This window comes from Lissotriton helveticus, chromosome 6 (genome assembly GCF_964261635.1).
Source record: "Lissotriton helveticus chromosome 6, aLisHel1.1, whole genome shotgun sequence".
Classification (NCBI taxonomy): domain Eukaryota; kingdom Metazoa; phylum Chordata; class Amphibia; order Caudata; family Salamandridae; genus Lissotriton; species Lissotriton helveticus.
The window spans coordinates 1,239,260,457-1,239,332,545 of NC_136067.1; positions in this window are offsets into that span (position 1 = coordinate 1,239,260,457).

Sequence of the window (72,089 nt, forward strand, 5' to 3'; positions counted from 1 at the left end):
ACAGCATCTGCGAGCTATCACCCACGCAGATGTGACATATCCTGTAGCCAGGCATTTTGAAAGTAAACATGGAAAGGATGCATCCTTATTAAAGTACTTCGCGATAGATTGTGTTCCTCCCCAAAGGAGAGGCGGTGATAGGGAGTGCCTTTTACGTAAATTGGAGACTCGCTATATAATACTACTTGATACCAAGGCACCGCAAGGTCTCAATATTGGGGAGGATTGCCACACCTATCTCTGAGTAACTGATAAATCGTATGTTTTCTTGCTTATTGCACCTTAATTTATTGAATCTTGTAATGAAGTCTGAACCACTTTATGAACTGTGACCTATGAAGTTTAATTAATTGTTTAACTTGTCCCTGATACCCTCCATGACCATTTTAATTTTAATAATTGTTTGAATTTAGTATCAACTTCACATTCTTGGGAGCACTTTAATGCCATCACAATGTTTTGCACTAACATCGAATTTGCACAATTATAGTACCTACCACGGGTCTTGTCATTTACAGCCCACTTGGGCATCATTGTACATTGTTTGGAGTTCATGATAACGGAACTATACAATTAGAGCATATTTTGCACAATGTTTTGGAGTTTTAATGGTTATATTTTAATTGCATATAACTATTTATTCGGCTTTTAACTTTTATATCATTTTAAAAGTTTGTTGTAACCGTTGCCATGTATACTCTTGTAAATAGATGATTTTACTTGAATGGTACTAGTTGGTCGATGGTAATTGTATGTATTAACTACAAGCTATGACCAATCCTTTGAAATCATGTGCAATGCTGGCATTTATGCCGTAATGAAATAATTGTAAAAGTATGGAAACAATGATAGTATCTTTTCTGTTTCCATTCCATGTGATGGCATTTTGCACTTTAAATGGGTGATCAGCCCTCGTGACGATGTCATGTGATCAAGGCTATCTCTAGCCGAAACGCGTCATGGCGGACTGGTGCTGGGTTAATATTTAATAAAGAACATTTGCACCATCCTTGGGTCTTGCTGTTCCTGTTTTGCTGATCGGCTGAAATTGCTGTGTTGGTTAAAGCTCCGGGAGCACCATGTACCTTGTATATATATATATATATACATACATACATATATAAACATATATAATCTGCATATCTATATAAATACAAATATAAATGCATGCATACATATACATATATGCATACATATGCATGTTATTTACATGAAAGTTTTAAAAACACTAATAAAAGCAAAGCTAAAAAGCCACCTCATTACAAACAGAATGGCTTTAACTTAAACGAGGGCGAGATCTATTGCATTTTCAATGCTTGTTTACTTTGGTTCCATCAAGAAGGCATTCAGATGTGTCACACATTTGCCATAAATTCTGAATGTTAGCACTCTAGTTGCTCATTAGATCACTGTAGTAAAGCTACTGCTCACCAGGGAAGTCTGCTGCTAATCATACTTTCTATGGCAAAATGAACCCCCTCATTTTGTTCCTTTTTAAATTAAATGTTTTCAGACTTACCACTTCATTCCAATCAAGATGGCTTTTGGTGTGCCATATTTTTGTCATAAGTAAGACTGTTAGCGCTCTACTTGTTCTTTAGAACACTCGGGGACATTCTGTCATTGGGCTATACTTGGGCTACATCTGGGTGATATTTGGGCTACATTTGGGCTCTTTTGTCTCTGGTGGCCATCTTGGGAGACTGCATGTCACAATTTTTTATTGAAATAGAAGAGGATTTGGGAAGTCACTCAAAATGTGACCTAATTTTTCTTTCTGCAGCACTAATGATACTTTCTATGACAAAATATACCCCCTCGTTTTGTTCCTTTTTAAATTAAATGTTTTAAGAGTTTCCACTTTATTCCAATGAAGATGGCTTCAGGTGTGCCATACCTTTGTAATAAGTAGGACTGTTAGCGCTCTAGTTGTTCTTTAGAACACTCTAGGAGGCTGCAGTAGAACACAAAGGAATCAACTGACAGTCTCTGTCCTTGTTGGATGTACATGTTTTACTGAGAATGTCAGACTTCATTCTCACATGACTGAGAAAGATAATGTGAATTTACAGAAAATATGCTTTCAGTTTAGCTTATAGATCCCCTTCCAAACCACTGTGGGAAAAGCATGAGATAATAGTTTTCTTTCAAACATGATTCATGATATCCCAGCAGAAGGCTTTTTCACATGGTAAAATCACCTTTGAACACACCACAATCCCTAAAATGAGTATGGTACCATCAACAAATGATTTATAATGTAACTAAAGTCCTAAAACCCTCTATTGACTAAAATGCTTTTTAATGAGGTGCTATCATGTATATTGGTCCCAAGATGGCTGCCAACACTTCTTGGATGAAGTGCTGACGGCCAATCAGATCTCACGATGAGATGTGTGGTTAGGCTCCGCCCAGATATATATGTGTTTTTGAAGTTAATTTTCATAAAAACCACTGGAGCAATTTTCACCAAATATAGCAAAGGCACTTCTGCGTACCAGTCCCTACAATTTTGCCAAGTTTGGTGTAATTCCGTTCAGCGGTTCGGGCTGTAGCCTTGTCAGAACGTCCTATGGAAATTAACATGGGGAAAACAGGTTTTGGGACCGCCCTTTTTTCTCAGCCCCCACTTCACGAATCTCCCCGAAACTTTCAGGGAAGGAGCGCAGCGGAGCTGGCCAAAATGTTGGAATATTACACGCAAATTCCTCAACCGGCGCCAAAGTTATTCCCAATAGAATGTTGCGGATTTCCTATGGTAGCTAGGTCCTAACTATATATACCTAATGGCTATCGCCAGTAGGTAATAGATATATATATATATATATATATATATATATATATATATATATATATAGATTCACTGAAAAAAACATAGGTTATAGACCATATATAGTTAGGAATTTGCATTTACAAAACCTTGAAAATTCACTGAAAAAACCATAGGTTAGAGACCATATATAGTTAGCTGGACATTTTATTGACAGAAAAACCAATGAAATTCCATATATAGTTAGTTGCACTAACTATATATCGCGCACCCGCAATCCACTGCTGATGATGTCACATATTACATCATTCATGACATGGTCAGTGACATCACTGATGACATCTCAAATGACATCACTGATGACATCACTGATGACATCTCAAATGACATCACTGATGACATCATCTAGTGTCTGTGTGTTTTTGTAAAGTTTAAATATGTTTTACATATTGAAGAATGAGTGGATGTATGGAAGACTGAGTGTGTGTGTGGCTGGCTGGGAGGTGTGTGACTCTGTGCATATCAATGTGTACTTGTATCAGTGATTGTATAAGAGAGTAAGTATGTGTTAGTATATGTGTGAAAAGTATGGTGTTCTGTGTTTAACTGTATAGATGAGGAAATCGAAGTGTGATTGATTCTTCACAGGACTGACTAGGTGTATGAGTGAATATGATAGTGTTGTAATAATGAGTGACTGTATGTATGAGTGATTGTATGGGTGAATGAGTGAATGTGTGTGTAGACGTAGGAATCAGTGAGTGCGTATGTAGTAACTGGTATTGGTGTGTCATGATGTCATCAGTGATGTCATTTGAGATGTCATCAGTGATGTCATTTGAGATGTCATCAGTGATGTCATCAGTGATGTCATCAGTGATGTCACTGAAGTATGGTGTTCTGTGTTTAACTGTATAGATGAGGAAATGGAAGTGTGATTGATTCTTTACAGGACTGACTAGGTGTGTGAGTAACTCCATGGATGAGTGGCAGTGTGTGAGTGTCTGCATAGGTGTATGAGTGCATATGATAGTGTTGTAATAATGAGTGACTGTATGTATGAGTGATTGTATGGGTGAATGAGTGAATGTGTGTGTAGACGTAGGAATCAGTGAGTGCATATGTAGTAACTGGTATTGGTGTGTCATGATGTCATCAGTGATGTCATTTGAGATGTCATCAGTGATGTCATCAGTGATGTCATTTGAGATGTCATCAGTGATGTCATCAGTGATGTCACTGACCATGTCATGAATGATGTAATATGTGACATCATCAGCAGTGGATTGCGGGTGCGCGATATAAAGTTAGTGCAACTAACTATATATGGAATTTCATTGGTTTTATGTCAATAAAATGTCCAGCTAACTATATATGGTCTCTAACCTATGGTTTTTTCAGTGAATTTTCAAGGTTTTGTAAATGCAAATTCCTAACTATATATGGTCTATAACCTATGGTTTTTTCAGTGAATTTCATTGGTTTTTTAAAAGCTAATATCTATAGCTGTAAAATATATTCTTTATTACATGACGTATCACATAGCCACGTGAGACGCCTCATGAAGCGTCGCATAACCGTGACGTATCGGCTCTGCAGCGCAAACAAAACCCGTAACGTAAGCGTGTCGGAGCACGCTTACAGATATATATATTTTTTTTAACCTTAATTAGACAAAATCCACACGTGCACATATCTTGAGGCCTTGCAAAGGCACATCAAACAAACAGTCCCTACAATTTTGCCAAGTTTGCTGGAAATCTATTCCCTTAATTTTTTTTTTATTGTTTCTCTTGGTTTTCCCCTTGTTACGCTTACCGGGACGCTACCTGGTACGCGAACCGGACGCTCCAAAAACACAAGATGGCGGACTCCCGTTACGCTGCCGGTTAGCTGCCCGGTTCGCGTACCGGGAAGCGCCTCTACCGCGAAAAATCGCGGGGGACTTTAATATCCCCCTCATCAATCCTAGGGGGTCAGGAGGGGTTTACCTTGCCCCCTTTCCTTCATTTCCCCCTTCTTTTTTCACCACATCTTGTCTCTCGAACCTACCGAGAGACAAGATGGCGGCTGCTCCGGACTGTTTACAATGTTGACAGCTACGCTGCCGGTTAGCTGCCCGGTTAGCTGCCCGGTGAGTTGCCCGGTGAGCTGCCCGGTGAGCTGCCCGGTGAGCTGCCCGGTGAGCTGCCCGGTTCGCGTACCGGGACGCGCCTCTACGGCGTAAAATCGCAAAAAAAAATTATTTTTTATTTTTTGCCCCGCGGGGCACTTTAATATCCTCCTCATCAATCCTAGGGGGTCAGGAGTGGTCTACCTTGCCCCCTTTCCTTCATTTCCCCCTTCGTTTTTCACCACATCTTGTCTCTCGATCGTACCGAGAGACAAGATGGCGGCCGCTCCGGACTGTTTAGAATGTTGACAGACACCGGAGAGCCAATCAGCTTCGCTTCGCGAAGTTCCGTTACGCGTCAGGTACGCGAACCGGGGCGCTAACCGGAGCGCTGTCACAGATATATATATTTTTTTAAACGTTAATTTCTCAAAATCCACTGGAGCACATATATTGAGACATAGCAAAGGCACGTCGGGCAAACCATATCTACAATTTTGCCAAGTTTCATGTAAATCTATTCAGCCGTTCGGGCTAAAAGTGAGTCCAACCGCCCTTTGGAAAAATGAATGGGAAAAACGCGTTTTAGGACCCCCCTTTTTTCTCGGCCCCCCCTTGACGAAACCCCCCCGAATTTTCAGGGGCTGCTCAGAAACTAAATGTGCCATTTTCCTGAAAATTTCAGCCAATTCCGTCCACAAACGCCAAAGTTATTAGACATAGAATTTTCAGAAATCCCATAGAGAAAAAATCCTAACTATATATACCGACTGGCTATCGCCAGTAGGTAATATACATATATAAACATATATAATCTGCATATCTATTACCTACTGGCGGTCGCCAGTAGGTATATATAGTTAGGATTTTTTCTCTATGGGATTTTTGAAAATTCTATGTCTAATAACTTTGGCGTTTGTGGACGGAATTGGCTGAAATTTTCAGGAAAATGGAACATTTTGTTTCTGAGCAGCCCTTGAAAATTTGGGGGGTGTTCGTCAAGGGGGGGCTGAGAAAAAAGGGGGGTCCCAAAACGTGTTTTTAACATTGAGTTTTCCATAGGGCGGTTGGCCTCACTTTTAGCCCGAACGGCTGAATGGATTTGCATGAAACTTGGCAAAATTGTAGGGACTGGTAGCCCGATGTGCCTTTTGTAGGTCTCAATATATGTGCTACAGTGGATTTTGAGAAATTAACGTTTAAAAAAAGATATATATCTGTAACAGCGGACCGGGCAGCGCTCTGGTTCGCGGACTTTTCGCGCAACGGAGCTTTGTGAAGCGAAGCTGATTGGTTCTCCGGCGTCTGTCAACATTCCAAACAGTCCGTAGCGGCCGCCATCTTGTCTCTCGGTAGGATCGAGAGACAAGAGGAGGCCAAAGCGAAGGGGCAAATGACCATAAGGGGGAATAGTAGATCCTCGCTGACCCCCTACGTTTGATGTGGAGGTTTTAAAAGGGCTCCGCGGGGCAAAAAAAAAAATAATAATAATAATCGAACGGCTGAATGGATTTGCACGAAACTTGGCAAAATATTAGGGACTGGTAGCCCGATGTGCCTTTGCTAGGTCTCAATATATGTGCTCCAGTGGATTTTGAGAAATTAACGTTCAAAAAAAGATATATATCTGTAACAGCGCTCCGCTTCGCGTACTTTTCGCGTTACGGAGCTTTGCGAAGCTGATTGGTTCTCCGGCGTCTGTCAACATTCCAAACAGTCCGTAGCGGCCGCCATCTTGTCTCTCGGTAGGATTGAGAGACAAGAGGAGGCCAAAGCGAAGGGGGAAATGACCATAAGGGGGCATAGTAGATCCTTCCTGACCTCTTAGGTTTGATGTACCATTTTGTCAAGTTTGGTGTAATTCCGTTCAGCCATTCAGGCTGTAGACGTATGTAAATGTCCTATGGAAAATTGCATGGGGAAAACACATTTGAAAGTGTTGAAATTTAGAACCAATTAAAATGTTACTTTGGTTTTGTATTTGTGTGTGATGAAAGTTAATTGGTTATGTATATATGTCAAATGAGAGGAAACCACAGCCATTTTGTGATACTACTGTCTGAGGTACATTTGTGAGGAATTTTTGGTGGTGAATTTCTGGTGTTTGATTTACACAGTACTAACACTTCTGCTACTTTTAAAAAGGTGAGTTGTTAATTTGTAAGGGGAACTATGTTGTACACTTGAAGATAATTTGAAAAATGTTTTCTGTTATTTATTTGCAGTCCTTCTGTTATACTAAATACTTGATGAAGTTAGTTTTATATTATGTATTACTAAAAACGATAAATGAAAGTGATTATTTTTTTCTGCAATTTACAGCAAGCAATTTCAAAATAAAATGGCTCACAATGAAGAGACCGTGGCAATTTCTTTTGAATTGTCCACTACATTGATTGAAATTGAGAGCACCAATAATGAAATATTGTCACAAGGAGGACATGACTTGTATGATTCCATTAGATTGATTGAAATGGACAGCACCAAGAATGAAATATTGTCACAAGGAGATGACTTGAATGATTCCACTACATTGATTGAAATTGAGAGCACCAATAATGAAATATTGTCACAAGGAGGAGATGACTTGTATGATTCCATTAGATTGATTGAAATGGACAGCACCAATAATGAAATATTGTCACAAGGAGGAGATGACTTGAATGATTCCACTACATTGATTGAAATTGAGAGCACCAATAATGAAATATTGTCACGAGAAGATGACTTGAATGATTCCACTACATTGATTGAAATTGACAGCACCAATAATGAAATATTGTCACAAGGAGGAGATGACTTGAATGATTTTTTTGATCAATCTCTTGATGGCGAATTTATCGAGTGTTTGGAGACCATAGAGTTACAAGAATCATCATTGGAGACTTTTAATGAGGACATTGCTGATGAGGACATGTTACTAGTTCTTTCAAATTTAGAAAATTCTGAAGAATAAATTTATATTTAGAAATCAAAAATTGTTTGAGACATTATTCATTTTTATTTTTAATTTATGAGGTTGTAGCGAAGTGATTGTAGTATAAAATGAGACTTATAGTATAGAGTGCAACATTTTTATGTTACATGGTAAGTTTACTCATATTTACTTGCCTTCTGCCACTATATTATCTCCAATGTGTATTTGACATCTCTTCTTCATCTCCGGCCTCCTTTCTCTCACTGTGTGTCTCCGATGCATCTTATCGCTGTTATTTTGTGTAATTACAGAAGAGAGTAAAATAAAATAGTTCGGAACGTGAAAAGGGGGCAAAGTAGAGTACTCCTCACCCCTAGGCCTTTTTAGGCGGTCCCAAAAGGATCAGTTTCTGCTTTCCTGAGAGATTATGGTATGAGTTCCATATACCACAATAACTTGCATTACAACATGCAAGATATCTATCTCCTATTACCAACTTTTGGAGATATTCGCGCTAAGCGCGAATATCTCCAAAAAGTAACACCTGCCCTGAGCAGTTCTTAGCCATGTTATCCAATGGGAGGTGGATAACATGGCTAAGAGCATTAGCTCGGTAATGCATGAATATCGCTGAGTTTTTAGCGATATTCATGCATTGCGGCTGTTTATTATCGCATTTGCGATAAACCTTGATAATAGCAAGGTTTATCTTCGATAATTTCTGACGATGCTTAGTGGTAAAAAATTGGTTGGTAAGCATCGTTAGCGATAAATATCGCTTAACTTTGGTAATATGCCCCAACGTCTGTTAACGTTCGATTCGAAGGAAATGAGGAAGTGTTGAAAAACATTGTCTGCGCCATCTTGCCTTTTTTGAAATGCCACACTTTTGTCGTGCACGGCAGCCATTTTAGATGTCTTGACCAGACCCACTCTCTGCACGCTGTCGATTCGTAGCATGGCTCCTCACCCACGCAAGCATCTTCCCTAGGCACTGGTCACCACCGCTCTCTGTCTTATGCATGGGCAATAAACCTCCCCCCATCTGCGCTGCTCTTCCCTGAGAATCACACTCTGTGCCCGCCCGACACCTCCCTTTCGCCCTATTCACTACCGCACCCTCTGACACTCCTCTTTCTCTGTGTCCGATTGTCCAGGCTATCAGCTAGCCCTGCAGATGTAGTTTATGGCCCCAGCTGTAAAGAATCACCCCTCTTCAAAGGAGTTATAGTAGATCAAGGCCCACACCCGATGAGATCCGTCACACCACACGTGTTCCTACTATCTGAAAACCATCCTGTATTGTGATTGGGGAGGGGACCGAGCCTGAAGCGGAAGATTCCAGGAATGACTCTTTGTACATCAAAGTTTTTACAATTATGTGTCACATTAAAATATATAGCACTCCAACAAAGTAGTAGGAATATAAAACTTTAATAACATATAAATATATACAAGAAAACAAAAACAGTAAAAACATTTAAACAACGAAGAGACCGTGGCAATTTCTTTTGAATTATCCAATAGATTTATTGAAATTGACAGCACCAATAATGAAATATTCTTGTCAGTAGCGGTCTGTTGTGCGAATAGTTCCAAGGCAGCAGAACGCGCTGAAATCTAGATGGCACGAAAGTGATGTCTAGTAAGTTGCCGCCCAGCAAAAAACGGCGTGGGGCGCCGCGGGGGTGAGTGAGTCCAGTAGGCACCACAGCTATTCTTACCGGCATTGCAGAATTACTGCTGGGGACAATGCCTGTGCTGTAGCAGGGTCACAGCAGAAACAAAAAGGATTCTGTTGAAGATGTTGTTGGTTTTCAATTTGAAAACAGTTCTGGTGTCAACTGCTATGCTAATGTAGTGGTTAATGTTTTGTTTTCTCTAGAAAATGTAAAAGAGGGGGAGGCAGTCCAAAGTTCCGTTAAAAGGGCAAAGGAAAGGATCGGTGGTTTGAACTATCAGTCAAAAAGGGGAGGGGGTGCAATAATTTTTCCTACCGGGTCACACTGTGCTTTCACCGGAAGTGAGGTCTGCAGGATTCTAGTAATTCAAAGTGAGGCTGGCGCCAGCATGGGAGCGCCGACGTCCCGCGGATACAGTTTCGTCACTCCACGGGCGATCATGGCAGTCATTCCCCATCGGGGGTCGGAGACTCCCGCGGCTCCTCTAGAATTTTCAAGGTCGTGGAGGACTACGGTGGTGGAGTCAACCAGTGACCGGGCCATTTCTTTATGCTGGGCCCGCTCTTGCCAGGTCGACCGCCATTTTGAGAGTTCGGCAGCTACCGGCGATCGTGGGGTCACATGAGCGGACGGGCTCCACCCTGCCGGGCGAGACGTTGCAGCATGGCCACAGTGGAAGAACCCTTTTCCGGGCGCCTGGAGCGCTGAGGGTGCAGCTGGGAAGCCTCCACCTGGGGAGGCAGGAGAGGCCTGTTCGCACCGTCTCTCCCTCCCAGTGCACCCCACGGCGTCTCGCTTGAGATTTGTTATGGCCGGACCAGGCGATGAGGACGAGGGGGGGGGGGGTCGGAGGCATGTGCAAGACATCCCCCCCCAGTGTTGTCGCAGCCATTATAAAAGAAAGAAGTGTCCCGTCCGTCTTTGGGCCGGGCTTCCGGTGGATGTCGGCCGGACGCCCCTGGCTCTGGCCCCATGAACGGGTTTCTTGGTTTATCGGCTGCAGCCGGATCCCGTCGGCCTCGGCCCCCCGACCGTTGGTGGCCGGACCGGAAGAGCATGTGGCGGGACTACCTGCAACTCTCAAGGGCCACTGCGGCCGGACTGGGAGAGAGAGGGGAGGGTCGAGGAGACATTCCCCCCCCCTGCAACTGTTCAGCGTTGTAAAGGCAATCCCCTGGCCGGGTCCCGCTGGCCTCGGCCTCTCCTCCGGCTACACCCTACGTTAGGATCTCCTGGCCGAGGCGTGGCAGCAGGACCTGCCTTATATGGGCTGCTCCCGGCTGGGCGTAGCCGGAACCCTGCCCCACCTTGGAAGTTTCCAGAGTGGGGGCGGATGTTCTACTGACTTGCATTTTCCCTAGTCTATCGATTTTTTTGGCGTGGCAGGCGGTGGGACAGCGAGGGGTGATTTGGTTTCTCTTACTGTTTTTCTGGTCTCTCACCACTGGCATATTTTAACGTTTTCTTGTTTCTAGGACATTAATAGGTTTTATCATTACGTTATGTTATCGTTTCTTTGTTCGTTGTTTAATAAAAGTTCATGTTCATCAGTGGCCTACTGATTTTCGTTTTCCTATTTTTTTCTTTCCAGGTTGTTTCATGGTAAAGTTTCTGTTAACAGGATACAGTGATCACTTCGTTATTATTGCATATGTCCTTTTCACTCGGGGTGCTCTCTGGTCGGGCCAGATGACGTATCTCTAGTAAATGGTCCGGGTGAAAAAGGTGCATCAATCAGTGGGGAGTAGATAGGCATGACAGATTACAACGGGGGAGAAAGGTCCGCATTACGTACCCTTTCACTACTTGCAAAGATTTTCCTACGTTTATTTGCAAACAGGGAATACCTCCAAAAAGAACTAATTCCCAAACAGTCAATGTTCGGACAATCAATCAATCAATGAGGAATGAAATAGGTACGACGTGTTAAAGGCTTGCGTTACCTACCCTTCACTATCTGCAAAGGGAGAGAGAATATTCCTATTCTTCCTCGTTTGCAGGTAGAGAAGATCCTTAAGAGAATTAACTTCGAACAATTCAATGCTCGATTGAAACAATCAACAAGGGGTACTGTGAACACAAATGAACGCCGCTTATGTACATACGCATTGCTATTTTCAACAGGTTGTTCCTAATGTTTCTATTTTAGCGAGGTCAAAAAGAGATCCCATTAGTGGCCTACTGATTTTGCTCGATTCCTTTTGTTTTTTTACACGATTTTTCGCTATCTGCAAAGACTAAACAGAGTATTGCGACTCTGTGCTTGTTTGTAAATAGAGAATGAACCAAAGAGAACAATCAATCAAATGGAGAGAGAAGCAGGCACGACGGATTACAAAGGGGGCAAAGGGCTGCGTTAACTACCCTTCACTATCTGCAAAGAGAGAGTACTCCTAATAGAAATGAGGGGTGGGGGGCAGCATTCAAAGCAGATCAGTGTGCATAAACACGAAAATGTTTTTACTTACCACGTACTTGACATTCGACAGCTTATGATATTTGCTATTAAAAAACCATTGAAATTCACTGAAAAAACCATAGGTTATAGACCATATATAGTTAGGAATTAGCATTTACAAAACCTTGAAAATTCACTGAAAAAACCATAGGTTATAGACCATATATAGTTAGGAATTAGCATTTAAAAAACCTTATTTTACTCACACAAAACCATTGAAATTCCATATATAGTTAGTTGCACTAACTATATATCGCGCACCCGCAATCCACTGCTGATCATGTCACATATTACATCATTCATGACATGGTCAGTGACATCACTGATGACATCACTGATGACATCTCAAATGACATCACTGATGACATCACTGATGACATCTCATTTGACATCATTCTTGTGCTAATACGATAAACCTCTTCAGACTCTAATATAACCTTAGATACACTCAGTGTATACAGACACTCACACACTGCCACTCATCCATGGAGTTACTCACACACCCAGTCAGTCATGCAAAGAAACAATCTCACCTCCATTTCTTCAACTATACAGTTAAACACACCTTACTTATTGAAACATATACTAACACATATTTACTCTCTTATACAATCCCTGATACAAGTTCACAATGATCGATACAACCACTCACTCATTCAGTGGCTCTCATGCACAGTTATTTATATATGCCAACTCTCACATGTACTGTGTTTTACATATGTACTTACTATGACATGTAGCATTGAGATATCCATTCACTCATCAATACACTCATGCACACAGTCAACTGCCCATGTAGCTGTTTCCACATGCACTCTTGAACTCATACACCTAGTGAATAAACTGCTCACACATCTATGCATAGACACCTTCCAGCCACCCCCACACAAACTCAATCTCCCATAGAAATACTTGGGCAACCAATTAATAACACATATAGCCTCTCGTATAGCTAATGATCAACACATGCAGCAGTTTACAGAACAACAGACATAATGATGCACAAATTAAGACAGTTTAGTCACTAACCCATGCATTCAGTGAGACACATTTAATCACTCACTCATACAGTCAGTCATGCACCTACTAAATCCTTCATCCAGACACTTATACATCCACTCAAGACATATTTTAACTTTACAGAAAAATACAGTCACTGGATGTTGTCATCAGTGATGTCATCAGTGATGTCATTTGAGATGTCATCAGTGATGTCATCAGTGATGTCACTGACCATGTCATGAATGATGTAATATGTGACATGATCAGCAGTGGATTGCGGGTGCGCGATATATAGTTAGTGCAACTAACTATATATGGAATTTCAATGGTTTTGTGTGAGTAAAATAAGGTTTTTTAAATGCTAATTCCTAACTATATATGGTCTATAACCTATGGTTTTTTCAGTGAATATAAATATAAATGAATGCATACATATACATATATGCATACATATGCATGTTATTTACATGAAAGTTTTAAAAACACTAATAAAAGCAAAGCTAAAAAGCCACCTCATTACAAACAGAATGGCTTTAACTTAAACGAGGGCGAGATCTATTGCATTTTCAATGCTTGTTTACTTTGGTTCTATCAAGAAGGCATTCAGATGTGTCACACATTTGCCATAAATTCTGAATGTTAGCACTCTAGTTGCTCATTAGATCACTGTAGTAAAGCTAGTGCTCACCAGGGAAGTCTGCTGCTAATCATGGTTTGCAGCCATTTTCCCGCATTTTTTATCCCGCAGACTTTCAGTCCGCATACCATTATCCCGCAAGGTCATTGACCTCGCATACCATTATCCCGCATTTTTTCAAAACGCATGTGCATTTATCGCGCATGCCTTTACAAAGAATTACGTTTTAAAGGCATGTATGGTAAATGCATTTGCGTTGTGAAAACCACGATGACGAGAGAGGTAAGTGGGTTTGTGTTAATTTTTTCGTGGGTTAGTGATTGTGTAGTGTAGTGTAGTGTTGTGTAGTGTAGTGTTGTGTTAGTGTAGTGTAGAGTTGTGGTGGTTGTTTAGTGTAGGGTCATGCTGGGGGTAGTGTTTTAGGGTTTAGGGTTGTGTTGTAGTGTTTGCGTAGTGTAGGGTCATGCTGGGGGTAGTGTTTTAGGGTTTAGGGTTGTGTTGTAGTGTTTGCGTAGTGTAGGGTCATGCTGGGGCTAGTGTTTTAGGGTTTAGGGTAGTGTTGTAGTGTTTGCGTAGTGTAGGGTCATGCTGGGGGTAGTGTTTTAGGGTTTAGGGTAGTGTTGTAGTGTTTGCGTAGTGTAGGGTCATGCTGGGGGTAGTGTTTTAGGGTTTAGGGTAGTGTTGTAGTGTTTGCGTAGTGTAGGGTCATGCTGGGGGTAGTGTTTTAGGGTTTAGGGTAGTTTAGTTGTTTAGTGTATGCTAAAGGCATATTCGTTCTAAAAGTTTTCGTTATTTTAATTTGCGGCCTAATAGTACATGCAGGATTTTTTTTGCGGACTGATGGTATGCGGGATTTCGTCATATATTCGCTAATCATACTTTCTATGGCAAAATGAACTCCCTCATTTTGTTCCTTTTTAAATTAAATGTTTTAAGAGTTACCACTTTATTCCAATCAAGATGGCTTCAGGTGTGCCATACCTTTGTAATAAGTAGGACTGTTAGCACTCTAGTTGTTCTTTAGAACACTGTGGGACATTCTGTCATTGGGCTATAGTTGGGCTACATCTGGCTGATATTTGGGCTACATTTGTTTTTTTTTGTCTCTGGTGGCCATCTTTGGGCTACATTGGGCTACATTGGGATACATTGGGCTACATTTGGGCTCCAACATATATATAGCCCAATGTAGCCCAATATATATTTTTCAAAGTTAATTTTCGTAAAAACCACTGGAGCCTATATCTTGAGACATAGCAAAGGCACATCGGGCTACCAGTCCCTACAATTTTGCCAAGTTTGGTGTAAATCCATTCAGCCGTTCAGGCTAAAAGTGAGGCCAACCGCCCTATGGAAAATTGCATGGGAAAAACACGTTTTGGGACCCCCCTTTTTTCTCAGCCCCCCCTTGACGAAACCCCCCCAAATTTTCAGGGGCTGCTCAGAAACAAAATGTTCCATTTTCCTGAAAATTTCAGCCAATTCTGTCCTCAAACGCCAAAGTTATTCGACATAGAATTTTCAAAAATCCCATAGGAAAAAAATCCTAACTATATATACCTACTGGCTATCGCCAGTAGGTAATATCTATATATATATATATATATATATAGATATATATATATATATATATATATATTCACTGAAAAAAACCATAGGTTATAGACCATATATAGTTAGGAATTAGCATTTACAAAACCTTGAAAATTCACTGAAAAAACCATAGGTTATACACCATATATAGTTAGGAATTAGCATTTAAAAAACCTTATTTTACTCACACAAAACCATTGAAATTCCATATATAGTTAGTTGTACTAACTATATATCGCGCACCCGCAATCCACTGCTGATCATGTCACATATTACATCATTCATGACATGGTCAGTGACATCACTGATGACATCACTGATGACATCTCAAATGACATCACTGATGACATCACTAATGACATCTCAAATGACATCACTGATGACATCACTGATGACATCTCAAATGACATCACTGATGACATCACTGATGACATCTCATTTGACATTACTGATCACATCACTGATGACATCATTCATGTGATAATACGATGAACCTCTTCAGACTCTAATATAACATTAGATACACTCAGTGTAAGCACAGACTCACAGATTGTCACTCATCCATGAAGTTACACACACACCTAGTCAGTCATGCAAACAATCAATCACACCTCCATTTTCCCAACTATACAGTTATACACACCTTACTTATTCAAACATATACTAAAACATATTTACTCTCTTATACAATCCTGGATACAAGTTCACAATGATGCATACAGCCACTCACACATTCACTGGCTCTTATGCACAGTTATTTATATATGTCAAGTCTCACATGTACTGTGTTTTACATATGTACTTACTTTGACATGTAGCACTGAGATATCCATTCACTCACCAATACACTGATGCACACAGTCAACCGCCCATACAGCTGTTTCCACATGCACTTTTGAACCCATACATCTAGTGAATCAACTGCTCACACATCTATGCACAGAGTCATACACCTCCCAGCCACCCACACACACACTCAGTCTCCCATACAAATACTTGGGCAACCAATCAATAACCCATATAGTTACTCACATAGCTACTGAACAACACATGCAGCAGTTTTCAGAACAACAGACATAATGATGCACAAATTAAGACAGTTTAGTCACTAACCCATGCACTCAGTGAGACACATTTAATCACTCACTCATACAGTCAGTCATGCACCTACTAAATCCTTCATCCAGACACTTATACATCCACTCAAGACATATTTTAACTTTACAGAAAAATACAGTCACTGGATGTTGTCATCAGTGATGTCATCAGTGATGTCATTTGAGATGTCATCAGTGATGTCATCAGTGATGTCATGTCATTTGAGATGTCATCAGTGATGTCATCAGTGCATTTGAGATGTCATCAGTGATGTCATCAGTGATGTCACTGACCATGTCATGAATGATGTAATATGTGACATGATCAGCAGTGGATTGCGGGTGCGCGATATATAGTTAGTACAACTAACTATATATGGAATTTCAATGGTTTTGTGTGAGTAAAATAAGGTTTTTTAAATGCTAATTCCTAACTATATATGGTGTATAACCTATGGTTTTTTCAGTGAATTTTCAAGGTTTTGTAAATGCTAATTCCTAACTATATATGGTCTATAACCTATGGTTTTTTCAGTGAATTTCATTGGTTTTTTAAAAGCTAATATCTATAGCTGTAAAATGTATTCTTCTTTAAATCCAAAAATATATTTTATATGTTTATTAATAATTTTTTTAAAATATTTTTTTTGTTTCGCTCCCGGTCCGCGAACCGGGAAGCTTCCAGTTAGCTCAATTTGATGCCGCGACCCGGTCCGCGAACCGGTAAGAAATCAACATAGTGACGGTATCGCGTTGCCGCGTAATGCTTCTTATGACGTACTGCGTTAGCGCACCCGGAAGTGTCCCGGGGCGCGGACCGAGGCGCGAAGCTCAGCGACCCGGAAGCTAACCGGGGCGCGTACCGCAGCGCGTAACATGAGCGTGAGAGGTCATGTGACTTGTTAATAAAACTTTTCATTGGTTCATTTCACTTTTGGTTTCATAATGATGTAAGGCTAGGTCAGGTGACCTAAAAATAACACTTTTCATTGGTTGAGAAGTATTGTTTTTCCCAAATGATGAAAACCCCTCCTTCTTTCCTCACTCTGACTTTCATCATTGTGAGAGGAAGACCTTTACTACTATATGAGAAATGGCTTCATTGGTAGCTTCAGCTGGTGGACCCCCACCACCACCACCACCTCCTCATGGGAAGAGAGGACCACCTCCCCAGGTCATGACCAACACTGAGGAGGAAGAGGAAGAAATGGATGAGGAGGGAGAAGAACCACAGTTCTTAGAAGAGGTGCCCCGGGTTTCCAGAAAGAAAGCCAGTTTCATCTGGCAGTTTTATTCGATCCCTCGTGGCCAAAAAAAAGTCAATGCGAGGTATGTCACCTGCCTCATATGCAAAGAACAATTATCCAGAGGGACGGACAAGAAATATAGTTACGGAAATCACACAATGCACAGGCACATGACAAGGAAGCATCCGCTCAATTACAGCCGGGCGGAAATAAGGGATATGCAGGACAATCCAAGACCAACTCCTGTGGCCAGACCAAGAATACCAATTTCATTAACACCAGAAGAGGCACGGGAAACTGTGCCAAATATACAAGAAAATTTTGGCCACATGATACACTCTTGTATGCACTGTCGTGCGTTGTTAGCGTGTGGCAACATGAGCATCAATGCACTCAACCTGGCGTATGAACACCATGATTGCCCTAACCGCCCCCAGTAATTTTTTTTTTGCTCCTGTTGAGCCCTTTTCAACGCCTGTTTTTTGTTGTTTCCCCCCCCCAAAAAAACCAAAAAAAATATAAAATCGTTAAAAAAATACAAAAAAAACAAAAAATGTTCAAAAAATAAAAAAAAATATAAAACAACAAAAATATTAAAAAAAAAGTTATTTTCAGAACTACCTTCCCTTTAAAAAAAAATTGCTAGAATGTTTAGCACTCTAGCAAGCTCTATTTCTTTTGGTTCGCTCCCGGGTTAGCTTCCCGGTACGCGGACCGGGAGCTAACCAAAAAAAAATTTACAAAAAAAAAAGAGTAAGTATAAGGAAAGTAAACAGAGAGTGATGTTAAAAGAAAGACAGCTATAGGGAGTAAAGAAGAGATACTGTTTAATAGATCTATTTACCGAAGAAAAGACGGAAGAGGGTATAATTGTGAAAAACAAAATAGATAACGAAGTGAAAGAAAAAAAAAGAGAGTATAACATTAACAAAGAAGAGTTTCTTGGAGAATGTGAGTGAATGTTCAAAATAAGATTAAAACATGAGGAATAACAGAGAGAAAAAATAGAAAACAGAAAACAAAAAATAACAGAAAAAGATTAATTGAAACAGCAAAGAAATGTAAGTAACATAGAGCCATATCATCAACATAGGCAATAAAAGTTTTGCAGCTTTTATTGGCAGAAATGTGTCGCTAAAGCTGCTTTTGCGGCAGAAAACTGCCGCTAAAACCACTTTTGCACCAGTTTTCTGCCAATAAAAAGAGCAATAATTTTATTGGCTGTGTTCATAATATGCCCCTTAGTGTGCTTCAACTACACAGAGAAAGCATTATGAACAAGTAGTGATAGAGTGATCAGTCAAAGACACTAAGAGTAATAGAGACGGAGTGAGTGAACAAGAGTGAGGAACTATGAGAAGAGAGGGACTGAGAAAAAGAGTGGAAGGAGTTGAGTAAGTAGGTAATAGAGAAAGGAATGAGGGAAGTAGCAAAGGCAGGAAACTGAGGGTTAAAGAAATGAAGCAGTGGAACTAATAGTAGGTGAATGTGATAGAAATGTAACGAAAAGAGTACAAAGCATTTACCTTATAATTGTCGTTAAATTACTCACTTTTTGTTTTTATACTTTCAATCTGTGAAAGAGAGAACAAACATTTCAAAAATATTAAAACATGTATTTAAAAATTACAAAAGACAAGGGAAAAGATTGAAGGACAAACAGTTTTTCAACAACTTTGACACTTACAGAAGCTTCTGCTTCTCCAGGCCCCCTACACAGTCCTAAAGATATACATTTTAAACTAACAGTATCTTGATGCAGATGAAGTGAGGCCTATCTTAAAACATGGTGCATCTTTTGCATTGCTGTTGTCTCAGAAAAGTGTCGCAAGACACTACAATTTTAAATAATTGCTTCAGGATGCCAATAAGATGTGTCCTATCCAGAGGTTTGTTTGAGGTGAGGCCTACTCAGGGTTGCAGATGAAATTTCGAGTTGTTGAAGAGAATAGAGGACATAATACATGTGAAGGTCTACCAATGAAGTGAGTCATGTCCACTGCACTCTTGAACAAAGTCCAAACCTCCTATGTTTCCCTGGACAGACCTAAACTTGATCTGCACAATGTGATTCGTAATGATAGGAAACACAGGTGATGTAATTGAAATACGTGCAATTTATTTTGCTCATTTCACAATCACATCACTTGTGTTTCCTTTGCTTAGGTATCTCATTGTGCAGATGTAGTCTAGCATATGAAAGAATACGCAGAAGTGCAGCACTGCATGCAACAACTTTGACACTTACAGAAGCCTCACCTTCTCCATGCCTCCTACACAGTTCTACATATACATCATAAATGCAAACAGTACAGAATTAATTATACATGTTAAATGGTTTATTTTTGCTGTTCTCAGAATGTATCAAAATTCACTAAAAACAGTGACTTGAAGGTATTCATCATATAACAGCGGGGAAAAAAAAACACAATCAAAATGATTGTGTTTAAAAAACCCATACAACATAAGAAATCAGAATTCAGAACTCCTTAAAGTTAACTTACTTTCCATGACGTCAAAGGATGTCCTATGAACAGCTTACACTCTTTTGTGCTGTTATTACTTTCAGCCCGCCACTTTCTGAAAGAAAATCTCCATCGTTTTTAAAAACATGTTACATGCAATAAATTACTTCTTGCTCTCTACCACAAGTTTCCACAAGGCCAAATCTTGTCAGACCCATTTATAATTCTTGGATTTCTTGTAAGCCAATCCCGTCATTTGGCATTTCCGCAACTTTCAGAATTAAAATGTTGAAGATCATTTTCACAATCCTGGAATAGTAATATCTTCCCCTTCTTGCTCAGTCATGTTCTACATTTCCTATGACACTGATACTGCTTACTATGAAGCAGACTTACACTAACTCTATGACTACTACAATTATTTAATTCTCTACATCACTTTCAATCACAAAGCAATGTAAAACAGTAGACAGCGTTGCAGACTTACATTCCCTCTACTCTATGTTTTGATTGGCTGCTTCAATTAGCTTATAAAAAGAAATAGTTTTTCTGAACTCATTCAAAGTGCACTTATTTCTCCATGACGTCCAGTCTTATGGTTAGAAGTTATGTCTCTGAACTACACTTATCCTCAAGGCCAAATTGTGTAGGAGCCATTAGAACTTCTTGAAATTCCACAGAGCACATCCCAAAATTATTTCCCTAAAATTTTGGTTTTAAAAACACCAGGTAAGAGTTTTTAAGGTCATACGGCAATTTTTTTTTAAAAATTAAAACAGAATCGTTGCAGAATGACCAGCCATTTCTAGACTTTAAATAAGCTGTGTAATGTCCTGATGTTATTGAAGGGCCGTCATGATATATAATTGCTGCAGTTACAAAAGTCCTTCCTGATATTGACAACTGCGAAGCTACAAAATTTTTAATTAAAGTTGTCAATTTTGTTCCATCAGGCCTACATCGTTGGAACATTAAAATGACATACTGGCCATATGTTCGTATAAATAATGTGGACATCATTTCAGATTTACATTGGCTACACTCCATGTTGTGATCAGCTGCTTTTACTAGCTTATTAAAGGAGACTGATTTACTGTCTGGCAAAGTTAAATATATAAATCTTTCTGAGTCTACACTAGTAGTACTTGATACCATACAGTTCTCGCAGTCATGCTGCCATTGATAAGAAAGCCCAAACAGCTGATCTATATCTACACCTTCAGCATGCAATACATCAAGCATATACATTAAAAACTCCTGACAATCTTGCTGAATATTTTGAGAGAATTGTGTTTGGCCTGAACATCTGTCTAACAGATTTCGAATTTCAGACACACTTTCTATGTTTCTTCTATCAGTGCTACATTTCTCTAACACAGAATTTAACAAACTGCAAAATCTTTGATCAGAATTGACCACAATCTCTTCTTTTACATTTTCTAGAGAAAACAAAACATTAACCACTACATTAGCATAGCAGTTGACACCAGAACTGTTTTCAAATTGAAAACCAACAACATCTTCAACAGAATCCTTTTTGTTTCTGCTTGTAATTTTAGGTTCATCGACTTTTCGTCTTTTTGCTACAACCTCCCCAGTATTGGTCACATTTCTTCGTTTCCGGCCTACCACACGTTTCTCAAACAAAGGATACTGAGGCAAATGTGGCGCATACTCTCTTCTTAACCTATTGTATTCCTTAACACAATCTAGATCCGCACAAATGTTTGTGACATCACACTCAATCAAGTACAATCCCGATAAAGTTCTAACTCGTGACAATGCCACATATGCCATACCCTCCTTGAACACAGAACTGCCAATATTCACCAATGCACTGTCTACACTTAAACCTTGCGATTTATGGATTGTCACCGCATATGCCAAGCAAACAGGAAACTGCTTACGGCGAACATATAAGTCTTTTACAAGCAAAAATCTAGCAGAGCAACGACCAATTAGCTGTACTTCCTCAATGCCATCAAATTTAATTTTTAAAAATTCAATTCCATCTCTATTTCTGTATTTTACAAAATCAACAACATTACCCATTGATCCATTTACCAGACCTCTTTCAACATGTAAATTCCTTCTTAAAATTATACGGCAGTTCAAGCACACATTCAGAGTCTTTTCAAAACCTGCAGTTTTAGATATACTCTTCTCTAATGAATCCAATTTTGTTTTCAGATTCTCAGACAAAATAATTGTTGATCCCATATGCTCTACTCTGTCAATAGCTTCCAGTTTCACAATCTCTTGCTTTTCTAAATGCAACATTTTGTTGTTGAATTTGGCACATTCTGCAAGAGTTGGCATCAAACATATTCCAGATTTCTTATCAGTAATTTTCTGAAAAATATTCTCAGGCACAACATCTTGTTCTGGATATAAATTTGATAGTAATCGTGCATGTAAAGCTTCTTTCCCATGCTCGGTCACTTTTCCAATTCTAACATCTTGTAGAATAGTCTTGTAAACTTCATCCTTCGCCTGACGCATATTTTCATGCAGTTCAGCATAATTGAAGTTTAACCATATATTGACGTTGCCAATGCTGCCTAGGCACTTCCTGGTATCTTCATGCGTGAGCATTTTGAACACAGGTTGCCCTTTCACTGGTGTCAGCTGCAGAAGATCTCCGAAAACAATGATGTGTTTGCCACCAAATAACACATCATACTCTGTTTTGAGAACTTCTTGCATTCTCAAATGCACAAAGGCAAGCATGACATTGGAAACCATGCTTACTTCGTCAATGATAAGAAGTTTCATTTTCCTCAAGATTCTTGAAACTTCAAAACAAGCATCTCCAGATAGCTTGTGATATTGTAATTTGTTGTCATGCTCCACTGGCAGCATCAGTAAACGATGTAAAGTAATCCCTTTAATGTTATGTGCTGCCAGTCCAGTTGGAGCGGTGACAACACAAGACAGCGATGACTCTGTCCTTTCCTGCAAATAGCATGAAATTGCTTTAATGAGGAAACTTTTTCCAGTTCCCGCTTCTCCACTCACGTACAGTCGGACAGGCTTCAACGACGTACATGAGCACTCTTTCTTGTCATGACTTAATCCATGATCAATTTGCATGGTAACTTCGTCATATATTTTCCTCTGCTCAACGTTGAGTTGTCTTTCCAACTCTTCTAAGTTAACCGCATCCTCCTGAGCATGTGCCATGGCTCTTTCCACTTCATTCATGGCAGTGGCAGCTTCATTTTCGATAACAGGTCCTCCTAGTGGATCCTGACTCAATGAAGCAGAACTCTGACTGTCCTGAGAACTGTCTCTGGCAATCTCGGCTGCAATCGTTGCTTCCTGCTCAATTTCCGCATTCAACATTTCTACATATTTGGGAAAAGCAGGACATTCTATGGTCTCCTTGGCGGCATTGAAAGAGTCTTCGTAACAGAGGAAATCTCCAAGCAGTTCCTCTTCTGCACGCCAAGGCTTGAAAAGTTGCAAAAGTGCTAAATAGAAAAACTCCTTTTTTTCAGGAGATTCGCCACTCAATTTTCGATGGTTTACCAAGTGGCATTTTCTTTGCTTGACCAGACATCCCTCACTTCCTATTACAGCATACACTCCTTTCTCAGTATCTTCTTTGATGTTCCTCTTGAATATGTAATTTTGAAGAACCTCATACAGACAAACATTGTCGAGGTGACTGCTTCTATTTGGATAATATGTATCCAACATGTTGGTCTTCAAAATGTCGGTACTGTTTGGCTCCTTTTCCGCCAAATACTCAATTTCCCGCACAGGTTTCAGAACTCGATTACGCGTTGCAGCAAGACCAAGACTCGCTCAAACGATACTCCTGGACTTGGCATAGAGACTTGCTGAAGACAACCGGTCAGAGCATTCGTAAGCTCCAATTTCTCGATGCGACAACATCTTCAGACTGAAACTGTACAACTTCTTGCTGAGGCTCTTTTCATGGGAAATGTCCTCCCACATATCCTTCAATTCTGTCTTCTCTTTTTTGGTGATGTAAGACGTCACATACCGAGCCACATCCATACAGTTATCAGCCACAAACTGTATATCCATGTTAGCATTCCACATGGACAAAATCACCGGGTTGTAGTCGTTGATGTACTTGGACTCTTCGTTCCTCTTCAAATTGTATGTGTTTTTAGGTGATTTCTTCATGACATTATGTCGCAGCGAAGACATCAAACTGTTTACTCTTCCTTTAGAAATCACCGGTCGTGGAAAGCCGAAACGACATTTGGTGTAGAACTTGTCCTTGTTTCGGAATTTACGACGGCAGTACTTTCCACATCGATGGCTTTGGAAACGCAGAACTTTTTCTCTTAGGCTTTTCTTCTCCTTTGCGTTTGGAACAGCACACGTAGAATACTGTTGGATGAAACTCATCACTGAGTCTTCTGGATCCGTTCCAAATTTAGGTGCATCCTTGATCCACAGCAACATATGTATATGAGGAGCACCTCTTGCTTGGTACTCCTTTCTCCAGAAGAAATCCAACACCTCTCCAAGAGGTGGATTCTTCTTATTCATGATGAAAGACATCATAGCTTCAAATCTATGATTGAAGTACCTACATACATTGACTGGATCCAAAGAGCACAGTTCTCCAGGTGTCTTGAATTCGATGTTATCTACGTTAGCATTTGCCTCTCGTAGAAATTCAAGTAAGTCTTCCCAGCCATACTCGGCACAGCTCAGAGTGAGGAACCATGTGGGAGTACCTAAGTTCCTCAGCATACATTTTAAATCACCATGACGACGGCACCAGTACTCATTAGTACCACGCTGACACGCCATGAGATTAATCAGGTGAGAATCCAAAATACTGTCTTGGACATTGACTTTATCCATAAAGTCACTTGCCGAGATGTTTTGCATGTGTATACCACTTTTCAAGATGTGGTTCACTGCATATGACAGTCCAGACAGATCGCTTTCAAACAGGAGATGAAACAAATAGGGAATGCATTGTCGAAACCTAGCATCTCCTGCATACAATCGCAAAGTCCGGTATTCAGAAGCAGGAATTTGATGAGGTCGCTCATCATATCTTCCTCCCTGACCTGTTGGAAAAAGCTGTGGGAAACACCGAGCTTCCAAACTTTCCTCCCAAACACTAATGGGACTCCCTTTGGCTTGTTTCATTTGAAACAACTCAATAGCATTCCCCATGACTTCCTTGGAATGCAAAGGATGAACACTATAATGTTCATATATTTCTTCACTAGTAGAGGGTTCTACTTTCTCAATTTGACCAGCACACAAATCGCTATCCTCTTCCTCACTTACTTCCTCTTCTGCAACATATACATTCTTATAGTATTTATTATTTTTTTTCAAATACAATGTTGCCTTTTTAACTTTCCTAACATCTACTAAATCTTGCCATATTTTCTTATTCTTTGTCGGAACCCCATTAACTAAGATAACCAGAGGTTCCTCTTCCACTTTTTCTACTCCAATTGTGTTAATGTTTTTCTTCAAATCTAGAGGCAAATAAACAACTCTTCCCTTTAATCCTCTCTGTAAATCTGATGGAGGCAATTTCCCTGTCTTTGGCTCCATTCTTACAATAGCCTGAAAGGGATGGATACTTTGAATCAAAATAGATTCATAAGTATTTAAATCCTTCAATTCAGAAGGAATCTCAACCAATTCCAGATTATTATGAACTGCTCTAGCAGGCATCTGGTTTTGATTTAATTTGCAACAACAATAAGTACACACACGTTGATCGAATCCCAAATCAAAACAATTTTCTACCATCAAGTATGTTGCAAAATCCTTCCATTCACTATTATTTTCCCTTTCACTTTTTGCATATAAATCCACTAACTTAGTCTGATTCTTATAATAAGTGCGTCGACAACACACACAAGTGAAATTAGGCCTCTCACTTGATTTCACCTGAAACGTCGCAATTTCCCTCTGGAAATTATCTGTACTGGAAACCTGTACACTATCTTCCACATTACCCTCTTCTTCTGGGTCAATTTCAACATTCTCCTCTTTACTTCCAAAGTAACAAAACTCAATTTCTTCACATATGTTCTTCACATCTATTTCAGAACCATGCAAAAGAGCAGCGCATAATTGTTTAAGCATAATTGCTGGACTCTTAGCATAATACAACATTCTAACTAATTTCCTCACTTTATTATGATGCACTGCTAGCATCCTGAAATGATGAAAAACACTCTGGCATACTCTCCTGGAAAGACAAGCCAGTGAATGACCATGCAAACCTGTCACTTCTCTCACTCTGCAAGGATCTAATTCTTGCAACAACCTTATTTTCTGCTTCAAACTTTTCTTATTAAATGACCGTACAAAATCACAAAGCAAATTGATCGAATCCTGTCGCACACTACATATACTACTACACTTCCAGGTGTACACAGGACCCTTAGCACGTCTTCCTAAAACCTCATTACCTAACACCTCTTCTGTCTCTGTTGTCACAAGTTTTTCTTTTTCAACTGGACAACCATCTTTCACTTCATAAGCACGACCACTGGTGTCAACTGCATGCACCAAATCATTATCCTGGAAATAACTCTCCTCATTAAAAAATGCCTCACAGCTTGAACTATGCATCCATTCTCCAGAAAAAACGTCACAAAAATTACTACGATTAACTATTCTCTTCCATCTACTATTTCTTTTGAAATCATAAATTGCCTTGTTTAGCTTCCTAATTCTATTGATTATCAAAATAAATAACTTACGTTTAATTTCAAATGCCTGATCAATAACTTTCTCAACTTTTTTTTTTCTCTTATAAAAAACCAGTTTCTGTTGACCTTTCTTAATATTTTTTAACAAATTGCCAATTATCCTGTTGCGGAACATTCGTTTACGAATGCCCCTAAACTGTTGTTTCCTTCTACTATCATGCACAGAGTTATCTCTTGCTCTAGCAGTAACATTTTTGATTGGCCTTTCCTTTCCATTTGATTTGCTTCTCTTTTTATGGACTGAAACATTTTCTGTAGTAATATTTTTTTTACTACACATATTTCTTATGAAATATTTTGTGCTCTTACCCGGTGCTTTCTTCGTGACTTGACAAATCTTTTTGTTAGAGGACTGCTGCTTATTTTGTTTCACCTGCTGTCTTTGACGTTTTGCAGCCTTTCTCTGTCTTTCTATTGTTGGCATGGTGAAATCTTGAAATGATCTGCAGTTGAATCTGTGGTAAAATATAATAAAAAATGTTATTAACCATTATTACCAAACAGTAAATCAATAACAGTGATCAAAAACTTAACACACTACTTGACATTTTAAATAGAAGATTTTTTAGTCCTTGGCAAATTTACAATACAGAAATAGCAGAAAAGAAATGACATTTATATTTATGTTACCTGTGCTATTTTATATGTGAATCTGATCTAATTTTATGAGCATATTTTAATATTTTATTGAAGACACTACACATAACCTGTTTTTGAAGGTGTCTTTATTTTTAAATTAAACGGTTTACATTTTTACTTTTTATTAATTATACATTTTAAAAATAAATGTTTATATTTCCATAGGCTCAAGCAGGTCAGCTTCCCACCCTATGTCATATAATTCGGACAAATCTGCATCCTCATCACGCTCTTCTTCATCCTCAGGATTTAAATCATCCAATGGATCAACATCCACTGATGTTTCAATTACAAGTTCAATGATGAGGTCAAAATCAACTGATTGCAGATTGTCGCTCATGTTGATGTTGTCTTTATCTTTAAAGAAAGATAACAACAATGAGATGTTGCAGAGTAAGAGACAAATCTCAGAGATTATAATAGTAAAATTGTTTAACAAGAGTAATATTTTGCAGCTATTATTTAGCCATGTCCAGCAATGCTGATCAGGTGAAGACTATGTCTAATTTTTCAGTGAACAGGACTCATCTCTTCTTAACCTTGGATAAGCCTCACCGACTCTGTGTGTCCTGCACATACTTAAATGTAAAGGGGCAGATTTATGTTAAATGGCACATCCCCAGGCATGCACCAGTTAACGTGCACCGCTGCTCTACCACCCATGGTGTGCCGTATTTACAATCAGATAGGAGAAAGCTGCGTCAAAACCCTGCGCCTGCTTTAAGCAGGCATAGGTCTTGACGCAACATTGTGGAGATGGGGCACCCCTGAGCCTTGCTTGAGCTGCATCGCACTTGCGATACAACTCCAACAATCACTACCTTTACAGCACAGATACATCACGCATCTGTGCCATTTTTGCCCCATGATGCCCCGCATTGTAAATGCAGCACACCATGGGTGGCGGAACAGCGGCGCAGGATGACTGACACATCCCTGGTGATGCACCAGTCATCATAAATCTATCCCTAAGCTTCTTATCTTGTTACAGATGAACCGCCATATGTACCATCAAACTATTTTGCATTTCCTAAATAGCGAATTTTAAGGAATAAATAGCAATTCTTTACCATTCCTAATTTGCAATGAGCAAATTGCTAATTGCAAGTTACCCATTCATTTCCATGGGCTAGGAGCCTCATAGGAATGAAGGTTTAATTTGCGATTAGCAATTTGCTCATCACAAATTAGGAATTTTTCCAAGGGTGCAGGGGTGTCTCAAGAACACCCTGCTGCACCCCTGAAAAAGAAATTTGGGGGCATATGGCACACATACATGCCCTAAGGGCATGTGTTAGCGTCATATGGGACCTTTTGTTTTTTGGAAAAAAAGCTTTTTGAAAAGAATTCACAAATTACCACCAACTAGAAGTTGGTGGTAGTTTCCAAATCCTTAATGTCATTTTTTTACATATTTTTTGTTTGATACATTGCATTTAAGTAATCGCAAAATTTGCAAATCCTTCAGTGCAATCGCAAAATAAGGAATAGCAAATTTTGCTATTCCTTATTTTGCATCAAACTTGTTTGATACATACCATTTGTCTAATTAGCATTCGCAAAGGCCGAACTTCGCAGAATTTTGATCTTTGCGAATGCTAATTAGCTTGATACATATGGCCCCAAGTGAGGCCTGTCTTGCAACATGGTGCATCTTTTGCATCACTGCTGCATCGGTTTCATGTGGTACATTTTTTTTACACCATGACATATCTGCCTAAATGCATCAATTTGTAATTTTGTCGCCTCATAGCAAATCTTTTGCACCGCCGCTGCATCATAAAAGTGACGCACAGTGGCGCAAAAGAGGCATACACCTATCATAAATCTGTCCCTAGCATTTTAAATGATTAATCCAGGATGACGATAAGGTGTGGGCTATCCAGAGGTTTGTTTAAGGTGAGGCCTACTCAGGATTGCAGATTAAAGTTACGCTTGATGAAGAATACAGAAGAGATAATACATGTAAAGGCCTACCAATGAAGTAAGTGATTTGCACTTTATTTTGCCAGTCATCATAAATGTATCCCTAAGCTTCTTATCTTGTTACAGATGAACCACCATATGTACCATCAAACTATTTTGCATTTCCTAAATAGCGAATTTTAAGGAATAAATAGCAATTCTTTACCATTCCTAATTTGCAATGAGCAAATTCCTAATTGCAAATTACCCATTCATTTCCATGGGCTAGGAGGCTCATAGGAATGAAGGTTGCAATTTGCGATTAGCAATTACCTCATCACAAAATAGGAATTTTTTCAAGGGTGCAGGGGTATCTCAAGAACACCCTGCTGCACCCCTGAAAAAGAAAATTGGGGGCATATGGCACAAATACATGCCCTAAGGACATGTATTGGCGTCATATGGCACCTTTTGTTTTTTGGAAAAAAATGCTTTTTGAAAAGAATTCGCAAATTACCACAAACTAGAAGTTGGTGGTAGTTTCCAAATCCTTAATGTCATTTTTTACATATTTTTTGTTTGATACATTGCATTTAAGGAATCGCAAAATTTGCAAATCCTTCAGTGCAATCGCAAAATAAGGAATAGCAAATTTTGAATTAAGGACATTTTAAGTCATTTCCACATGTGCAGTGTTTTCAAATTATGATTTGAAAATCGTTTTTGGGGAAAAGTAATGGTTTGCAAATTTATGACAAGGACATAATGGTGTATGCTTCTCTATAAGGCATTTCAGTGTCTCTGATGTCATTTTTCTCATATTACATTATAAGACCTTTCCCCATGGAGCACATTCCTTGTAAATATGCTCCCACCTGTGCATGGTGAATTTAGATTTTGACTGTTTGAGTCACATAGCCATGTTAAAAGTGACCCAAAAAAATTGCAAACGCTTTAAAAAAACACATTCATGTGTCTTAAGGACATTTTAAGTCATTTCCCCATGGACAGTGTTTTGTAAGTGGCGCAAAAGAGGCATACACCTATCATAAATCTGTTCCTAGCATTTTAAATGATTAATTCAGGATGACGATAAGATGTGGCCTATCCAGAGGTTTGTTTAAGGTGAGGCCTACTCAGGATTGCAGATTAAAGTTACGCTTGATGAAGAATACAGAGGACATAATACATGTAAAGGCCTACCAATGAAGTAAGTGATTTGCACTTTATTTCGCCAGTCATCATAAATGTATCCCTAAGCTTCTTATCTTGTTACAGATGAACCACCATATGTACCATCAAACTATTTTGCATTTCCTAAATAGCGAATTTTAAGGAATAAATAGCAATTCTTTACCATTCCTAATTTGAAATGAGCAATTTGCTAATTGCAAATTACCCATTCATTTCCATGGGCTAGGAGGCTCATAGGAATGAAGGTGCAATTTGCGATTAGCAATTAGCTCATCACAAAATAGGAATTTTTCCAAGGGTGCAGGGGTGTCTCAAGAACACCCTGCTGCACCCCCTGAAAAAGAAATTTGGGGGCATATGGCGCACATACATGCCCTAAGGGCATGTATGGGCGTCATATGGCACCTTTTGTTTTTTGGAAAAAAAGCTTTTTGAAAAGAATTCACAAATTACCACCAACTAGAAGTTGTTGGTAGTTTCCAAATCCTTAATGTCATTTTTTTACATATTTTTTGTTTGATACATTGCATTTAAGTAATCGCAAAATTTGCAAATCCTTCAGTGCAATCGCAAAATAAGGAATAGCAAATTTTGCTATTCCTTATTTTGCATCAAACTTGTTTGATACATACCATTTGTCTAATTAGCATTCGCAAAGGCCGAAATTCGCAGAATTTTGATCTTTGCGAATGCTAATTAGCTTGATACATATGGCCCCAAGTGAGGCCTGTCTTGCAACATGGTGCATCTTTTGCATCACTGCTGCATCGGTTTCATGTGGTACGTTTTTTTTACACCATGACATATCTGCCTAAATGCATCAATTTGTAATTTTGTCGCCTCATAGCAAATCTTTTGCACCGCCGCTGCATCATAAAAGTGACGCACAGTGGCGCAAAAGAGGCATACACCTATCATAAATCTGTCCCTAGCATTTTAAATGATTAATCCAGGATGACGATAAGGTGTGGCCTATCCAGAGGTTTGTTTAAGGTGAGGCCTACTCAGGATTGCAGATTAAAGTTACGCTTGATGAAGAATACAGAAGAGATAATACATGTAAAGGCCTACCAATGAAGTAAGTGATTTGCACTTTATTTTGCCAGTCATCATAAATGTATCCCTAAGCTTCTTATCTTGTTACAGATGAACCACCATATGTACCATCAAACTATTTTGCATTTCCTAAATAGCGAATTTTAAGGAATAAATAGCAATTCTTTACCATTCCTAATTTGCAATGAGCAAATTGCTAATTGCAAATTACCCATTCATTTCCATGGGCTAGGAGGCTCATAGGAATGAAGGTTGCAATTTGCGATTAGCAATTACCTCATCACAAAATAGGAATTTTTTCAAGGGTGCAGGGGTATCTCAAGAACACCCTGCTGCACCCCTGAAAAAGAAAATTGGGGGCATATGGCACACATACATGCCCTAAGGACATGTATTGGCGTCATATGGCACCTTTTGTTTTTTGGAAAAAAATGCTTTTTGAAAAGAATTCGCAAATTACCACAAACTAGAAGTTGGTGGTAGTTTCCAAATCCTTAATGTCATTTTTTTACATATTTTTTGTTTGATACATTGCATTTAAGGAATCGCAAAATTTGCAAATCCTTCAGTGCAATCGCAAAATAAGGAATAGCAAATTTTGAATTAAGGACATTTTAAGTCATTTCCACATGTGCAGTGTTTTCAAATTATGATTTGAAAATCGTTTTTGGGGAAAAGTAATGGTTTGCAAATTTATGACAAGGACATAATGGTGTATGCTTCTCTATAAGGCATTTCAGTGTCTCTGATGTCATTTTCCCATATTACATTATAAGACCTTTCCCCATGGAGCACATTCCTTGTAAATATGCTCCCACCTGTGCATGGTGAATTTAGATTTTGACTGTTTGAGTCACATAGCCATGTTAAAAGTGACCCAAAAAAATTGCAAACGCTTTAAAAAAACACATTCATGTGTCTTAAGGACATTTTAAGTCATTTCCCCATGGACAGTGTTTTGTAAGTGGCGCAAAAGAGGCATACACCTATCATAAATCTGTCCCTAGCATTTTAAATGATTAATTCAGGATGACGATAAGATGTGGCCTATCCAGAGGTTTGTTTAAGGTGAGGCCTACTCAGGATTGCAGATTAAAGTTACGCTTGATGAAGAATACAGAGGACATAATACATGTAAAGCTCTACCAATGAAGTAAGTGATGTCCACTTCATTGCGCCAGTCATCATAAATGTATCCCTAAGCTTCTTATCTTGTTAGACATCAACCGCCATATGTATCATATAACTATTTTGCATTTCCAAAATAGCGAATTTTAAGGAATAAATAGCGATTCTTTACCATTCCAAATTTGCGATGAGCAAATTGCTAATTGCAAATTACCCATTCATTTCCATGCGCCAGGATGCCCATATGAAAGAAGGTGCAATTTGCGATTAGCAATTAGCTCATCGCAAATTAGGAATTTTTCCAAAGGTGCAGGGGTGTCTCAATAACACCCTGCTGCACCCCTGAAAAAGAAATTTGGGGGCATATGGCGCACATACATTTTAACAACATTCCTTTACCTCAAAAACGATTTTCAATTCATAATTTGAAAACACTGCCCACAGGGAAATTACTTAAAATGTCCTTAAGACACATGAAAGTGTTTTTTTATTGCCTTTCCAGCATGGTTGGGTCACTTTTAACATGGCTATGTAACACAAACATTTAAAATCTAAATTTGCCATGCACAGGTGTGAGCATATTTACAAGCAATTTGCGCCACAGAGAAAGGTCTTACATTAAAATGGGAAAAATAACATCAGGGACAGTCAATTGCCTTATAAAGAAGCATACACCATTATGTCCTTGTCATAAATTTAAAAACAATTCCTTTTCCCCAAAAACGATTTTCAAATCATAATTTCAAAACACTGCACATGGGAAAATTACTTAAAATGTCCTTAAGACACATAAAAGCGTTTTTTAATTGCCTTTGCAGCATGTTTGTATCACTTTTAACATGGCTATGTAACACAAACATTCAAAATCTAAATTTTCCATGCACAGGTGGGAGCATATTTACAAGCAATTTGCGCCACATAATTCATAATTTTCTCCTTAAAGCACACTATTCTCTATCTAAATTAAAGAAATATTTTCTCACCTTAGCAAATACTTTGAGTTTGAAAACAGACTCAGAAACACACCAATTTGTCTTCAGCAGAGCAAAAGGTATGCACTCCAGAGTCTGCAGCTATCAAAAGCACAGAAATGCTGTAATTCTTCACACATATCTCTCATGTCACCCAATCAAAACTCTTCCCTCACTTTTTTTCAAATGAAAACCCTTCCCCCCTCTGCCCTTTCTGCCTTTTCTGCATGGCAACCACCTCTTGGAAGACTTCTGGTGTTTGCAAGTTCACACAACAATGTTGCAATTGAACTCTGAACTCTCAGTGCACCTGCATATCCAGTGCATTCTTTCATTTAATGATTTTTTATTGACCATTCAAAATACATCTTTCAAATAACTCATCCGTGCACCCTAACTTTCTGTTTTCAGCAATCAAAATCCACCAATCACTGTTACTGCTTCATGAACACAGAAACTCCACAGTTTTTTTCATTTTAAACTCTCATTTTTTCAACTGCCATTTCATTGCCACACTTCATCTGACTGCAGGAGAACCTTCTCTCACCATGTTTTCTGTCTGGATTGTTGGACATAGTTATATTCACTGGGCTCAAAGGTACGCTGAAAACAGGAATTTACCTAACCTCAATTTACAAGATGTGGAAATTAAGTGGTTTGGCCACAGAGGATTAAAATGTCACCAATTGATACCATTGGTGAAAACCTTTATGCATTTGCCCAAACCTGACCTGTTAATTGTGCACTGTGGAGGTAATGACTTGGGCACTTTGACTGGTGTAGGTCTGGAAATGCTTTTAAAGGACACCTTTGAGCAATTAATGGCACTTTTTCCTCAGACTGCCTTGGTATATTCAAATATATGCCAAAGACAGAAATGGAGGTGGTCAAACCAATTTTGTCCACAAATTGAGAAGTCGAGGAAGCATGTAAACAAATCTGTTTCAGCTTACATGAGAGACCATGGAATGGGCTCCCTGTACAACAATAACTTGCGTTACTACATGCAAGATATCTACAGAGGAGATGGAGTTCACTTCTCAGATGAGGGCAACAGAATTTTCACTCTGAATTTAAGAATGTGCATTGGTACCTACTTATAAGTACCTAAATGTACCATAAACCCAAAAGCTCTTCTCAGAGCTACCCTACATCTGATCACTCACAATTGTTATTTTTCCTCTAACTTTTTTCACTAATTTTCAACAAAGTACGCTCCCTGGGACGCTACCCGGTACGCGAACCGGGAGCTAACCTCGCGAAATTTTTAAAAAAAATGGTTTTTTTTCGCACATATAAGCCTCCCAGCCACCCTCACAAAACCTAGGGGGTCAAGATAAGTCTACCGTGCCCCCTTCTACCCATTCTGAACATTATTTGCCCTCCATTTTGTATCTTAATTTGACCGAAACACAAAATGGTGGACTCCCGTAACGCTTAAGGTTCGCGAACCGGGGCGCTCAACGGTTCGCGTACCGGGTCGCTCCCTGGGAAGCGCACCATCAAAAAAGGTGGGAAAGTAGTTCACAGAAAAGCCACTGGAGACAATTTCACCAAATATAGATTAGCTCATACTACATACCAATCCCTACCATTTTCACAAATTTGATTGGAATTCCATTTAGCCATTTAGCCTGTAGACCTCTCTAAATACCGTGAGGTAAATTACTTCATAAAACACATCTGAAGTGTTGGAATTGACAACCAATTAATATGTTACTTTCATTTTCTACTTTTTTTACCTGACATTTCATTGGTTATATACCTGAATATATATAAAGGAAGAGAAGAAAACACAGCCATTTTGACTACTACTTCTTGGTGTACATTTCAATAGGATTTTCACTAATTCCTTCAACTTCTTTCTAAAGGTAAGTTTTTATTTTTAAAACTGAAGTATATTGTGCACTATAAGTTAATATGGTAAACTTTTTCTGATAGTTATATACTATCCCTCTGTAGTGGTTATAGATTTAGATAGACTTCTCTGTTATAGTTATGGATGGAGTTAGGCTTCTCTTGTATAATTATGAATTTACTTACATTAAATCACATACACTTTTTTATATTCCTACTTCCACTCTGATACTATACACTGCCCAAAGATAAATTCACTGATAAAAACTGCCTATCTAAAATTAATCCCAACAGTGCCCTATCTCTACTAATATATATTTTTTTAATCTAAATTTCAGGCAAAATGGAAGGCGAACAGAAAGTTGAATTTCAAATTGTCCTGCAAGAGAGCAGCCAAGAAATCATTGATGAAAATGATATTGAATTTTTCGATGAAACTTTAGACAAAGAACTACTGCAATGTGTACAAGCAGTAGATAACCTCCTTGAAAATGAGGACATTGTACACCCTCAGAGACTACAATGTATATTCAATGATAATTATGAAATTTCTGACAATGAAATGTTAGAAAGTTTAATAAATTATGAAACACAATCACAATAAAAAAAAATGCTTAAAAAATAAAGAAAATAAAAAATAATCAACAAAACCAACAATCAATTAACATACAGCATTTGAAAAGTCTATCATTCATTTTTCATTGTAGTACGCTGCCTAGAACGCTTCCCGGTTCGCGGACCGGGCGCTACCCACGCAAAAAAACAGCGGGGCCCTTTTAAAGCCTCCACATTAAACCTAGGGGGTCAGGGAGGATCTACTATGCCCCCTTATGGTTATTTCCCCCTTTGTTTTGGCCTCCTCTTGTCTCTCAATCCTACCGAGAGACAAGATGGCGGCCGCTCCGGACTGTTTAGAATGTTGACAGACACCGGAGAGCCAATCAGCTTCGCTACGCGAAGTTCCGGTACGCTTAAGGTCCGCGGACCGGAGCGCTGCCTGGAGCGCGCTTAGAGATATATATCTTTTTTTAAACGTTAATTTCTCAAAATCCACTGGAGCACATATATTGAGACCTACAAAAGGCACATCGGGCTACCAGTCCCTACAATTTTGCCAAGTTTCATGCAAATCCATTCAGCCGTTCGGCCTAAAAGTGAGGCCAACCGCCCTATGGAAAACTCAATGTTAAAAACACGTTTTGGGACCCCCCTTTTTTCTGGGCCCCCCCTTGACGAAACCCCCCCAAATTTTTAAGGGCTGCTCCGAAACAAAATGTTCCATTTTCCAGAAAATTTCAGCCAATTCCGTCCACAAACGCAAAAGTTATTAGACATAGAATTTTCAAAAATCCCATAGGGAAAAAATCCTAACTATATGTACCTACTGGCGACCGCCAGTAGGTAATATATATATATATATATATCTATTACCTACTGGCAGTCACCAGTAGGTAGTAATAGTTAGGATTGATTTCCATAGGGAAATCGCAACATTCTATTGGGAATAACTTTGGCGCCGGTTGAGGAATCTGCCTGAATTTTTCAGCAACTTTGCCTCGCGGCGCTCCGCTCCTTCCCTGAAAGTTTGGGCAGTCGGACGCACTTTTAGCTCGAACGGCTGAATGGATTTTCACCAAACTTGGCAAAATTGTAGGGACTGGTAGCCCGATGTGCCTTTGCTATGTCTCAAGATATGTGCTCCAGAGGATTTTGAGTAATTTAGGTTAAAAAAAATGTATATATCTATGGCAGCGCCCCGGTACGCGCACCGGGGAGCGCTCCGGGCGCGCCACGCGACTTGCGCACGGAAAGCTGATTGGCTCTCGGGTGTCTGTAAACATTCAAAACAGTCCGCAGCGGCCGCCATCTTGTGTCTCGGTAGGAACGAGACACAAGAGGTGGCAAAAAACAAAGGGGGAAATGACCAAACCTGACCCCCTAGGTTTGATGTGGGGGCTATAAAAGGGTCCCGCGGGACAAACATTTTTTTACTTTTTTTTTTATTTTCGCGGGGGGAGCGCCCGGTACGCGCACCGGGGAACGTACCGGGGAGCGTACCATGGGGAAAAACAGTGAAAAAAATTATATAACCATAATAATAAATAATAAAATAATCATTTTGAGTGATCAGAGGTAGGGTAGCTCTGAAAAGAGCTTTTGGGTTCTGTGGCTGTTTTAGGTACCTACAAGTACGTCCCACACACACCCACACAACCCCACACCCACACACTCCCCACACACACCTCACACACGCACACTTCCACACACACCCAAACACCCCACACCGACACCTTACACATCCACAACCACACCCACACATCCCACACACACACACTCACACACACACCTAACCCTCCCCAACACACACACATGCACACACACACAGATACCTCACAGACACACCTCACACATCCCACACACACACCCCCCCACACACACACACGCACACCTCACTGACACACCCACACATCCCACACATACACACACATCCTACACACATACCCCCCACACCCATACACACCCCACACACACCTCACACCCCCACACCCCCACCTACACCCAAACACCCCACACACCCACACCCACACACACACCTTACACACCCACATCCCCACCCACACCCACATACCCCACACATCTACACACACCTATACATCTCATCCTCCCTCAGAAATACACACACACACACACCTCACAGACACACCCCACACATCCCCCACACACACCTCCCCGCCCCATACATGGGGAAAACTCAGTGAAACACTAAAATAATAATTTAAAGTGCTTAGAGGTAGGGTAGCTCTGAATAGAGTTGTTTGGGTGTTTTAAGTACCAACATGTAGGTACCAATGCTGAGTCTTAAATTTAATGTACACCGTTTCCTCTGTAGATAATTTGCATGTTGTTACAGAAGTTATTGTGGTATATGGAATCCATATCATAGTCTGTCAGGAAAGCAGAAACAACATGGAGGTAGGAGATGAAAAAGAGATGTCAAAAACACATTGGAGATAATATATTGGGAGAAAGGAAGTATCTATGAGCAAAATTACTATGTAACATAAAAAAGTTGCACAGTATACTATAAGTCTGACTTTACATTATAATCAATTTGGTACTAGTTTAAGAATTACATATAAAAATGAATAATGTCTCAAACAATTATAGAATTATTAAATATAAATTTATTTTTCAGATTCTTTTTCTAAATTAAACATAACTTCTATCATTTGACTGTCAGAAATGTCCTCATTTTGAATGAACAAATCCACTGATTCTACACATTGTAGTAGTTCATAGTCCCTTGATTCATCCATGAATTCCAAGTTATCATTGGGTTCTATAATTTCTTCATTGTTGCTCTCTAGGACAATTTCAAAGGAAATGTTTTGTTGTCCTTCCATTTTCGTGCTGAAATTTGCATAATAAATATATATATTAGTAGAGATAGGGCACTGTTGGGTTTAAGTTCAGACAGGTAGTTTGGATTTTTTAACAGTGAAGTTATCTTTGGGCAGTGTATGGTATCAGACTGGAAGTAGAAATATAAAAAAGTGTATGTGATGAAGCCTAAGCAAATTCATAATTATACAAGACAAGCCTAACTCCATCCATAACTATAATAGAGAAGTCTATCTCAATCTATAACTATTACAGAGGGATAGTATATAACTATCAGAAAAAGTTTTCCAAATTAACTTAAAGTGCACAACATACTTCAGTTTTCAAAATAATAATTTACCTTTGAGAAAGCAGTTGAAGTTGTCAGTGAAAATGCTCTTGAAATGTACTTCAGGAAGTAGTAGTCAAAATGGCTGTGTTTCCCTCTCTTTCTTTATATATATTCAGGTACATAACCAATCAAATGTCATGAAATAATAGTAGAAAATGAAAGTAACATTTTAATTGGTTGTCAATTCTAACACTTCAGATGTGTTTTTGTGAAGTAATTTACCTCAGGATATTTAGACAGGGCTACAGCTCAAATAACTCAATGGAATTCCACCAAATTTGGTAAAATGGTAGGGACTGGTATGTAGTATGGCCTATTCTATATTTGGTGAAAGTGTCTCCAGTGGTTTTTATGTGAATTAACTTTTATCCCTTTTTGGGAGCGCTTCCCGGTGCGCGCCCCGGTACGCGTACCGGCAGCGCTATGGGAGTCCTCCATTTTGTTTTCGGTAGATTTAAGACAGAAAATGGAGGACAAACAACGTTGGGAATGGGTATAAGGGGGCATCGTAGGCACTCCCTGACCCTCTAGGTTTTCTGAGGGGGTCTTAGGAGGCCCAAATAGGCGGAAAAAAAATATATATATATTTTTCGCGGGGGGAGCGCCCGGTACGCGCACCGGGGAGCGTACCGGGGAGCGTACTTTAGTGAAAAGCAGTGAAAAAAGTTAGAAAAAGATCATCATTTGGAGTGATCAGAGATAGGGTAGCCCTGAAAAGGGCATTTGGGTTCTGTGGCTGATTTAGGTACCTACAAGTAGGTACCAATGCACAGTCTTAAGTTCAGGAGGAATATTCTATTCCCCTCATCTGAGAAGTGCACACCATCTCCTCTGTAGATATCTTGCATGTTGTAACGCAAGTTGTTGTTGTATATTGAACCCATTCCATAGTCTCTCATGTAAGCAGAAACAGATTTATTCACATGTTTCCGTGCTTTCTCAAATTGTGGACAAAATTGGTTGGACCAGTTCCATTTCTGCCTTTGGCCTATATTGGAAAATACCAAGGCAGTTTGAGGGAAAAGTGCCATCAATTGTTCAAAGGTGTCCTTTAAAAGCATGTCCAGACCTACCCCAGTCAAAGTGCCTAAGTCATTTCCACCACAGTGCAGAATTATGAGGTTAGAGTGTGGCAAATGCAAAAAGGTTTTCACCAATGGTATCAATTGGTGACATCTCAATCCTCTCTGGCCAATCCATTTAATATTCACATTTGGTAAATCAAGGTTGTGAACATTTCTGGTAGCTGCATACCTTTGAGCCCAGTGGATATAGCTGTGTCCAATAATCCAGACAGAATACATGGTAGAGGAGGTTCTGGTGCAGTCAGATGAAGTGTAGGAATAAAATGGCAGTTGGAACAGTAGGAGTTTGCAAAAAATAACCTGTGGAGTTTCAGTGCTCTTGAATCACAAGCAATGATTGGTAGAATGAGATAGTTGAAAACTGAAAGTTAGGGTGCATGGTTGTGTTCTGTGTAAGAAGTAATTTGAATGGTTAAAAAAAGTCATTTAAAGAAACCTTGCACCAGAAAAGCTGGTGTATTCGCAGGTCAAACATCCTTGATGAGGTGATTTGCAACATTGTAGAATAAACTTTTAACCCTGGGAGCTCAGTGAGGAGGGAGTTGCTATGGTAACAGGTAGAAAGGGCTGAAGGGGGGAAGGGTGTTGGTTTGAAAATACAGAGGGAAGAGATTTGATTGGTTACCATGAGCAATATGTGTGTAGAATTAGAGGTTTTCTGTGCCTTTATGGTTTGCAGTGTCTGGAGAACATACCTTTTGCTCTGCTAAAGACATATTGGTGTGTGTATCTGACACTGTTCTGAATCTCCTAAAATATTTGTAAAGGTGAGTTATGATTCATTTAATATACATAGAGACTTGTATACTCTATGGAGAAGATTTGGAAGCAAATTGTGGTTTTTTAATGTTGCTTTGTGTCATGCTTTTTGATAATGCTTGGTAAACAGTTTTTACTGCATAGAGGAATTGTATTTTGTAAAGTTGTGAAGTTTTAGTAGTGACATGGAATGCTTGTACATAGGACCTGTGCTGTGTTTCTTAAATGTGATGTCAAAAACGATTTTGGGAAAAATGAATGGCTTTTACATTTTTTAAAAGGAATAAAGAATGTGTGCATGTTTAAAGAAATACATTTGACTCTTTACAATGATGTTACCTGTGTTAACTCAGTGTAGGAAGCATATTGAGTTGGTTTGCATAGAGGAATTGTATTTTGTAAAATAGTGAGGTTTCAGTAATGACATGGAATGCTTGTACATAGGACCTGTGCTGTGTTTCCTAAATGTGATGTCAAAAACGATTTTGGGAAAATGAATGGCTTTTACATTTTTGAGTATAATGTGGGGCAGAGGTTTAAAAAGTGACGCATCTACCTACTTGCGTCACTTTTTAAATATGGTGCAAAAAGGTACATGTTTGGGCTTTCCTGGGGAGCGTAGGTGGTGAGGCTTGTGTCTAACAGTGCAGTGGACTAGGCTTCATGAAGCCTATCCCCGACTGCACTCTTAGATAGAGGCGTCAATTTGACTCTTTACAATGATGTTACCTGTGTTAACTCAGTGTAGGAAGCATATTGAGTTTGTTTCCATAGAGGAATTGTATTTTGTAAAATAGTGAGGTTTCAGTAATGACATGGAATGCTTGTACATAGGACCTGTGCTGTGTTTCCTAAATGTGATGTCAAAAACGATTTTGGGGAATATGAATGGCTTTTACATTTTTGAGTATAATGTGGCGCAGAGGTTTTAAAAGTGACGCATCTACCTACATGCGTCACTTTTTAAATATGGCGCAAAAAGGTACATGTTTGGGCTTTCCTGGGGAGCGTAGGTGGTGAGGCTTGTGTCTAAGAGTGCAGTGGACTAGGCTTCATGAAGCCTATCCCCGACTGCACTCTTAGACACAGGCGTCAATTTGACTCTTTACAATGATTTTACCTGTGTTAACTCAGTGTAGGAAGCATATTGAGTTTGTTTGCATAGAGGAATTGTATTTTGTAAAATAGTGAGGTTTCAGTAATGACATGGAATGCTTGTACATAGGACCTGTGCTATGTTTCCTAAATGTGATGTCAAAAACGATTTTGGGGAATATGAATGGCTTTTACATTTTTGAGTATAATGTGGCGCAGAGGTTTAAAAAGTGACGCATCTATGTACATGCGTCACTTTTTAAATATGGTGCAAAAAGGTACATGTTTGGGCTTTCCTGGGGAGCGTAGGTGGTGAGGCTTGTGTCTAAGAGTGCAGTGGACTAGGCTTCATGAAGCCTATCCCCGACTGCACTCCTAGACACAGGCGTCAATTTGACTCTTTACAATGATGTTACCTGTGTTAACTCAGTGTAGGAAGCATATTGAGTTTGTTTGCATAGAGGAATTGTATTTTGTAAAATAGTGAGGTTTCAGTAATGACATGGAATGCTTGTACATTGGACCTGTGCTGTGTTTCCTAAATGTGATGTCAAAAACGATTTTGGGGAATATGAATGGCTTTTACATTTTTGAGTATAATGTGGCGCAGAGGTTTAAAAAGTGACGCATCTACCTACATGCATCACTTTTTAAATATGGCGCAAAAAGGTACATGTATTAAGCCACCGATGCGTCACAAAAAGTGACGCATCAGCAGTGCAAAACTGACGCAGGGCCTCATAAATGAGTTTTTTTTTTTTTGGCACACTACTCCAGTTTAGTCCTGTCCACTGCACTCTTGGACACAAGCCTCACCTTTTGTGCTCCCCTGGACAGTCTTCATCCCATCTGCACTCCTGCTTAGGTGTCAGAATCCTATCACATGGGGAAAGCTCCATGTGAAAGTGTTTGCCTCAGTCTTATCCCTGCTGTGAGGCAGGTGCAAGATTTTGATGTAACAGTGTCCTAAAAGTGATGCAGTGAAATCTCATAGATTTCACTGCGTCATTATTACGAGGCTTTTTGCGGAGAAATTACCCCTCTGTGTACATTACACTTGACAGAGGTATAATGTGGTGCAGCGGTTTAAAAAATGACGCATCTACCTACATGCGTCACTTTTTAAATATGGTGCATCAAAGGCACATGTTTTATGCCGCCAATGCGTCACAAAAAGTGACGCATCAGTAGCGCAAAACTGACGAATGGCTTTATAAATGAGGCTCATCTTTTTCTTGCACACTACTCCAGTTTAGTCCTGTCCACTGCATTCTTGGACAGAAGCCTCACGTTTTGTGCTCCCCTGGACAGGATTCATCACATGAGCAGTCCTGCTTAGGCCTCATAATCTTTTTTTAGAATGAAATTTGATAAACAGAGATAAGGTGATATGTATAAGCTTTTCATTACACTACTGAAACATTTATAGGGCAAAGTAATGTGTTTTACATTTTTGAGAAAGAATAGATTGTGTGTGCATGATTACATAAAAAAATTGGATCTTTTCACAATCATGTCACCTGTTTTACCTGAGATTAGGAAGTAGATTGTGGAGATGAGGTGAGGCATGTCCGTGGGGACAGAGGAGGTGAGATCTATGTTCAAGACTGTAGTGGGAGAGAGGCCTTTCCTGGGAAGCATAGGTGGTGAAGCCTTTGTATAAGAGTGCAGTGGACTAGACTTCATGAAGTTTATCCCCTACTGGACTCTTAGACACAGGTCTCACCTACTTTGTACCTGTGGACAGAGCTGTGTTCCACTACACTCTTCAATACAGGCCTCACCTCTTCTGCACCCCTGCAGAATCCTGACTTGATCTGTAACCCTGAATAGACTGTTTGCTTTTTGTCATTGCTTTGTTGTTTGGTAATAGTGGTCTATAATGTGCTATTTTTTTCTTTAACACAGATTGAAATCAAGATTTCAAGAGTAAGCAAAGATGCCCTCAAGGGAAAGGAAACGAAAACAACGTAACTGCCAAAAAACAAAAACAGCAATGGAATTACAGCACTCTTCCACAACAAATACTTAAAAAAACAGGAACCAAGCTCCTTGTAAGACAACTAAGTCTTTTATACGGAACATATGTACTTTAAAAAAAAATGATGGACAGCATGTAGAAAAAGAGAATGAGAGAGTAAATTTGAAAAGGAAGGAGAGAACCTCAAAGAATCCTACAACTGGAGCAGGAGAGAATAATATGTATAGGAATAGAAGGCAGAATCAGTTTAGAGACATTCGTAAACGAATGTTTCGCAATAGGGTGGTTTTAAATTTGTTAAAAAACATTAGGAAAGGTAAACAGAGAGCTGCTTTTTATAAGAAAAAGAAAAGTGTAGAGAAGATTGTTGATCAGGCTTTTGAAGTTAATAAAAAATTATTTATTCTAATAATCAATAGAATTAGGACACTTAACAAGACCATTGATGTTTTCAAATCAAACAGTAGATGGAAAAGAGTAATTAATCGGACAAATTTTTGTAAAGTTTTTTCTGGAGAATGGATGCACAGTTCAAGTTGTGAGCCATTTTTTAATGAGGAGAGTTACTTCCAGGAGAATGATTTAGTGCATGCAGTTGACACCAGGGGTCGAGCGTATGAAGTGAAAGACGGTTGTCCGATTGAAAAAGAGAAACTTGTGCCTAGAGAACCAGAAGAGGTGTTAACTGATGAAGTTTTAAGGAGACGTACTAAGGGTCCAGTGTACACTTGGAAGTGTAGTCGTATTTGTAGTGTGCGACAGGAATCAATTGATTTGTTTTGTAATTTCTTACGTACATATAGTAAGAAAAGTCTAAAGCAGAAAGTGAAGTTGTTGCAAGACTTAGATCCTTGCAGAGTGAGAGAAAACACAGGTTTGCAAGGCCATTCACTGGCTTGTCTTTCTAGAAAAGTCTGTCAGAGTGTTTTTCATCATTTTAGGATGTTAGCAGTGCATCATACCAAAATGAGGAAATTAGTGAGAATGTTGTATTATGCAAAAAGTCCAGCACTTAAGCTTAAACAATTAAACAGTGCTCTTTTGCATGGAACTGAATTAGATGTGAAGAAGATTTGTGAAGAAATTGAGATTTGTTATTTTGGTGAAAAACAGGATAGTGTAGAAATTGACACAGCAATTCAAGGTAATGTGGAAGACAATGTAGAGATTTCAAGTACAGAAAAGTTTGAGCAGGAAATTACCAGCTTTAAGGTGAAATCAAGTGAAAGGCCGAATTTTACTTGTGTGTGTTGTCGACGAAGTCATTATAAGCATCAAACTAGATTAGTTGATTTATACGTAAAAGTGAAAAGATGAATAATTATGAGTGGAAGGATTTTGTAACTTGTTTGTGGGTGGAGAATTGTTTTGATTTGAGTTCTGATCAGCGTATTTGTAAATATTGTTATGATAAATTAAATCAAAACAGAATGCCTGCTAGAGCTGTTCATAATAAACTGGAGTTGGTAGACATTCCCCGTGAATTGATGGATTTAAATACATATGAGTCTATTTTAATTCAATGTGTCCACCCTTTTCAGGCAATTGTTCGCATGGAGCCTAAGATAGGGAAATTGCCTCCTTCAGATTTGCAGAGAGGATTAAAGGGAAGAGTTGTTTATTTGCCTCTTGATTTCCAAAAAAATATTGATACAATTGGTATAGAAAAAGTAGAAGAGGAACCTTTAGTTATTCTAGTTAATGGGGTTCCAACAAAGAGTAAGAAAATCTGGCAAGATTTAGTGGATGTTAGGAAAGTCAAAAAGGCAACGTTGTATTTAGTCAAAAACAATGAGTATTACAAAGATGTATGTGTTGCAGCAGAGGAAACAGCTGCAGATGAAGACAGTGATTGTTCAGGCGGCCAAATTGAAAAAGTTGATGTGTCTAGAAGTGAAGAAATATATGAACATTATACTGTTCATCCTTTGCATTCCAAAGAAGTAATGGGGAATGCAATTGAATTGTTTCAAATGAAAGCAGCAAAAGGAAGTCCCATTAGTGTATGGGAAGAAAGTTTGGAAGCTCATTGTTTTCCACAGCTATTTCCAACAGGTCGATGTGAACGATATGACGATCGTCCACTTCAAATTCCTGCATCTGAATATCGAACTGTAAGATTATATGCTGAAGATCCAAGGTTTCGACAATGCATTCCCTATTTGTTTCATCTACTGTATGAAAGTGACTTGTCTGGGCTTTCTTACGCAGTAAACCATATACTGAAAAGTGGAGCACATCTGCAAAATGTTTCGGCGAGGGACTTTATGGAGAAAGTGAATCTGCAAGATAATATTTTGGAATCTCATCTAATCAATCTCATGGCATGTCAGCGTGGTTCAAATGAGTATTGGTACCGTCGTCATGGGGAATTGAAATGTATGCTAAGAAACTTAGGAACTCCTACATGGTTCCTCACTCTGAGCTGTGCCGAGTATGCATGGGACGACTTACTTCAATTTCTACGAGAGGCAAATGCAAATATACAAAATATAGAATTCAAAACACCTGGAGAACTGTGTTCTTTGGATCCAGTGAATGTATGCAGATATTTCAATCATAGATTTGAAGCTATGATGTCTTTTATTACCAACAAAAAAAATCCTCCCCTTGGAGAGGTTTTGGATTTCTTTTGGAGAAAGGAGTATCAAGCGAGAGGTGCTCCTCACATACATATGTTGTTGTGGATTAAAGATGCACCCAAATTTAGAACAGATTCGGATGAAACAGTGATGCGTTTCATTGAAGGGTATTCAACATGTGCTGTTCCGAAAACTACAGAGGAAAACAGTTTAAGGCAACAAGTTTTACGCTTTCAATCCCATCGTTGTGGAAAGTACTGTCGTCGAAAATTCAGAAACAAGGACAAGTTCTACACAAAATGTCGTTTCGACTTTCCACGACCAGTGATTTCTAAAGGAAGAGTAAATAATTTGATGTCTTCTCTGCGACATACTGTGACGAGGAAATCACCAAAAAATACATACAATTTAAAAAGAAATGAAGAGTCCAAGTACATCAACGACTACAACCCAGTGATTTTGTCCATGTGGAATGCTAACATGGATATTCAGTTCGTTGCTGACAACTCTATTGCTGTGGCTCGATATGTGACGTCTTACATCACAAAAAAAGAAAAGACAGAACTGAAGGAAATGTGGGAGGACATTTCACATGAAAAGAGTCTAAGCAAGAAATTATACAGTTACAGTCTGAAGATGTTGTTGCATCGAGAAATTGGAGCATATGAATGTTCTGATCGATTGTCGTCAGCAAGTCTCTATGCCAAATCTAGAACCATCATTTGGGTGAGTCTAGGTCTTGCTGCAACACGAAATCGAGTTTTGAAATCTGTACAAGAGATAGAGTATTTGGCGGAGAAAGAACCAGAAAGTACAGATATTTTGAAGACAAACATGTTGGATACATACTATCCAAATAGAAGTCCTCACCTTCAGAATGCTTGTCTCTATGAAGTTCTGCAAAGATATATTTATAAGAGGAACATCAGAGAAGATATCAATAATGGAATATATGCTGTCATTGGATGTGAAGGATGTCTAGTGAAACAGAAAAAAGGTCATTTGATTAATCATCGAAAATTGAGTTGTGAAAATCCAGATAAAAGAGAATTTTATTATTTGGCTCTTTTGCAATTCTTTAAACCATGGCGAGAAGAAGAGGAACTACTTGGAGATTTTCTCTGTTATGAAGACTCTTTTAATGCTACGAAGGATACCATAGAATGTCCTGTTTTTCCAAATTATCTGCAAATGTTGAATGAAGAAATAGAGCAAGAAGCAAAAATTGCTGCAGAGATTGCGAGAGACAGTTCTCAAGGCAGTCAGAGTTCTGCTTCATTGAGTCAGGATCCACTAGGAGGACCAATTATCCAAAATGAAGCTGCCACTGCCATGGATGAGGTGGAAAGAGCTATGGAGCAAGCTCAAGAGGATGTAATTAATTTAGAAGATTTGGTGAAACAATTAAACCTTGAGCAGAAACTGATATATGACGAAGTCACAGAACAGGTTGAACATGGATTGAGTCATGAGAAGAAAGAGTGCTCATGTACATCATTTAAGCCTGTCCGACTGTACGTGAGTGGAGAAGCGGGAACTGGAAAAAGTTTTCTGATTAAAGCAATTGCATCTTATCTGCAGAAAAGGACTGAATCACCGCTGTCTTGTGTTGTTACCGCTCCAACTGGGATGGCAGCACATAATATTAACCACTTGGCTGCTAAGGGGTGTGCATGTAGGTCCATTGACTTTCCATTGAAATCAATGGGCCCTACATGACGAGTTACCCTTGTCATTAGCACTGAAGGGGTTAAAGGGATTACTTTACATCGTTTACTGATGCTGCCAGTGTAGCATGATAACAAATTGCAATATCACAAGCTATCTGGAGATGCGTGTTCCGAAGTTTCGAGAGTCCTGAAGAAAATGAAACTTCTTATCATTGATGAAGTAAGCATGGTGTCAAATATAATGCTTGCTTTTGTGCATTTGAGAATGCAAGAAATTCTTAGAACAGACTATGATGTTTTACTTGGAGGAAAACATATTATTGTTTTTGGAGATCTTCTGCAGTTGACTCCAGTGAAAGGACAACCTGTGTTCAAAATGCTCATGCATGAAGATACAAGGAAGTGCCTAGGAAGCATTGGAAACAAATATATGGTTAAACTTCAAATATGCAGAACTGCTTCAAAATATGCGGCAGGCAAAGGATGAAGATTATAAAAATATTTTACAAGACGTAAGAGTAGGAAAAATAAGTCAGCAAGGGAAAGAAGCTTTACATGGACGGTTAATTTCAAATTTGTACCCAAATGAAAACATTCTTCCAGAGAATATTTTTAAGAAAATTAACGAGAGGAAATCTGCCATATGTTTGATGCCAACTCTGAAAGAATGTTCCATGTTCAACAACAACATGTTAAATTTAGAAAATGAAGAGATAGTGAAACTGGAAGCTACAGATAAAATAGAGCATATGGGAGCAACAGTTGTTTTGTCTGAAAATTTGAAATCAAAATTGGATTCATTAGAGAAGAGTATATCTAAAACTGCTGGTTTTGAAAAGACTCTGAATGTGTGTTTGAATTGTCGTGTCATTTTGAGAAGGAATTTAAATGTTGAAAGAGGTCTGGTAAATGGAGCAATGGCTGTCCTGCGATCTCGCCGCTGTGGGAGGGGTAGGTGCCTACAAGCCTAGTGCCTCGAGCGAACAAGGTAATTACCTGATAGCTCTGACCCCACAAGGACAGTCTGTGGGATCCGCCGACCAGGGACTACGGGGCGGGAAATCACGCAGGTCTCGATCCTGCGACACCCTGCAGGTCGTATACTCAATTCTTTCTAACGGTGGAAACTCCCTGCAAGTTGATGAGCATTTAGGTCCTGATGAATTGCCCGAGAGGCATGAAACATGTTGACCGCACCATTAATGAGGGTTGAATGAGGCCAAACTACCTTACCCTTTGTGCCTCGGTACCCCTCCTTTCACCATTTTTAATAAGGCAGTGAGCCATATCATTAAAGTTGTTTCGATGGACTTTACTGACCTTTTTTAATTATCACTCACGCTCACTACTGCACTTCGTTTTTTGGCCCCTCACACACATGCATCCATTGGCTAAGGAATAAAAGAACTCCGCTAAAGTGTAGCACTCAGTGCTACCCGACAGGCATTGCACCGCCAGCCTGCCGTTGGAGCAGGAGGCCAATGATGACACGATACAATCATCGGGTGGGATGGCAACAGTCGTCCAACCTTTGAATTGTGTGAGGCATCCTCAATTCCGTTAAGGGATTACCTTACTCCCTGTTACACTACCTACGCTCCCTAGAGAGAGAGAGTCATTCCCTCATTTTACTTTACCTTGTGTGGGGAACTCTGTACACGCTTTTGACTTCCAAATGGAGCAATGGGTCATGTTGTTGGTTTTGTGAATTACAAAAATAGAGATGGAATTGAAATTTTAAAAATTAAATTTGATGGCATTGATGAAATAGAACAAATTTGTCGTTGTTCAGCTAGATTTTTGCTTGTGAAAGACTTATATGTTCGCCGAAAACAGTTTCCTATTTGTTTGGCATATGCAGTGACAATTCATAAATCTCAAGGTTTAAGTGTAGATAGTGCTTTGGTGAACATTGGAAGTTCTGTGTTTAAAAAGCGTATGGCATATGTGGCTTTATCACGAGTCAGAACTTTATCAGGATTGTACTTGATTGAGTGTGATGAAACAAAGATTTGTGCAGATCTACATTGTGTTAAAGAATACAATAGGTTAAGAAGAGAGTATGCTCCACATTTGCCTCAATATCCTCTGATTGAAAAACGTGTGGTAGGCCGAAAAAGAAGAAATGAGAGTAATTGCAGTGAGGTAGTAGCAAAAAGACAAAAAGTAGATGAAACTGTAATTGTAAGCAGGAGGAAAAAGGATTCTGTTAAGGATGTTGTTGGATTTCAGTTTGAAAACAGTTCTGGTGTCAACTGCTATGCTAATGTAGTTAATGTTGTTTTTTTTCTTCAAAATTTACAAAAACAGATTGTCGAAAATCGGGAACAAACATTGTGCTGTTTATTGAATTCTGTGTTAGAGAAATGTAGTAGTGATAGAGGAAAAATAGAAAGTGTTTCAGAAATTAGAAATCTTGTAGACATATGTTCAGGTCAAAATCAATTTTCACAGATAATTCAGCAGGATTGTCAGGAATTTTTAATGTATATGTTTGATGTATTGGAAGATGAAGGAGTAGATATAAAAAATCTTTTTAACCTTTCTTATCAATGGCAACATGACCGTGATAACTGTGCTTCATCAAGTACTACTAGAATAGACTCTGAAAGATTTATATATTTGACTTTACCAGACTGCAAATCAGTGCCTTTTAATAATCTAGTTAAAGCAGCGGATCACAATATGGTGTGTACCCAATGTAAGTCTACAATGCTGTCCACATTATTTCTACAAAATTATGGTCACTATGTCATTTTAATGTTCCAACGATGTAGACCTGATGGAACTAAATTGACAACTTCTATTAAAAATTTCGTGGCTTCTCAGTTATCGATATCAGGAAGAACCTTTGCAACTGTAGCTATTATTTTTCATGATGGTCCTTCTACAACATCAGGGCATTACACATGCTATTTAAAAACTTCTAAAGGTTGGACCCAATGTAACGACACTCATTTGACTTTCAAACAACATTTGCCTTTTGGCTTTATAAATTTATACCTAGTGTTTTTACAGCCAAAATTTAGGTAAAAGTAATTGGCCAATGAAGACGGGAGCAGTTAATAAAGGTTATTTTACTGTTTAAAAATATATTCTGAGTAAAAGTGATCCAGGCAATATAAAACATTGACTTGTCATATAGGTACTGTAAGTGGATCTCATAGTAAGTGATATTAGTATTATACAAAATGATGAACATGAGTGAGTCAGAGATGGTTTTACAAATACTTGAATATTGTGAAAATGTTGTAGAGCCTTTCTTTCAGAACGTCGGGAAAAAGGTCATTTCAGAGTGCCTTAGAATTAATTTGAACATATACTCATACATCTGACACTATTTGGCCAAATGGAAAGGTGCAGGAATGAGTAAAGAGTCATGACTGAAAAAAAGGAGTATATGAAAATATTGAAAATATTTCAGATGTTCTTGGAGCTTTTCCTATAGAAAGTCGATGAAATGGATTTTTAAGTGAACAGCAAAGTACTTTCCAACGAGAAAAGGACCACCATGATACAGTATTTGGCCTCAAGGAAAAGTAAGTCAATCTAAGATTAGCGTACATTTGTCATTTGTCAGTATTTAAGTTTTTTTTTAAAACACAATCTTTTAGATTGTGTTTTTTTTTCCCGCTGTCATATGATGAGTAATTTTAACTCACTGTTTTAAGTGAAATTCAATATATTCTGAGAACAGCAAAAATAAACTATGTAACATGTTGTACAAGTTATTTTATACTTTGGATTGTGTAAATTAAATTGTATTCCCATTCTCTGACACTTACTTTCCTTTTTCCATCCTCTTTCAGCTTTTTACTCACTTATAATGTCTTTCTCTCACTCTCTGTAACCCCCTTCCCTTACTCCACTTCTTTGACAACCCCTCATTCTCATTTCAACTGTGTGCATCTCGTCTCTCCCTTGCATAACTTTTCAGCTTTCAGTCTCTCTGCTTTACTTCTCTTTTCCGTATTTTCCTCCTTGGCTCTTTTAGTAATTCCTGTTTACTCAGTCAGCAGTATTATTGCACTCTATCACTACAAATCACCCACTCTCCCTCGCTTATCTTTGTTTGCTCCTTACTTTTGACCTCTTCTCTCTATTTTTCGTTCACTACTTCTATGTCGTCAGTGCCTCACTCTACTTCTGTTATGTTCACTTGTGTTTATCTACCTTCTATCACTTCTTTTACAACAACTTCACTGCTCCTCTCTCATCGTTCTTCATCCCGTTTCTTTTACTCTGATTCCATTACTATCCCTCATTTCCTTTCTTTCAATGTCCTTCTCTTTACTTTCATCACCAAATTATTTTCTCTCAGTACCACTGTTTTAGTCGTCTTCTCCTCTCTTTCCTTCTTTTTGCGCACTTACTCATTTCCTTTTCTCACTCATTGTACTCCACCTCACTCAGTTTTTCTCTTAGTGTGTCTACCTTATAACTTCCTCAGTCCATTTCCCTCAATCGTTGTATATTATCCTGTCCCCCTTCATCCTATCACTCTACAACTATTCTTCACTTACTCTCAGTTATCTTCTATTCCTCATTCTTCTAAATTCATCCTTAATTAGACTGTTTTCTGTTTTAGTCATTATCTTTTTACTTACTTCTGTTTCCTGATTTAGTTTTGCTAACTCACATTGTTTTAGTATCTTTCTTACCTTCAGTTCATTTCTCTGTTCTTCTCTCTCTTTTTGTCAGTGAATCTATATGCCTTACTCTTTGTAATTTGATCTCCTTCTATTTCTTTTTCTCTCTTTTTGTCCTTCTACCTTAGTTTATTTCCCTTTCTGTGTCCTTCACTCTAACTTTATTTCTAAATAGAGCGTTATGATTTTTAACCTCTTCATTTGTATCTTTTAATTTAAAATACATATTTTACTAATTATAACTTATTTTTTCTTCTCTCTTTCACAGATACAAAGTGTAGTTAAATTTTTTTATTAAAGTTACATTTATTATATGGTAAGTATGACTAAAAAAATGTAGTTTGTCATCACCCTTTGCTTTAAGGTCACTAACATTTTCTCAATCTACCTCACTCCTGTGTTTTTACTCTGCTTCCCTCACTTATTCTTATTCTACATGTTTACTCACCTTTCCCTATTTCCCCTCTCATATTCAACTTCTTTCAATCCCTATTCTTTACTTCACTTACCCTCTGTTCCCTTCCTTTGCTTCTTCACTCATTCTCTTTTTCTTAATTATTTACCTTACTCCTACACATACACCTCATCCCCCTCCCAACACATACACACACCTGTAACATACACCCCACACACACACCTCCTACACACAAAAAATCCTCCCACACACACTCCTCAAACACACACACACATTCCATACACACACATACATCGAACACATATACACCCCACACTCATACACTTCTCACACATATTTCATACACCCTCACCTCCACCCACACCGAAACACTCCACACAACCACACCCACAGACACACCTTACACACCCACACCCCGACCTACACCCACTGACTCCCTATAAGTCACACACACTGCATTACTTATCTTTTTTTGCTGTTTTACTCAAGCCCATTCAGGTACTGTTTCCTTTACTCTCTTTGTCCTCTCTCTTTGTCACTCCCCATGTGTTATCCTTATTCAATTTTTCTCCCTCTTTCACCCCTCTTTACTTATACTACCTGGTCTTTTCTCACTTTCCCTCATCGTCCCTCTTTTCTCACTTTCCCTTCATTTATCGTGGTTCCGCCACTACCCTTCATTCTCCATTTTTTACTGTCCTTTCTTTTTCTTTTAACAGCCAATCACAGTCTCACACTATCTCTACTTTAGTGTTCTTCCTCTCTCTTCCTTTCTTTCGCTCCTTTAGTCATTTTACTTTTCTCACTTTCATCCAATTACACCTTCTCTATTTTTTACTATGTAATAAACAAGCCCTCTGTGGTCATCTTGTAGCTCTTTTTCTCTTAGCATGAGGGAAGGACACAAAGAGAGTTATGTTAACTGCTTCATTAATTTTTTTTTTCTTTTTTGGGGGGGCGCGCCCCGGTACGCGTACTCTAAGGACAAAAAATTGACAGAGATCCTTTAAAAATATAGCTTTAATTTTATAAATGAAAGGTAGTTCTAAAAAGAACTGTTTTTTTATTCTTTTTGTTGTTTTATATTTTTTTTATGTTTTTTGATCATTTTGTACTTTTTTTGGCTTTTCAAAACAGTTTTATATTTTTTTGTATTTTTTATGGGAAGAAACAAAGAGAAAGGGAATTGAAAATGGCTCAACTGGAGCAAAAAACAAAAAACGGAAAAAATTACTTCTTTTGTTTGGGGCAAATGTGATTCTCACCATCAAGGACGATCAGCTTTACGCTCTTTTCACCATAGGCGATGAGCTTGCCACATTCAGTACAAGTGACTCTAAAAGTACCAAATCGTTCTTGGATACAAGGCATCACCTCTGATGTTTCTGGTCCCGATTGTGTGGATTGCTTTCTTTTGGAGCTGGTCCTTGAACACTGGGGGAGGTGACTGGCCAGTTCCCTGATCACTGCACGAGAATAGTTAGCAGGATGCTTCCGGGTCATATGCCGAATCATGGTATTATTACCAAATGAATATTTTTTATCTGGATTGCCCCTTGAGAGTTCTGCACCACAGATTCGACATGTTACCTTAGCCGCATTAACTTTTTTCTTGCCCTCTGGAAGTGAAAAAAACTCCCATACAATGTGTTCTTTTGGCTTGTATGGGGTATTTTCTTCAGGCAGCCATCTGCTCCCCTCCTCCTCTTCCTCTTCCTCCTCCTCCTCTTCTCCACCAGCAATGTATTGTTGTGGTGGTCCTCTTGGTGGTTGTGGTGGTGGTGCAGATGCTCCAGCTGTTGCTGCTACAGTAGCCATTTCAAAGTACAAAAGAATTGTCTCTGTAGATGAAACAGGTCTTCCTCAATCAAAGGACAAAGTCAGAGTGAGGAAGAAAGGTGGGGTTTTTTATCATTTGGAAAAAAAACTGTGCTAAACCAATCAGAAGTGTTATTTTCAGGTCACAAGACCAAGGCTTTACTCACATGGAAACCAAAACTGTTCTGCACCAATAGAAAGTGTTATTTTCAGGTCACAAGACCCAGGCTGGTCACAAGACCCAGGCATTACTCATTTAGAAACCAAACCTGTTCTGCACCAATAGAAAGTGTTATTTTCAAGTCACATGACCCGACGGGCTTACGCTACGTGCCCCGGGGTGCGCCCGTAGTCGCGCTCGGGGCGCACCCGCGGGTGCGTAGCGTAAGCGCGTCAGGACTTTCGCGATCGTATGCGATCGCGTGCTTTCGGTTGCGATTACGCTGTGCGTCATATGACGCATCACACGTGTACGCGATACGTCACGATGTTGTTTTCGTTCGTGGCAATAGCGCTCCCGGGACGCTCCCCGGTACGCGCCCCAGGGCGCGCCCCAAGTGAAATATTAAAAAAAAAATAATAATTTTGACATAATTATACAATATAAAATTCGTTTTAAAATGTATTATTTTTTATACCTATAAATATTTGCTATTAAAAAAACATTGAAATTCACTGAAAAAACCATAGGTTTCACACCAGTTATAGTTAGGAATTAGCATTTAAAAAACCTATTAAATTCACTGAAAAAAACATAGGTTTTACACCAGTTATAGTTAGCTGGAAATTTTCCTCGCATAAAACCATTGAAATTCCCACGTTATAGTTAGTTGGACTCACTATAACTTGCGCGTGCAATGCACTGCTGATGACGTCACATATTACATCACTCATGACATGGTCAGTGACATCACTCATGACATCACTGATGACACCATCCTTGTGACAGAGTGACAGACCTCCTTTCACTGTAATGTAACCCTTGAAACACATATTCAAAAATAGAAACAAAATTTTTCAAAAAGATGGAGATACCCATACCAGTTACAACAACCAATTCAGTAATTCCACCATCTATATACACATCCACTCATTCACCTACAGTTCTATGTAGTCACTCATACATATACTCACTCATCATATGTAGTGATACACCTATACATCCTGTTACACACCGACAGTCATCCAAAAGATACTGTCACACATACTCACACATGCAAATAAACTATTAAACATCCATTTATTTGCATATACAGTTATACACACACTACCACTTTACTTTTAAGGAAACTTACACATACTTACTCTCTTAAACAATCACTTATAGAAACACATACTAATTTAAAAAGGAACTCTTACAATCCTTCACTCTCACATATACTCACTTATATACATCAATATTCACATATACTATTTTAAAACATATGTAGTTACTGATAAAGACACTAGTGAGACAGTCATTCACTTACTAACATACACATATACACACTAATCCACCCATACAGTCCTGCACATGTGCTGTATTCAAAACACATACAAACAGAGAGTCAGTCATTCATGCATCTATGTGCTAAGTAATACCCCCACCAAACCATACAAACACTTATACTGATACTAAGAAAAACATCTAATAACCCATATACCTACACATGCAGCTACACACCAACCCATGCAGCCACTTATACACAAAGTGTTACATTAATACATATATTTAAATATTTAAACATTACTCACTATTATTTATTTTTCAGAAAGACACACATTCACTGGATGGTGTCATCAGTGATTTCATGAGTGATGTCACTGACCATGTCATGAGTGATGTAATATGTGATGTCATCAGCAGTGCATTGCACGCGCAAGTTATAGTGAGTCCAACTAACTATAACGTGGGAATTTCAATGGTTTTATGCGAGTAAAATTTCCAGCTAATTATAACTGGTGTAAAACCTATGGTTTTTTCAGTGAATATATATATATATATATTCACTGAAAAAACCATAGGTTATAGACCATATATAGTTAGGAATTAGCATTTACAAAACCTTGAAAATTCACTGAAAAAACCATAGGTTATAGACCATATATAGTTAGGAATTAGCATTTAAAAAACCTTATTTTACTCACACAAAACCATTGAAATTCCATATATAGTTAGTTGCACTAACTATATATCGCGCACCCGCAATCCACTGCTGATGATGTCACATATTACATCATTCATGACATGGTCAGTGACATCACTGATGACATCACTGATGACATCTCAAATGACATCACTGATGACATCACTGATGACAACATCCAGTGACTGTATGTTTCTGTAAAGTTAAAATATGTCTTACATATTGAAGAATGAGTGGAAGTATAAGTGTCTGGACGAAGGATTTAGTAGGTGCATGACTGAATGTATGAGTGAGTGATTAAATGTGTCTCACTGAGTGCATGGGTTAGTGACTAAACTGTCGTAATTTTTGCATCATTATGTCTGTTGTTCTGTAAACTGCTGCATGTGTTGATCAGTAGCTATATGATTAACTATATGGGTTATTGATTGATTGTCCAAGTATTTGTATGGGAGACTGAGTGTGTGTGTGGCTGGCTGGGAGGTGTGTGACTCTGTGCAGATCAATGTGTACTTGTATCAATGATTGTATAAGAGAGTAAGTATGTGTTAGTATATGTTTGAAAATGTAAGGTGCTCTATGTTTAACTGTATAGACAAGAAAATGGAAGTGTGATTGATTCTTTACAGGACTGACTAGGTGTGTGAGTAACTCCATGGATGAGTGGCAGAGTGTGAGTGTCTGTATAGGTGTATGAGTGCATATGATAGTGTTGTAAAGATGAGTGATTGTATGTATGAATGATTGTATGGGTGAATGAGTGAATGTGTGTGTAGACGTAGGAATCAGTGAGTGCGTATGTAGTAACTAGTATTGGTGTGTCAATGGTTTCAAAAATTATACTCTGTATTTAACACTGGGTGTAACAGAGGTTATATTAAAATGTGAGGAGATGCATTTGTATTGTCACATGAATGATATCATCAGTAATGTGGTCATTGATGTCAAATGAGATGTCATCAGTGATGTCATCAGTGATGTCACTGACCATGTCATGAATGATGTAATATGTGACATCATCAGCAGTGGATTGCGGGTGCGCGATATATAGTTAGTGCAACTAACTATATATGGAATTTCAATGGTTTTGTGTGAGTAAAATAAGGTTTTTTAAATGCTAATTCCTAACTATATATGGTCTATAACCTATGGTTTTTTCAGTGAATTTTCAAGGTTTTGTAAATGCTAATTCCTAACTATATATGGTCTATAACCTATGGTTTTTTCAGTGAATTTCAATGGTTTTTTAATAGCAAATATCAAAAGCTTTAAAATGTATTCTTCTTTAAATCGAAAAATATATTTGATATGTTTTTAATATAATTTGTTTATGTATATATATACATTTAAAAAAAAAAATTGTTTCGCTACCGGTCCGGTAGCTTCTCGTTAGCTCAATTTGGTGCCGCGACCTGGTCCGCAAACCGGTAAACGTTCCGTTAGCGCAACTGCCGCGTTAGAAAACAACATCGTGACGCGTCACGTAAGCGCGACGTATCGCGTTGCCGCGTAATGCATCATATGACGCGCCGCGTTAGCGCACCCGGAAGTGTTCCTGGGCGCGAACCGAGGCGCGAAGCGCAGCTCCCCGGAAGCGATCCGGGGCGCGTCGCGTAAGCGTGACGTATCGCGTTGCCGCGTAATGCGTCTTATGATGCGCCCCGTTAGCGCACCCGGAAGTGCTCCGGAGCGCGAACCGAGGCGCGAAGCGCAGCTCCCCGGAAGCGATCCGGGGCGCGGCGCGGAGCGCGTAACGTAAGCGTAACAGGTTATGTGACTTGTTAATAAAACTTTCTATTGGTTCATTTCACTTTTGGTTTCCTAATGATGTAAGGCTAGGTCATGTGACCTAAAAATAACACTTTTCATTGGTTTAGAACATTTTTTTTTCCCAAATGATGAAAGCCCCCACCTTCTTTCCTCACTCTGACTTTCATCTTTGTGAGAGGAAGACCTGTTTTTGCTTATTAAAATAATGGCATCTGTAGTAGCTGCAGCTGGTGGACCCCCACCACCACCACAACCACCTAGGAAGGAAGGACCACCTCCACAGTTCCTTCCCAACCCAGAGGAGGAAGAGGACGAAGAAGAGGAAGAGGAAGTACAGCCAAGACAGTTTTTACGTGAGGAGCCCCGGATATCTCACCACAAAGATAGTTTTATTTGGCAGTTTTTTTCTTTTCCTCAAGGCCAAAAAAAAGTGAATGCTCGCCACGTGACATGCCTCATATGTAAATATGTTTTATCTAGAGGCACAGATAAAAAGTATAGTTACGGCAACTATACTATGCACCGTCATATGCAGAGGTGGCATCCACTGAATTACAGCGTTGCAGAGATGCGTCACCTCCAAGACAACCCACCAACTCCTGTGGCCAGTATATCGGCACAGGTAACTCTGTCGGGGCCAGAGGCGCGGGAAACGGTGCCAAACACTCAACAGAATTTTGTGCACATGAAGATAGTGTGCCTTTATTGTGGTGACCTACTCTCATGTGCAAATATGAGTATCAATTTGATAAACAGAGCATTTGAAAACCACAAGTGCTCAAAACGCCCCAAAAAATAATTTTTTTTTTGCTCCTGTTGAGCCCTTTGTAATGCCTGTTTTTCGTTGTTCCCCCTCAAAAAAAACAAAAAAAATATAAAACCGTTCAAAAAATACAAAAAAAGTAAAAAATTATTCAGAAAAATAATAAAAAAAATATAAAACAACAAAAATAAAAAAATAAAAAGTTCTTTTCAGAACTACCTACCCTTTATAAAAAAATTGCTAGAATGTTTAGCACTCTGGCAACCTCTATTTCTTTTGGTTCGCTTCCCGGTTCGCTCGCCGGTACGCGAACCGGGAGCAAACCCCCAATTTTTTTTTTTTAAAAAGAAGAGTAAGTATAAGGGAAGGAAACAGAGAGTAATGTTAAAAGACAGACAGCTATAGGGAGTAACACAGAGATACTGTTTAATAGATCTATTTACCGAAGAAAAGATGGAAGAGGGTATAATTGTGAAAAACAAAATAGATAAGGAAGTGGAAGAAAAAAAGTAGAGTAGAAGAATAATAAACAAGAGTTTCTTAGAGAATGTGAGTGAATGTTCAAAATAAGATTAAAACATGTGGAATAACAGAGAGAAAAAACAGAAAGCAGAAAAGAAGAAGTAACAGAAAAGGAATGATTGAAACAGCAAAGAAATGTAAATAACATAGGGGCATATTATCAACATAGGTGATAAAATTATCGCTGCTTTTGCGGAAGAAATCTGCCGCTAAAGCCGCTTTTGCGGCACTTTTCTGCCGATAAAAGCAGCGATAATTTTATTGCCTGTGTTGATAATATGCCCCTTAGTGTGCTTGAACTACAGAGAGAAAGCATAATGAACAAGTAGTGAAAGAGTGATCAGTCAGAGACAGTGAGAGTAATAGAGACGGAGTGAGTGAACAAGAGTGAGGAAGTATGAGAAGAGAGGGACTGAGAAAAAGAGTGGAAGGAGTAGAGTAAGTAAGTAATAGAGAAAGGAATGAGGGAAGTAGCAAAGTCAGGAAAGTGAGGGTTAAAGAAATGAAGTAGTGGAACTAATAGAAGTTAAATGTGATAGAAATGTAACGAAAAGAGTACAAAACATTTACCTTATAATTGTCGTTAACTTACTCACTTGTTATTTTTATACTTTCAATCTGTGAAAGAGAGAACAAACATTTGAAAAATATTAAAACATGTATTTAAAAATTAGAAAAGACAAGGGAAAAGATTGAAGGACAAACAGTTTTTCAACAACTTTGACACTTACAGAAGCCTCTGCTTCTCCATGCCCCCTACACAGTCCTAAAAATATACATTTTAAACTAACAGTATCTTGATGCAGATGAAGTGAGGCCTATCTTGCAACATGGTGCATCTTTTGCACTGCTGCTGTCTCACAAAAGTGACGCAACGGCAGCGCAAAAGAGGTGCACAGCCATCATAAAACTGTCCCTAACATTTTAAATGATTGTTTCAGGATGCCAATAAGGTGTGTCCTATCCAGAGGTTTGTTTGAGGTGAGGCCTACTCAGGGTTGCAGATGAAATTTAGAGTTGTTGAAGAGTACAGAGGAGATAATACATGTCCATGCCTACCAATGAAGTGAGTCATGTCCACTTCACTCTTGAACAAAGGCCAGACCTCCTCTGTTTCCCTGGACAGGCCTAAACTTGATCTGCACAATGTGATTTGTAATATTAGGAAACACAGGTGATGTAATTGAAAAACGTGCAATTTCTTTTGCTCATTTCACAATCACATCACTTGTGTTTCCTTTGCTTAGGTATCTCATTGTGCAGATGTAGTCCAGCATATGAAAGAGTACGCAGAAGTGCAGCACTGCATGCAACAACTTTGACACTTACTGAAGCCTCAGCTTCTGCATGCCCCCTACACAGTCCTAATTATATACATTTTAAACTGACGGTATCTTGCTGGAGATGAACTGAGGCCTATCTTGCAACATGGTGCATCTTTTACACTGCTGCTGCGTCACAAAAGTGACGGAACAGCGGCGCAAAAGAGGCGCACGGCCATCATAAATCTGCCCTTAACATTTTAAATGATTGTTTCTAGATGCTGATAAGGTGTGGCCTATCCACAGATTTGTTTCAGGTGAGTCCTACTCAGGGTTGCAGATGAAATTCAGGCTTGTTGAAGAGTACAGAGGAGATAATACATGTGCAGGCCTACCAACGAAGTGAGTCATGTCCACTGCACTCTTGAACAAATGTCAGACCTCCTCTGTCTCCTGGAACAGGCCTAAACCTCATCTACACAATGTGATGTGTAATGTTAGGAAACACAGGTAATGTAATTGAAAAACGTGCAATTTTTTTTGCTCATTCCACAATCACATCACCTGTGTTTCCTTTGCTTAGGTATCTCATTGTGCAGATGTAGTCTATCATATGAAAGACTACGTAGAATGTGAGCACTGTATGCAACAACTTTGACACTTACAGAAGCCTCAGCTTCTCCATGCCTACTACACAGTTCTAAATGTATATCATAAATACAAAAAGTACAGAATTAATTATACATGTTAAATGGTTTATTTTTGCTGTTCTCAGAATGTATCAAATTTCACTAAAAACAGTGACTTGAAGGTATTCATCATATAACAGCGGGGGAAAAAAAACACAATCAAAATGATTGTGTTTAAAAAACCCATATAACATAACCAATCAGAAATCAGAACTCCTGAAAAGTAACTTACTTTCCATGACGTCGAAGGATATCCTATGAACAGCTTACACTCTGTTGTGCTGTTATTATTTTCAGCCCGCCACTTTCTGAAAGAAAAGCTCCATCGTTTTGACAAATGTTACATACAATAAATGACTTCTCGCTCTCTACTGCACTTTTCCACAAGGCCAAATCGTGTAAGAGCCATTTATAACTCTTGGAATTCTTCTAAGCAAATCCCGTCATTTTGTATTTCCGCAACTTTCAGAAAGAAAACGTTCAAGATCACTCTCACAATCCTGTACTAGTAATATCTCACCCTTCTTGCTCACTCATGTTCCACATTTCCTATGACACTGATACTGCTTACTATGAGGCACATTACACTACCTCTATGACTACTACAATTATTTAATTCTCTTGATCACAGTGGATGTTGTCAAAGGACCATCATGTCATATAATAGCTGCAGTTAGAAATGTTCTTTCTAAAATCAACAACTGTGTAGCCACAACATTTGTAATTAAAGTTGAAAACTTATTTTCATCAGGTTTATATAGTTGGAATTTTTAAATGACATTATAACCAAAAGTTTGTTCAAAATATGTCGACAGCATTGCAGTCTTACATTAACTCTACTCCATGTTTTGATTGGCTGCTTGAATTAGCTTATTAAAAGAAACAGTTTTTCTGAACTCATTCAAAGTGCAGTTATTTTTCCATGACATCAAGTGTTATGGTAAGAACATCGTTTGCTTTGGGAAATACTCTGTTGCTTTTTTAACTAATCCGTGCCCACCACTTTCTGTAAGAAAACCTTTTTTTTTTTCAGTAACTACTTTAAACTCAAAAATAAATTTTTACTCTGTACTACACTTATCCTCAAGGCCAAATAGTGTAGGAGCCATTAGAACCTCTTGAAATTCCTCAGAGCAAATCCCGAGATTCTTTCCCTAAAATTTGGGTTGTAAAAACACCAGGTAAGAATTTTTAAGGTCAAAAGGCAATTTTTTTTTGAAAGTTAAAACAGAATCATTGCAGAATGACCAGCCGTTTCTAGACTTCAAATAAGCTGTGTAATGTCCTGATGTTGTTGAAGGACCGTCATGATATATAATTGCTGCAGTTACAAAAGTCCTTCCTGATATTGACAACTGCGAAGCCACAAAATTTTTAATTAAAGTTGTCAATTTTGTTCCATCAGGCCTACATCGTTGGAACATTAAAATGACATACTGGCCATATGTTCGTATAAATAATGTGGACAACATTTCAGACTTACATTGGCTACACTCCATGTTGTGATCAGCTGCTTTTACTAGCTTATTAAAGGACACTGATTTACTGTCTGGCAAAGTTAAATATATACATTTTTCTGAGTCTACACTAGTAGTACTTGATACCCTACAGTTCTCGCAGTCATGCTGCCATTGATAAGAAAGCCCAAACAGGTGATCTACATCTACACCTTCATCTTGCAATACATCAAGCATATACATTAAAAACTCCTGACAATCTTGCTGAATATTTTGAGAGAATTGCGTTTGACCTGAACATTTGTCTAACAGATTTCGAATTTCAGACACACTTTCTATTTTTGTTCTATCAGTGCTACATTTCTCTAACACAGAATTCAACAAACTGCAAAATCTTTGATCCGAATTGACCACAATCTCTTCTTTTAAATTTTCTAGAGAAAACAAAACATTAACCACTACATTAGCATAGCAGTTGACACCAGAACTGTTTTCAAATTGAAAACCAACAACATCTTCAACAAAATCCTTTTTCTTTCTGCTTATAATTTCTGGTTCATTGACTTTTCGTCTTTTTGCTACAACCTCTCTACTATTGGTCACATTTCTTCGTTTCCGGCCTACCACACGTTTCTCAAACAAAGGATATTGAGGCAAATGTGGCGCTTACTCTCTTCTTAACCTATTGTATTCCTTAACACAATCTAGATCCGCACAAATGTTTGTGACATCACACTCAATCAAGTACAATCCCGATAAAGTTCTGACTCGTGACAATGCCACATATGCCATACCTTCCTTGAACACAGAACTGCCAATATTCACCAATGCACTGTCTACACTTAAACCTTGCGATTTATGGATTGTCAAGCAAACAGGAAACTGCTTACGGCGAACATATAAGTCTTTTACAAGCAAAAACCTAGCAGAGCAACGACCAATTAGCTGTACTTCCTCAATGCCATCAAATTTAATTTTAAAAAATTCAATTCCATCTCTATTTCTGTATTTCTCAAAATCAACAACATTACCCATTGATCCATTTACCAGACCTCTTTCAACATGTAAATTCCTTCTTAAAATTATACGGGAATTTAAGCACACATTCAGAGTCTTTTCAAAACCTGCAGTTTTAGATATAGTCTTCTCTAATGAATCCAATTTTGATTTCAAATTCTCAGACAAAATAATTGTTGCTCCCATATGCTCTACTCTGTCAATAGCTTCCAGTTTCACAATCTCTTGGTTTTCTAAATGCAACATTTTGTTGTTGAAGATGGCACATTCTGCAAGAGTTGGCATCAAACATATTCCAGATTTCTTCTCAGTAATTTTCTGAAAAATATTCTCAGGCACAACGTCTTCTTCTGGATACAAATTTGACAGTAATCGTGCATGTAAAGCTTCTTTCCCATGCTCGGTCACTTTTCCGATTCTAACATCTTGTAGAATATTCTTATAATCTTCATCCTTCGCTTGACGCATATTTTCACGCAGTTCAGCATAATTGAAGTTTAACCATATATTGACGTTGCCAATACTCCCTAGGCACTTCCTGGTATCTTCATGCGTGAGCATTTTGAACACAGGTTGTCCTTTCACTGGTGTCAGCTGCAGAAGATCACCGAAAACAATGATGTGTTTGCCACCAAATAACACATCATACTCTGTTTTGAGAACTTCTTGCATTCTCAAATGCACAAAGGCAAGCATGACATTGGAAACCATGCTTACTTTGTCAATGAAAGAAGTTTCATTTTCCTCAAGACTCTTGAAACTTCACAACAAGCATCTCCAGACAACTTGTGGTATTGTAATTTGTTATCATGCTCCACTGGCAGCATCAGTAGACGATGCAAAGTAATACCTTTAATGTTATGTGCTGCCAGTCCAGTTGGAGCGGTGACAACACAAGACAGCGATGACTCAGTCCTTTTCTGCAAATAACATGAAATTGCTTTAATGAGGAAACTTTTTCCAGTTCCCGCTTCTCCACTCACGTACAGTCGGACATGCTTCAACGACGTACATGAGCACTCTTTCTTCTCATGACTTAATCCATGATCTATTTGGTTGGTAACTTCGTCATATATTTTCCTCTGCTCAACGTTGAGTTGTCTTTCCAAGTCTTCTAAGTTAACCGCGTCCTCCTGAGCATGTGCCATGGCTCTTTCCACTTCAATCATGGCAGTGGCAGCTTCATTTTCGATAACTGGTCCTCCTAGTGGATCCTGACTCAATGAAACAGAACTCTGACTGTCCTGAGAACTGTCTCTAGCAATCTCGGCTGCAATCGTTGCTTCCTGCTCGATTTCCGCATTCAACATTTCTAGATATTTGGGAAAAACAGGACATTCTATGGTCTCCTTGGCGGCATTGAAAGAGTCTTCGTAACAGAGGAAATCTCCAAGCAGTTCCTCTTCTGCACGCCAAGGCTTGAAAAGTTGCAAAAGTGCTAAATAGAAAAACTCTTTTCTTTCAGGAGATTCGCCACTCAATTTTCGATGGTTTACCAAGTGGCATTTTCTTTGCTTGACCAGACATCCCTCACTTCCAATTACAGCATACACTCCTTTATCAATATCTTCTTTGATGTTCCTCTTGAATATGTAATTTTGTAGAACCTCATACAGACAAACATTCTCGAGGTGACTGCTTCTATTTGGATAATATGTATCCAACATGTTGGTCTTCAAAATATCTGTACTGTTTGGCTCCTTTTCCGCCAAATACTCAATTTCCCGCACAGGTTTCAGAACTCGATTACGCGTTGCAGCAAGACCAAGACTCGCCCAAACGATACTCCTGGATTTGGCATAGAGACTTGCTGAAGACAACCGGTCAGAACATTCGTAAGCTCCGATTTCTCGATGCGACAACATCTTCAGACTGAAACTGTACAACTTCTTACTGAGGCTCTTTTCATGGGAAATGTCCTCCCACATATCCTTCAATTCGGTCTTTTCTTTTTTGGTGATGTAAGATGTCACATACCCAGCCACAGCCATACAGTTATCAGCCACAAACTGTATATCCATGTTAGCATTCCACATGGACAAAATCACTGGGTTGAAGTCGTTGATGTACTTGGACTCTTCGTTCCTTTTCAAATTGTATGTGTTTTTAGGTGATTTCTTCATCACATTATGTCGCAGCGAAGACATCAAACTGTTCACTCTTCCTTTAGAAATCACCGGTCGTGGAAAGGCGAAACGACATTTGGTGTAGAACTTGTCCTTGTTTCTGAATTTACGACGACAGTACTTTCCACAACGATGGCTTTGGAAGCGTAAAACTTGTTCTTAGGCTTTTGTCTTCCTTTGCGTTTGGAACAGCACATGTAGAATACTGTTCTATGAAACTCATCACTAAGTCTTCTGGATCTGTTCCAAATTTAGGTGCATCCTTGATCCACAGCAGCATATGTATATGAGGAGCACCTCTTGCTTGGTACTCCTTTCTCCAGAAGAAATCCAACACCTCTCCAAGAGGTGGATTTTTCTTGTTCATGATGAAAGACATCATAGCTTCAAATCTATGATTGAAGTACCTGCATACATTCACTGGATCCAAAGAGCACAGTTCTCCGGGTGTCTTGAATTCGATATTTTCAATGTTTCCATTTGCCTCTCGTAGAAATTCAAGTAAGTCTTCCCAGCCATACTCGGCACAACTGAGAGTGAGGAACCATGTGGGAGTTCCTAAGTTCCTCAGCATACATTTTAAATCACCATGACGACGGTACCAGTACTCATTAGTACCACGCTGACACGCCATGAGATTAATCAGGTGAGAATCCAAAATACTGTCTTGCACATTGACTTTATCCATAAAGTCACTTGCCGAGATGTTTTGCATCTGTACACCACTTTTCAAGATGTGGTTCACTGCATATGACAGTCCAGACAGATCGCTTTCAAACAGGAGATGAAACAAATAGGGAATGCATTGACGAAACCTAGGATCTTCTGCATACAATCGTAAAGTCCGGTATTCAGAAGCAGGAATTTGATGAGGTCGCTCATCATATCTTCCTCCTTGACCTGTTGGAAATAGCTGTGGGAAACACGAGCTTCCAAACTTTCCTCCCAAACACTAATGGGACTCCCTTTGGCTTGTTTCATTTGAAACAACTCAATAGCATTCCCCATGACTTCCTTGGAATGTAAAGGATGAACACTATAATGTTCATATATTTCTTCATTTTTAGAGGGTTCTACTTTCTCAATTTGACCAGCACACAAATCGCTATCCTCTTCTTCACTTACTTCCTCTTCTGCAACATATACATTCTTGTAGTACTTATTGTTTTTTTTCAAATACAATGTTGCCTTTTTGTCTTTCCTAACATCCACTAAATCTTGCCATATTTTCTTACTCTTTGTCGGAACCCCATTAACTAAGATAACCAGAGGTTCCTCTTCCACTTTTTCTACTCCAATTGTATTAATGTTTTTCTTCAAATCTAGAGGCAAATAAACAACTCTTCCCTTTAATCCTCTCTGTAAATCTGATGGAGGCAATTTCCCTGTCTTTGGCTCCATTCTTACAATAGCCTGAAAGGGATGGATACTTTGAATCAAAATAGATTCATAAGTATTTAAATCCTTCAATTCAGAAGGTATCTCAACCAATTCCAGATTATTATGAACCGCTCTAGCAGGCATCCGGTTTTGATTTAATTTGTTACAACAATAAGTACACACACGTTGTTCCAATCCCAAATCAAAACAATTTTCTACCATCAAGTATGTTACGAAATCCTTCCATTCACTATTATTTTCCCTTTCACTATTCACATATAAATCCACTAACTTAGTCTGATTCTTATAATAAGTGCGTCGACAACACACACAAGTGAAATTAGGCCTCTCACTTGATTTCACCTGAAACGTGTTAATTTCCTTCTGAAAATTATCTGTACTGGAAACCTGTACACTATCTTCCACATTACCCTCTTATTCTGGGTCAATTTCAACATTCTCCTATTTACTTGCAAAGTAACAAAACTCAATTTCTTCACAAATATTCTTCACATCTATTTCAGAACCATGCAAAAGAGCAGTGCATAATTGTTTAAGCATAATTGCTGGACTCTTAGCATAATACAACATTCTAACTAATTTCCTCACTTTATTATGATGCACTGCTAGCATCCTGAAATGATGAAAAACACTCTGGCATACTCTCCTGGAAAGGCAAGCCAGTGAATGACCATGCAAACCTGTCACTTCTCTCACTCTGCAAGGATGTAATTCTTGCAACAACTTCATTTTCTGTTTTAAACTTTTCTTATTAAATGTCCGTACAAAATCACAAAGCAAATTGATGGAATCCTGTCGCACACTGCAAATACTACTACACTTCCAGATATACACTGGTCCCTTAGGACGTCTTCCTAAAACCTCATTACCTAACACCTCTTCTGCCTCTGTTGTCACAAGTTTTTCTTTTTCAACTGGACAACCATCTTTCACCTCATAAGCTCGACCACTGGTGTCAACTGCATGCACCAAATCATTATCCTGGAAATAACTCTCCTCATTAAAAAATGCCTCACAACTTGAACTATGCATCCATTCTCCTGAAAAAACTTCACAAAAATTACTACGATTAACTGTTCTCTTCCATCTACTATTTCTTTTGAAATCATAAATTGCCTGGTTTAGCTTCCTAATTCTATTGATTATCAAAATAAATAACTTTCGCTTAATTTCAAATGCCTGATCAATAATTTTCTCAACTTTTTTTTTTCTCTTATAAAAAACCACTTTCTGTTGACCTTTCTTAATATTTTTTAACACATTGCCAATGTTCCTGTTGCGGAACATTCGTCTACGAATGTCCCTAAACTGATTTTTCCTTCTACTACCATGCACAGAGTTATCTCCTGCTCTAGCAGTAACATTTTTGATTGGCCTTTCCTTTCCGTTTAAATTGGTTCTCTTTTTCTGGACTAAAACATTTTCTGTAGTACTACTTTTTTTTCTACAAATGTTTCTTATGAATGATTTCGTTGTCTTACCCGGAGCTTTCTTGGTGACTTGACGAGTTTTTATTGTAGAGGACTGCTGCAAGAATTTATTAAGCTGCTGTCTTTGACGTTTTGTAGCCTTTCGGTTTCGTTGTTTAGATGGCATTATGTACTTTTGAAATGATCTGCAGTTGAATCTGTGGTAAAATATAATTACAAATGTTATTAACCACTATTGGCAAACAGTAAATCAATAACAGTCGTCAAAAATGTAACACACTACTTGTCATTTTTACATACAATAATTTTTAGTGCATTGGCAAATTTAGTAGTCACAAATAGTAGCAAAGAAATGGAATGCTTCTACATTTGACCTGTGCTGTTTTATATGTGAATCTGAACTAATTTTATGAGCATATTTGACTATTTTATTAAAGACACTACACACAACCTGTTGTTGAAGTTGTGTTTAATTTTAAATTAAACGGTTTACATGTTTACTTTTCATTTCCAGTAACTTTTAAAAATAAATGTTTATAGTTCCATAGGCTCAAGCAGGTCAGCTTCCCACCCTATGTCATACAATTCTGACAAATCGGCATCCTCATCATGTTCTTCATCATCCTCAGGATTTAAAACATCCAAGGGATCTACTTCCACTGACGTTTCAATGACAAGTTCAATGATAAGATCGAGATCAACGGATTGCTCATTATCACTCATGGTTGATGTTGTCGTTATCTTTAAAGAAAGAGAACAACAATGAGATGTTGCAGAGTAAGAGACAAATCTCAGAGACTATAATAGTAAAATTGTTTAACAAGAGTAACATTTTGCAGCTATTATTTAGCCATGTCCAGCGATGCTGAGGAGGTGAGGCCTATGTCCAAGTTTTCAGTGAACAGGACTAATCTCTTCTTAACCTTGGATAAGCCTCACCGACTCTGTGTCCCCTGCTCATACTTAAATGTAAAGGGGCAGATTTATGTTAACTGGCGCATCCCCAGGGATGCACCAGTTAACGTGCACCGCTGCTCTGCCACCCATGGTGTGCCGCATTTACAATGTGGAGCACCATTGAGCAAAAACAGCACAGATGCGTCACGCATCTGTGCCGCAAAAGCGGCACATTGCAGGAATCACGTCGTAAGCGCGACATGTCTACTGCAATGCACAGGGGCAAACCACACATTGCATGGTGCATCACTCCTTATGCCTGTTTCAAACAGGCGTAAGGATTTGATTCAGCAATGCCATAAAGCTGACTCAGTGAAATCTTCTAAATTTCACTGTGTTAGTTTTACAGGGCTTTCATGCTAATGAATGCCCAGCCTGCAACAAAACGCCTATATGAAACCTGACGCAGGTTTCATGTGGCACAGGACTTTATACCGTGACACATCTGCCTAGATGCATCAAGTTGTAAATATGTTGCAACATAGCGCATCTTTTGCGCCGCCGCTGCGTCACAAAAGTGACGCACAGAGGCGCAAAAGAGGCACATGGCTATCATAAATCTGTCCCTAACATTTTAAATGATTGATTCAGGATGACGATAAGGTGTGGCCTATCCAGAGGTTTGTTTGAGGTGAGGCCTACTCAGGGTTGCAGATGAAATTTAGGCTTGTTGAAGAATACAGAGGAGATAATACATGTGCAGGCCTACCAATGAAGTGAGTCATGTCCACTGCACTCTTGAACAAAGGTCAGACCTCTTCTGTGTCTGTGGACAGGCCTAAACCTCATCTGCACAATGTGATTCGTAAAGTTAGGAAACACAGGTGATGTAATTGAAAAATGTGGAATTTCTTTTCCTCATTTCACAATCACATCACCTGTGTTTCCTTTGCTTAGGTATCTCATTGTGCAGATGGAGTCTAGCATATCAAAGAATACACAGAAGTTGAGCACTGTATACAACAATTTTGACATTTACAGAAGATTCAGCTTCTCCATGCCCCCTACACAGTCCTAAATGTTTACAGTTTAAACGGACGGTATGTTGTTGGAGATGAAGTGAGGCCTGTCTTGCAACATGGTGCATCTTTTGCATCACTGCTGCATTGGTTTCATGTGGCACAGGACTTTACAGCATGACACATCTGCCTAGATGTATCAAGTTGTAAATATGTCGCAACATAGCAAATCTTTTGCACCGCCGCTGCGTCACAAAAGTGACGCACAGCAGCGCAAAAGAGGCACACGGCTATCATAAATCTGTCCCTAACATTTTAAATGATTGATTCAGGATGACGATAAGGTGTGGCCTAT